The sequence below is a fragment of the Ammospiza caudacuta genome, chromosome 3, assembly GCF_027887145.1.
Source record: "Ammospiza caudacuta isolate bAmmCau1 chromosome 3, bAmmCau1.pri, whole genome shotgun sequence".
Lineage (NCBI taxonomy): Eukaryota > Metazoa > Chordata > Aves > Passeriformes > Passerellidae > Ammospiza > Ammospiza caudacuta.
Window position 1 is genome coordinate 39,347,274 of NC_080595.1, and position 72,089 is coordinate 39,419,362.

General features: G+C 39.4%; 1 protein-coding gene across 4 annotated transcripts; it reads left to right on the plus strand.

The window, feature by feature from the left end:
* The first annotated feature begins 496 nt into the window (after nucleotides 1-496).
* On the plus strand, nucleotides 497-27,107 carry CDC42EP3 (CDC42 effector protein 3). 4 transcript variants are annotated; one of them, XM_058801351.1, is made up of 3 exons: nucleotides 497-728; nucleotides 24,985-25,115; nucleotides 25,256-27,107. In XM_058801351.1, the coding sequence occupies exon 3, from the start codon at nucleotides 25,270-25,272 to the stop codon at nucleotides 26,029-26,031; it is 762 nt and encodes a 253-aa protein (XP_058657334.1). In that variant the 5' UTR covers nucleotides 497-728; nucleotides 24,985-25,115; nucleotides 25,256-25,269; the 3' UTR covers nucleotides 26,032-27,107. The 4 variants fall into 4 exon arrangements, with proteins under 4 accessions (XP_058657334.1, XP_058657332.1, XP_058657331.1 ...); XM_058801349.1 differs by having other exon boundaries at nucleotides 24,985-27,107; XM_058801348.1 differs by lacking the exon at nucleotides 497-728 and adding an exon at nucleotides 1,075-1,247 and having other exon boundaries at nucleotides 24,985-27,107.
* The last annotated feature ends 44,982 nt before the right edge of the window (nucleotides 27,108-72,089 follow it).

The window sequence follows — 72,089 nt, forward strand, 5'->3', positions numbered from 1 at the left end:
TTACATACAATGCATCCACTGTTTACACTGATTTTAAAACACCATACGTAATGAAAATTATGCAAATATTTAGAAAAATATCTTAGCCTGGGTAAGGTATATACCACACTTAATATTTCAATAAGGGCACATGCAGTGCTTGTATGGCAGTGCCAAAAGTAACATTTTGAAAAATGACCCTTCGGTAAAACTGTCAGGCACAGAGTGTTGAGTCCAGGTACCCGCCAACAGAAACCCTGGGGAGGATGTTACTGAGATAGGCGGACCAATGCCGGGGTCTCTATCTGGATTAACCAGAGAACTTGTAAAATATTTAACATCAGCGCAGTATTTATTTGGCTTCCCAGTCAGTAATCTGCTGGACTGCCAACAGCTATTTCGAGCCCTTTCCCGTCTGGGCAAGGCAGTTTCACTTGTATAAAACAGACGGGCAGGTGCCCTTAAATCTGTCATTAAAGGGCTCTTGGCCGACGCTGAGAGGTCCGCGCCCCGCGCACACCTCCGCCCGCTGCCCCGCTCCGGCCCCGCCGCTGGGCGGGAGGAGCCGCCCCTGCGCCTCGCCGCTCTCGCAGTATGCGCGGGTTACCTGTAAATCACAGACCGCCGGGTCCTGAAAGCCCGAGCGCTCCTTAACAACGCGTAAATAATGGAGGACGGGCAGGATGAATGAGTGCGGCGGGCGGAGAGCGGGCTGAGCTTCACCCCTGACGGATCGGGGCGCCAAGGAGGTGAGGGGCAAGAGGGTTTGGGTGAGAAATCACTAGCTTTAAAGCGCACCTCGGAGCTGACCGTGCTCGGGGGACAGGGGGAAGAGAAGTTGCCCACCCGAGGGCTTCACCGGGACACTACCAGGGTGTAGGGGGGGGGGCTTCCGGACTGCCCGCAATGCCCCCACCCCCGCAAAACAGCTCCAAAAAAAAAAAAGATGGGTGGTGGGGGGAACCTTTTATTGTTACTGCGGTTGTTCTCGGCGTCCCCGCCCGCCTCCCCGCCGGCGCTCCGCGGTGCCAGGATTTCCCTGCAGCCCGCCCTCCCCGCCCGCAGCGCCGCCGGCAGCGCCGCCTCCCGCGGCAGCCGCTCGCCGCCCCCGGCACACGGGGCGCCGCCGCCCGCGCATTGACGGACGCTCGCAGGTGCCGCGCTCGGCCCGAGTCGCGGAGGGGCGGCCCCGCTGCCCTCCCGGTTCCGCAGCGGCGGGACGGAGATAGCTCGGGAGGGAGGAGCGGCGCGGGAGCAGCGGCAGCGCCGTAAGTCGGGGAGCGGGGCGGGAGGGCCGCTGCCGCCGCCGGGCTGCGCGACCGGGACGCGGCGCTGCCCCTCCTGACCTGCGGGGCGGCCGCGGGGGGCTGGGAGGGAGGCTACGCATTTCGGGGTAGCCAGAGAAAGTACCCATTAATGATCGTGTTTGGCTGCTCGGGAGGTTCATGCCCGAGCTATCGCTTAGAAGGACTCGGGGTGTTTCTACATCACTGAAATTCCGAGCTGAAATTCGCCCCTGTATCGGTTTAAATTTCCATCCCTGTGTATTTTGGCATACTTGATTTTGTGCCCTTGCCTTGGAGGCAGAAGGCATACCCAGCCTACACCCCCTGAAACTACAGGCTGCGCCCCTTTTTGTGCGGTGTGTCCCCTTGCGCCGCCGCGCCTTGCTGCGCGGGGCTGAGATAACCGTGCGCTGGAGTGCGCTGCTCCCTGCCCGGCCGGGGCTGGGGCTGCACCGAGGGCCAGCTCTGCGCTGGGGCAAGTCAGTACCCCGTGTGATGCTGGTTGTCGAGCTAAGAGTTCAAGTCGGGAAGTCAAATTTGAGAATTTGGGTTGGGCTGCAGATTAATAGAAAGGACTTGATTTATTTTCAGTTAAAATTTAAAAGAGACCAAAATAGAGGAAGCAATTAATTTAGGACTTGCGTCACTGTAGATTGTTGCTATGTTTTAAAAATAGGAAGAAGGCTTATTATGAAATGTTTAATGTAACAAATATGATCTTGATCTCTTACTTTCCTTTGAAAAATATCTGGGAGGGAGGCAAGGACTCATGCATAGACCATTAATTGCAGTTATATATAGGTTGTAAGGATGTAACATTGTTCAGGAAAACGCAGATGAAAAAAATCAGAAGGCTTAAGGCATTAAAATCTAAAGCTGAACAATTCTTTAGATACACAGTACCAGAAATCTTATAATCCATGTTCTATGCCTCAGATGTTTAGAGGAATGACAGAGATACCAAAAAAGGCATCATGATACTCAGCGCAATTCTAGAAGCAGAATTTTCTCGTTCCCTACAGAAAAGGAAAGCACATTTCTGGAAGCAAGAAATGACAGATGTGGCATCTTGGCAGCTGGCTAAACATAAAAGCATGTATCAGCAGGTGATTACTGTTGCAAGGATTTATTTTTAAAGTGTCTTGTACTGAAAGGTTTCAGCCTGTTTTAGCATTAGCAGTAAGATTTAGTTGCACTCTGTGGTGTGTTACAAATAGCCTTTCAGCAGAAACATTCAGAAAAGCAAGAGAAAGCTCCTATGTTCCAGGCACTCCTAGCTTTGAACATTTGTTTTGCATTACAGCATGCGAAGGAGAGGAACTGAGCAGGTTCTTTGGTCAGTATGATAGTACGGAAGGGAATGATTTTTCCTGGCCTCAGCATAAGCCAGCGGTATCTGGGAAGGAAACAATAGGGCCTATCTTCTCCTTAGATTAAAAGTAATCACAGTTACTGTTGTCTGAGCAGCACCTTGTACATCCACAGAGGTAAAAACCAGGCTGCAGAAACTGCCTCTGCCCCTCTTCTCTGATTGGTAAAGCCAGTCTGAATCACCAGGAGGTGGCCTGGGTGAATTGCAGAAAAGAAAGAGATGGATATCACCTAAGAGGCAGCCCTGAGCCACTCTTTCCCTGAGGCAGTGGCAGCGTGGGTCTGCACCATCCCTGTTTGCCCGCTGTGGCTAGATGTCACATTGACTTGAAAGAGGCATCTAAAACTGTTCCAAACCACTTGTATCAGCTTTGCTCTAACCAACAAAAGCCACGGTTCATGGCAGAACATGCTTTGCTCTCAGCTTTTCGTAATTAGGGAGCCTGCTTTGGTTTATAGTCTTCTGACCTAGATGGCTTCTTCTAGAAGAGATTCTGGTCCTCTGCCTAAGTTTTGACAAACAGTTAAGGGAAGAAAAGGGAACTTGCATTTTAAAAAATTTCTTTCTGCCATGCAGAATTTGTTGTCGGTTTCTCCTTTACTTCTTGCCAGTGAGACCACTCAGGGGCTTAGCAATGCTCTCTGACCAGTTCTTCTCTTCTTCCTCACCCTAGTTAACAGAATTGCTTTGGATCAGGTCATCTGATGCCTATTTGGCCTTTCATAATGATGTAAACCACCACAGGCTTTTACCCTCCTCCATGCAAATTTTACTTTTTGGAAACAAACAAAACCATCTTTTTTTGAGTTTTTTTTTCTTTTCCCCCTCTTATGATCACATCAGAGTAAATATATTTTCTCAAGATCTGAACCATCTCATGGAGAACTCTCCTTCCCCCAGTGATAAAAGTGAACTAATTGGGTGGTCTGTACCTAAAAGCCACGGTACCTCCATGGGTGCAGTGCTTATAGGCAAGGCAGTTGGCTGAAGGTGTTGTTTGTTTGTGTGATAGCAAGGTGAATTTCCCTAATAACCTGAAGTCTGAACTTAAGCAAGAATGTGGGAAGAATTGTGTTCAGCTTTTGGGTAAAGGACTGTTTTTCAATGGTTTCCTCTCGCTCAGCAGATGGGTTAATAGGCAGTGAAAGCGGCTCAAGGGTGCTAAGAGATGTGTCTGGGTGGAGCAGTGAGAACAGAGTTCTGGCTCTTCTGCCGAGTTCAGTACATCCTGTGTGAAGCAGGATGACAGAAAAAGGTGCAACAACTCATGAGCTCAAGTAAAGCTTATGCTGAAGAAGAGGCACACTTCTAGTGTTATTAAAATTTCTGGTTGACATTCATGCAGATAAGCATTGCTTACAATATTTTACAATGTTCTGTATTTACACTCATAATTGACATTCCTAATGTTATTAAGCAAGGATGTTGATCCAGCATGGTGACTGCTGGGAAGGTGAGTCTGATGGGAGCAGCTGGAACTGGCTGACAAGACCAACTTCCTCATAGTTCAGGGGTTAAATCATGACCCAGTAAAGCCTCAGGAAGCACACTGCCAAGATAAAATGGGATGATTAAAAGAGGACAGAGTTGGCCAGGGTGACAAGATGTATTTATACCTTTACTTAATTTCATTGATATTTGTGGAATAAATAGTCAAATATAGAAACAAATATTTGTCTTATGGTTTTACCACTAGTCAAGTCTGCAAGAGCACAGCTAGTCAATAATCTTTGTAAGCAACTGAGATTTTTTCTTTTGAGAGGCTAGTGAACTGCTGAATGTATTTTACTCCTTTTTGTGTTGTGCTTTTGTTTTTTAAAGAGGAGAGGTAAGCCATTTGCAGGCCATTTACAGGCTGAGGCTACAGCCAGGTAGCACTTTTAGTGCCTAAAACTCTGAAAATGTGAGAGTCGTTTTTGAATGCTCATACTAAATTGTATCGTCATGATCTTAGTAGGTTTCAATGCAAGACCATTTTACTGAAATGTATATATAGCACAAGTAATTTGAATTACAGTTATTCTTATCTTTGAAATTGTCGAGTCTTGCAATACTCTTAAAACTGATGACCTAGTATCTCATGAATGCCAGGGAGCCACATTAAGGTTTCAACCCCCACTATGTGTGGTAAAGCAACAACATACAACTTATCTATGTAAATGTTGTGTTCATGCTGTTTTTACTTGCACAGAATAATAGAGAAAAGCCCACCAAATCTGATACACTGCTTTGATTTCTATCATAAAGGTCAATGGGGAGCATGTTAGATAAGAAATTAAATGGGCTGATACTGTCCGTTTTTGTGCTGGGTCTCATTCTGAACGAGCTAAGTGAACTTTTCTATGATGACATGTAAACAGCAGCTGACCTGTAGAGATACAAGAGCTGATGACAAGCTGAGACTAGGTATGACTTGCTTAATCAGGTCTGCAAGCTTGTTTAGGTACATTTACATGGCAATTAATTTTTTCTAAGTCATCTGTAAGAACTTTCTAAAAATAAATACTACTTCATATCTTTGCTTGGAAGATCTAAAATGTAGGGCTTGGTGTATTTTTTTTTTCATCCCTTTGAAATACCAGGTGTTTCAAGTTCCTTTCTTACTATTTTGCTGTAGAAACTTTGTATGTATCTGAGGATTTGTGTTGTGCCTAAAACAAAGGAAACAGGTGTTGAGTCTTCATTCCAAATGTGGGGTTTTTTGCTTTATGAATATTAGCCACTAGCATAAAAATAGTAAATAAAAGCAAACTGTTAGTCTGAAATTTCCTTTTTTCCCCCCCTGCTAAGAAATCTATGCATTATATCATTCAAGTCAAGCAAACCCAAAACTCTAAAGCCTATTTTTCTGGTAAAAGCAAATATCCATAAGTTGGCAAAAGCCTGTAGAAAATGGTGATACATATATAAGTGCATTAAGGTCATGTTATTCTTCATAGTTCTTTTGCCTTACATAGTATGTGGGGTGAATTATGTGACACATAGGAAAAAAGGAAGATCTGTTTGAAATTCTGGGCTAAAGCTGAAGCCCCTGCTCTGTCATAGTTGTTTTGAGTGGTGCAGATGATGAAGGAATCCAATGATTCCACAAATAATACATTCTTGGGATTTTCTAACTTTGTGTTCTTTGAGTTTGTAACCTTAGTGCTCTACATATGATATTTCTAATTATGGGGTTCATAATTCTCAGTGATACTCTGCAAGGAAGATCAAAGGTGCTTTGCTACTACCACAGTCAGCATCTCTGAAGCCTTTCTGCAGAGAGCTGGTGAAACCAGCTCCCTACCCAGCAGAGCTCTCAGTCACCCTCTTCACCAGGAGAAATCCTAATCCCTGTAAGAGTATGAATAATAAATCTTAATGAAGAGGAGGCTAATGTTGTCTTAATTTTTTTGTAGTTGTTTTTGGATTATTTGGTAAACTATACTTTGGGAACTAAAGCATTGTTTCAGTTTGGTTAAAATATGTTTCCAGAGGATGGTTAGATTAGTGTTCTCATGTTCAGATTTCAAATGATAGCCTAATCAGCTGGAGTTTTATGAGGTCCATGTGATTTGAAGCATTAATGTGACTCATTGATTCTTTGAGAGTACATGTTTCTGTAACCACAAAGAATAAAAACAAAAGCATCCCTGAAACTGGAAGTTGCACATGCCACAGTGAGGATGCAGAGAAAAGAAGGTGTAGATTCTGCCTTTTGTAATGCCCTGTAAAGGCCAGTCATGCCATTTCTGCCCAGCACTGTGGTTCTTGCAAAGGCACTTTTCTTTGGCTTTTCCATTATTTGTCTCTATTCATCTGGAGGATGGTTTGTGGCTGTGTAGTTTCCCTTTGAAGGATACATTGCTCCTAGAAATAATGTTAGGGGTTAGCCCAATTTAAGGAAGGTTTGAACAGTAGAAGAACTACATTGTGAGTGAAAGAGGGACAAGGAAGGAGTAGTGCCATGAATTGTCCAGCAGGTCAGATGCAGCTCAGTGTTTCTGCTCTGGATACCATAGATTACTGCTCTTGATCAAGTCTAGGCTGTTCTTTGCTTGCTCATGACTCCTGTAGCAGACGACCTTGAAATAGTAACCATGGTTCATAGGAGGGTAAGATGTAATGCATCTGGGGATCTCTTCTGTTTGATTGTTTGCAAACCAGATGGGAATATAGAAGTGAAGAATGGAGTAGCATGTCCATGCATAGGCTGTATATATGGCATACAGGATTGTACTTTGCTTCAGTCCAAACAGTTGGAGTGGAAAGGTGAAATAGGAGGAAGGTGATGTTCACAGCAGCTACAATTCTGTTGGTATTCCTTGCCCCAAAAGACACAACAGGTCTTCTGTGAGATGTTATTGCTGTCGTTTTGTGTGTGTGTAATTCTTAATATACTACATACCCGGCTTGTGGTTAGGGGTGTGATGCTGCAGTAGTACAAATTTGTAATAATTCACTTTGGTCATGCTGCCTAGAAGGCAGGAGTGGCATCTAGTCAGTTTGATGAAAGACTTAAATGCAAAGGTTTGCTCATTACTGTTAGCCTTTCTGCTTAACTTGTTTATTAGTAACAGCAAAATAATCAGTGGCACACAGAAATCCTCAAGACTGAAGGGAAAAATCTGTTGTTGGGAACAAAGATATTGGACTGAGCCGACCAGTAATTTGCATGGCTGCTGCTCTATTTTGCATGTCCCTCCCCACTTGCTTGCTATGATTTTAGTGGAAAGAGAGGCTGTGTTTCTTCTGGTTTTCTCTTTGTGTACCTTCAGGCAGTATGAATACCCATCTCAGCCTCTGGAGTCTTTCAGATGAGATCCCCTGAGGTCAACAGCAAGGACAACAAAGTAATCCATTTGATAGCAGTGGACTGTACAGCTCTTAAAAATGCATGCTTCTGGTCCCAAAGAAAAAAAGTTACAATAACAAGAGTCCAAGAGGGTTATTAATCTGTAGGAGTTCCTAAAGGAATTTGTGAGGACAAAAATAAAACCAGCCTCTCCAAATGGAGAACAATCATACAATTTATGCTATGGATGGTTTTCACATTTTTGTCTGAGAATTAATTTCCCTGTTAGTTTCAGTAGTTATTTTGCCTTGAGAGTACAACCATGCCTCTACCTTGGCAGAGAAATAAAAATTGTAAATAAGGTATTTTGTGGCATGGTATAACATTTTGATTACTGGGAGATGCTCTGACAGCTGTATAGGTGGAAGTGATAGAATTGTTATCTAATGAAGCAACAACAGAGAAATTGGAGGCTTTTTGACATTGCCTTTGGTATAAACAGTATATCCATTCAAGTGTACATCTTTAAGTGTATCCAAATAATCTCTGAAAATACAAATATGCAATCTGCATATAACTGAAAAATCTGCAAGGAAAGAAGCAGCCTTCAATCACAAAAGAACAGTCTAAACATGCAATTACTTCTGTTGCTAAATTCCAACCAATTTTCCTGCATCAAGCCTGTGTAAATGTCTTTGTTCCTTGCATCTGTGAATAAACCTTAATTCCTTCCCCACAACCACTGTCCTCCATCTCCTGGTTCCACATCCCTGGTTTTTATGCAGAGGTTCCATCACTGATCTGAATTTGGGTTGATGGCTATTCCTGCCAGCTGAATTGTTTGTGGGGATGGAGCAATGTAAGCAATGAGGGCTAATATTTTCAATAGACTGGATTTCAGAAGGTTCTAGGTGTCAGACACCAAAGCTACTGAATCTTGTGAAAAATTACACACTTTAACACCTTGACATTGCCTGTCCTGCTAATTCAGAATGACAGGAAAATACACATTTAAAGTACAGAAGTGCCAGATCCTGTTAGCAATGTTGTGGATTTTCATGGTTTGTATCTGTAGGAGTAAAGGACCTTATGATACAGCTGGGGCGTAGAATTAGATAATTTTGTTTTATCTCATTAGAGAAACAGTTTAAAAACTTTGGTGAAAATTCTCCCACCTCCTAGTCCTCCCAATAAACACAGATGGCTGCAGAAGAGGATAGAAAATGTTGAATGGCAGTGTCAGATATTGATAAACAACTCTGAAAATAAGCCTTGAAATGGAAGCTTTCAAGACAGCTGAAGTGTAGGTGGACGTGTTAAAAAGGCATCAGCTGAGAAATTGTGTGTATTCCTTCTGTAATAAAAGTGGTATCTGCAGAAGTAGGAGCAGCTGTCTGTGTGTGTGTATACATTTAAGATCCATTGCTGAAATGGTACCAGATGATTTTTCAGGTGTTCTGATTCAGTGTGTTCTTTAAATCCATCTGCTGAGATAGCTGGTGGTAGTTATTGGGCTTTCCAAATGTCAAAGTTTGTCATTTTGGGATAAGTATCCTGAAAGTACAAATATGATCCCAAAGTCAAGTTTTGCAGCGGTAACTGTACAGAGGAGATGTGATTTGAGAAGAAGTTAAGAGTTGTATTTTCAAGTTCAAGAACTGTGTGATTTTTTTTTTTGTGTAAAAGTGAATGAAGCCACATAGACTATTTTTAATTGTGTGTTTTTCTTCAAAACTGGGTATCTGTAGTTGGACATGGATTCCACTTGATCATGGATCTTAGATACCCCTCTTGGACAGTTGTACTTCAAAATGACCAGGAAAAACTTAACATTTTAAAGAGGCCTAAGTTGCTGTGAAATGGGTGCCCTTCTGCTTGCACAGTGTCAAAGGAGGAACAGCTTTTAAAGCTTGCAACATCTCAAACTGTTGATGGCAATTTGTCAGGACAGAATTTATTTGGTTCTCCATGCAGGATTTGAAGTAATGTCCAAAACAGATCTACTACTTTTTATTTCTATTTTGTGCTGAAAGATGAGAACTTTACAAACAACAGTTTTGATGAGAGGCTATTCTGATAACTACCAGGAGATTTGTCCTTTCAACCTTCATAATCATCTTGATGGCCAAGGAAACAAAATCTGTGGACAGAAATGCTCTAAAAATTTAGTGTGGCATTACTGAGATAAAAATGCTTTTCCAAATACTTAATTCTTAAGAGAAATGCCATGAATTTAGGGAAGAATACTGTTCATATCTTGAATGATAAAAGACCAGACCACTGGGAACTTGCTTATGACAAGCTGTAGGCCTTTCCTGAATCATTATCCAGTTCTGTGTCAGTATGACTCCTGGCTCTGCCTGAATTGTTTGAATTAAAGAACAGTAATTTCTTAAAAAAACAAATAAAAAACTAACAATTATTCAAATAACAGAGAATCTACCATAAGCCTGAGTAAATTGTTCTTGCTGTTCCAAAAATGTATATTTCCCTTATAATTGCTTTGACTAGCTTCAGTCTAGCAAACTGAAGCTAAATAGTTGGACTTTATGATCTTAAAGATCTTTTCCAACCTTAATGTTTCTGTGCATCTATGAAATGTAAGTGATAATGTCAGTCTTGTGGCTCTCCTGGAACTTTCTTTTGTTTCATGAACCCTCTTAGAATTGTGGCTACAGGAACTGGACATTGTGATAGCCAAATACAGAAATACTGGATCTTTTCTTGCAGTGCCCTCGCATGGAGCAGGGAATTGCACTAGCCCCTTATGACTACAGTTCAAGAGGATGAGGTTCAGCCTGGTTAACTCTTCTGGCCTCTTATTTCTGTTTCTGAGCACAGTCCTCCTTCCTGAAACTGTGGCCTTTGTGATTTAGTCTTCCATTTTAAACTTGAGTGCATGACTAGGGCTGCTGTTAAAACTCAAGTGGCTTGCTGGGGTTCAGATACCGGCTTGAGGTGTTTTAACCTGACAGGTAACTGCACAGCACACAACTGCTTGCCCACTCCTTCTCCACCCAGTGGGAACTGGAGAGAATTAGGGGGAAAAAGGTGAAATTCATAGGTTGAGATAAAGACAATTTAATAGGACAGAAAAGGAATGGATAATCATAAAACAATTCAAATGTATAAAACAAGGGACGCACAGTGCAATTGCTCACCACCTGCTGACCAATGCCCAGCCAGTTCCTGAGCAGTGGCCCGTGGCCACCTTTCCCCTGGTTTGTATCCTGACCATGATACCATATGCTGTGGGACATCCCTTTGGACAGTGGGGGTCAGCGTCCTCTCAGCTTCTCCCCAGCCACTCACTGCTGGGGTGGAGTGAGAAGCTGGAAAGGCAGTGACTTTGTGTAAACACTGCTTAGCAACATCTGAACCATCACTGTGTTATCAACATTATTCTCACCCTAAATCTAAACACAGCACAACATTGTACCAGCTACCAGGATAAAAATTAACTCTATCCCAGTTGAAATCAGGACACAGTTGATCAAGGCCACTTTATCCCTCAATTTCATTTTCTACCTGTTGATTTTTCCCTTTGATTCTAAGTGTTCCAGTACAGATCATCTTAGGGTAGTTTTCAAACCGAAATGGATCAATTCAAGGCACAGAGTTTAAAGAGCACTGGTAATGCAGGCTTCAAGTCCTGCTGAACAGAAAGCCCACACAACTCCAAATACCCTTAGAAAAAAGCTACAATTTTTATTTGTATCATTAGTCTGACTTGGGAGTGGCAGTACCTTTTAGGGCCTGCAATTGGAGAGAAACTCCTATGAAATCAGGCATCTTAAGCTGCTGTGTAAGAACTCATAATTGATCTAAGATCCTGTGACAGCATAAAAAAGAATATTTGTGGTTTTTCAGTGAATGTACTGGGCTAAAAGAAGAGCTGTATATATTGCAAGTTGTCCTTCCACTGAGATGTACCAGTTTTGTATCTTGTAATCTATTTAGTAAAGCAAGAGTTTTGATTCTGATCTAGTGTGCAGCATAGCCTCCAATAATTACACTGATTCAATTACTGTTGAAGGAGAAAAGATGTAAACTAGCGACTCAAAAAGTTATCTTAGTTAACTGTTTTCAAAGCTATCAGCAAAGTGTTTGACTCAGGAGCACATGGCTGTTTCCGGGTACATAGGAAATTACAGGATTTCAGTGGAAAGCTCAAGAAGAATATTTTGGTGTCTGATAAAACAAGTGAAAAAAATTTCTGTATCTTCTGCATAAGAAAGGTAACTAGCAAGAGGTATTAAGGGAGTTTTATTATTTATTAGCCTTAATCAAGTTCTAAAACAGCACTGAATTTGTGTGTTGGATAATAAGTCACTGGGAACGTAATAGTCCAAATTCAGGTCAGGTTAAGAGTCTCTGGATTTTTCAGGTATTCATGATTTTTTGCTTTTAAAGTTGAGATTTTGCTTTAAGATTTAATGCTTTTTCAGCCTCTTGGCGCCCTGACTGAACTTGCCTGCCTTGTTTCAGACAATTTGAAACACTCTGGGAGGTGTGAACTCAATCACAGCCATTAATCTGGGAACCTGATGACTATAAAAAGTTAACTGCTTTTCTGCAAGCTGCTAATGTCTTGTACTTGGAGAGTTTTAGCTTACTGAGTAGGTGCAGATTTTTTTCTTTTCATTGTTGTTTGTGCCTTTTTCCTTTCCCATGCTAAATTGTCTCTTCCCATTTTTGTCCTGTCAAGTGAATGGGTTATGGTCTTTCCAGGAATAGAAGTTAAACAGCAGTATATCCGTGGCTGGATTTTTATTTAAGAAGATATATATTTAATTTTAATTATTGTAGGATGAACCCTATTTAGTGCTGTGTTCTGAGGGAACAAACAAAAGAACAACAAAATTCCATTTTATTCAAGGATGTGGTTTAACTTTGGAAGCCTATGACTACAGCAGTAGGGGTGTTGCTGAGCTACTTTTTACATTGGTCTAAGTAGCTGTTGGTGAACTATTTAATACTTTCCTCCAGTAACGATTTCCTTGGGCTCCAAGAAAGAAGCCCAGGTATGCTGCCCACTGCTTCTGCAGCCAGAAGGAGCATACCTCTGGTGAATCCAGGTTAGCAGGCATGTGCACAAGGAAAGAAAGAATGCCCCTTGGGTGATATCTTCCTTTTAGAAGTTACTGGACATGCCTTTTGATGGAACTATGTTTGAGTCTTTTGTTTATGGTTTTTCTCCTCCTTTCCAAGGGAGCTATATCCAGAGGCCCTACATTATCCAATAATTTCTTCTGGTCCAGTACTGAAGCAGCAACACTTGAAATGTTGATGCCCTACTTGAATGCAAGTTCCCTCTTAAACTTCTTGAGTATAGTGTCTCTGCTGTTGTGTAATTCAGGGAGTTATAGTTTGTTCCTTGCCTTTGTTTCCACAGATGCTATCTCTGTTAAAAGAACCATATGGACAAGAGAAGAGAGGCCTACACTGTTCCTTAAATTAATGCAATCCTAATGCATTGTTACACTATTACATGTTGTGGGGGTTTTTTGCTGGATATGGTTTGGATTTGAGCCCAGGACAAGGAAATTGACTTCAGTTTTTCTTCCTTTGCCTGCAGTAAGAAAATCAGGAATACCTGTCCACTTATTTAGGTGGCTTGGTTTCTGACCATCTTTACATTGCTTTTGTTTTTTGAGTTGGTATTGCAGTGTTTCTTTTATTGTTGTTGTGTTTTATTTTGCTTGATTTCCCTTCTCCCCCAGCAGAAGTTTTTGTCAGCACTGTAGCTATGTTGCCCTGGACTCTAAAGCATGTCATCTTTTCTTAAATTTTTAAGGATGGTAAACCACACTAAGCAATGTAGTGCTTCTCCCATGTCTTGAATTTTGACTCCCTGGAGCTTGAAAGAACCATTAGAAATTTGCTTTAAATAGCCTGCAGTAAAGGTGGCATTTCATCTTACCTACTTATTAGAGGATTAAGTAAATAAATATGCCCTTTACATGGGAAAGTAGGTCCCAGAATTATGTTCTTTTATTTTTCTGCCTACACACCACTGCTTTCCATACCAGTTGTATGTATTGGTACATTAGGGACTTGCAGCATGTGGTAACAGCTCGTTCTTGGTCAATACCGAGGTGCATCCATGCCCAAGGGGATTGCTACACCTCATTTCTGTGCTGCTAGAGTTGTGTGAACAAGATGAACAGAGCTTTAACAGTCCAGCAGCAAGTGTCACAATGCAATATAAAGCCCTGGTATATGTGTGAGTGCTCCATTTCAGAACCAGCTTCTCTCAACTCTGAAGTAATTACTGCAACCTGGATAAAGTATAGACTCAGTACACTTAGCTGGTATTGGTTTAGTCAGACCTAAACATAACTTTTGCCTTGTGCAACACTTTGCTTCTCCCACCTGTCATCTCTGTTTAATGTGAGGGGCAAAAGGGTAAGATTGCTAAATGGTGAGCTGAGGCATTGCTAAAAAGACAGTTGTTAAATTTGGGTTGAATTTGGCTGTCAGATACCTGGTAGAGATCTCTTCAGTATCCTGAGAGTGGAATGCCACTGCTGATCAGTCTTAAACCTATGGACAGTGATTTTGGCAATGGATTATGTATGTAATGGTCACCTTCAGAATCTCTCTCCCCTTTGATCTCCCTTGTTGGAAGTACCATAAGGAACACAGTAACTGGTGCTGAGGAGCATGTTTAGCACTTACTTGGCATTTGTAAAGGAGTGAGAGGGACCTGCAAATATAGGCTCCTAGATCTGCTTCTGAGGTAGGAGGAAGGAGTTGTCTGTTGACTTGATCCTAAAGGTCTTTTCCAGTCTGAATGATTCTATGATTCTATCTGGCCTGTGAGGGCTGCAGAGAGGTACAGCTGGGTGTTGGCATCTGTTACCTAATGTCTAGCCTAGTTTCTGTTGAAATATCTGATTAATTTTGGGGTTTTCATTAATGTGGGGTTTGGAACAAATTAAATGTGACCAGGGTCCCAACAAGGATCTGAAATCTGTTTTCTGCTGAAGAAGTCTATATACAAATGAAGAGCAATTTGCATCATTAAGTACATGCTTCACTCAGGATGCTCAACAGGGGAACACAGGGACAGAAATTGCCTCGTGCAGTGCTCTTCTTATAAGGTTGGAGACACTTAAGCCCAGTTCATGCTCTGTCCCATCTGTATGTTCTTTTGCAGCCTTTTTGGAGAGGTGGTAGTTGTTTTACGGCAGTCTGAGTTCGGTGTGATCCTCTCTCGAAAAGGTCCTTGCATCTTGTTTTTCTCTAGATACTACCTAGCATCTAGACATTCTCCTCCTTCTCCCCAGGCGTCCTCCCAAGGATTTACAGTATTTTAAAGGTGTGTGAGAGGGTTGGTTCGAGTAGGAGAACTCATAAAAGTTGTAACTTGTTTCTCGCAACAAAGACAAGTTGTTTTGATTGGTGTTACGCCACTGTGTTTGTCAGTGTCGATTTATGTCAGGCTTTAAATAGGATGCTCTGCAATGAGTTTGTTTTCTGGTAGTTTGTAATCCTTTCAGGCCAGCTAACATTAACGAGCGGCAGCATTACTGTGGCTGGCTTTCTTTTGATCATGCACAGCCCTAGTCAGGAAATGGGTGAGGAGCATGAGTCATGATTACATTACCCTAATGTGACTGCCCACTAGAAGTTTTCTTTTTGCCGCCAATATGCCTTCCCTTGACACTACTTCTGAAAACAAAATGTCCACTTTGGAGCACTTTGAAATATTGACCTTTGAACAGAGAGATTTATGTTCTCCTGCAGTCTCACGGCAGAGCTCTAAGCAGGAGCCCCTGCAGAGAGCTGAGAGAAAACGAATGTCTGCAAAACACTTTTCCAGAAATTTGCAAAGACAGGACTTAACTTGCAGTACACTGGGTCTGCTTGGATCCAGCCTGCTTCCCTGACCCATGTACTTATCCTCTCATGTTGCCTGCACAGGCAAGCTCCAAGTCCAGTCTGTACAAGGGCTGTCATCTCATTCACCGTTTGGCTTAAGCTTTGTCTTAGATCTGTACTTCTCTTTTGAAATATGGCTACAATAATGGGAAGATAGGTACTGAGTGCTGGCTGATGTAAACCCTGAGTGTTGAGAAGGTGACTTTAGTGGGATTTGATACAACAATATTTTGGACAGTTTAATTAAATGCGTGGGATTTAGAGTGTGAAAGAAATATCGGCTGCTAATCAGTAAACTAGCTTTAGCACCGAATTGCCACTGTGCACTCTGGATATTCAGACAGTACACCTCTGTACAAGTGCTGGGTATGTTCATTTCTTTCAAATTAGACTCATTTGCTCTGACTGGTTTTAAAAGCAGTATGTGAAATATGACTATTGGCACAAAGTGTGAATTCACCCTGATACTACTTGATATATTCCAGAAAACAGGAAGTCTGATCAGTTGAGTACAAAGCAACTCAAGGCAGAGAACCAAATGTCTTGAGAGAAAGTTGGGACGCCTTCACTGCTGTCCAGTGTGGTGCATCCCTGTGAGTTGGGGCATGTTGCAGGTGTCACTGACATGTTGCAGAGCAGCACCAGAATATGACATGTCTTCCAGTTGTCACTTATTCTTCCAGATTCTTACCTCTGCTCAAATGGTGCCTCCAAATAGTGGAGTTGTTTTGTCAGAAGCAGAGTATAAACTCACTGTGAAGATGTAATTTCTGGGTTTTCCTTTTTGTTTCATATAAGGGTGATAAACCTTAGCTGTACTAACAGTATACTTGAAACTTCACGTAGATAATAAAATTTTAGAAGCCCTATTTGCTGTGTGATTTCAGCCCCATTTTTAAAGAGGGCATGAGTTGGACCAAAAAAGTAATTCAGTGAGGATTTTTTTAAATCTATTGAAGCATTTCCTTTGTCCCATCTACCCCAAGGCCATCAACTTTGCTCTCATCCTGATGACCATTCAACTCTCTGAAGGAGGTAGAACTGCAACAGAGCACAAGATTCATCCTTCTTTTGTGTAATTAAAAAAAAAAGTCCTGTGCAACTTTAGATTTTTCCGTATCTATATATCTCTACCTCATTGTTAGTCTTTGCTTATAGAAGGGTCTGGCTTTCAAGTTTGTTTTAAAACTAGTTTATCAGCCACTTAAAGATGGTCAATACTTATTTAAACACTCTGAAAAATGAATAATAGAACTGGTGATTGTGATATGCCTATGTCACTTCTGTGTTTTAAGGAGATGATAAGGAGTATTTGACTTAGAGATGAAGCATATTTGAGAATTGGAGGTCAGGAGTTCAGGGTAGGGTTTTGTGGGTTTGGTGGTTGGGTTTTTTTTTTCTTGAAACCTTGGAGGATACTTACATCTTAGATTGCCTTTTGTCAGTAGCTAGCAATTATGGAAATTTTAAACTAAGGGTCTTTTCCAAAAATAGCATGAATATATTAAATAAAGTTAGAAAAACTTAATTTCAGTATGACTGCAGTCTTGGGAACCCTAAGGCCGAAACAAGTGGAGCTACAAAGCCATTTTTGCATCAGGAGTGCATAAAGTCTGGATGTAATTCCTTGGACGTTTTTCCTTGCAGGAGAGCTGGTTAAGGCTTGGTCAGCCCTTCTGCCACAACTCCTTGCTTTCCAAGAGTGGTGTCTCAAGAGATAGCTTACCTAATGAAAGGCCTTTTACAGCAGAGAGAAGCAGTCTCACACCAAGCCTAGTGATTTTAGACTTCCTTCCTAGTTAGTTGTGTGCTGAACTGGCCTGTAAGGGGTCAAGTGTGTGTTCACGGTAGGGGGGAAGGAGAGAATGCCTTTCTGACAGCAAGTTATATTGGGCTTGATCTCTCTTGAAGCACTGCCATCGGGCAGCTGCTGCTGTTGCTGAGCCTGTCCTGTAAAGTGAGTCAGTGGAGAGGACTGCGGCTGTGACCAGTTTGAAGTGTGACTGTGATCTGTCTGCCTGTGAAGGGTACAAGGAACTGCGGTGCAGAACCAGGAACCAGCAATGTGCAGTGAGGAATCCAAGGTGGGAACTTCTCAAACCGGCTTTGGGAGCAGAGTTGGGCTGAGGAACTACACCCTCTGTGTCAAAAGAGAAAGCCATCTATGCTAACCTGCTCAGAATCACCAAGGGTGTGGAGTGTGGATTCCTAATCCACTTAAACTGATCTGAGTGCTGGCTAACATCGCCGGGGACAGTTGAGATTTCAACCAGAGCAGTTTGCCAGCTTTTAGGTGGCACATCGGCTCGGCTTGTAGGGGGCATTTTTTTGTCCCATTTCATGTTTTTCCCTATGGCTGAAGAGAAGCGATGGACAAGTTTTTAAGCCTGTCCATCTGGTGCCTTATGGGTTTATGGTAGCCAGCTATTTGCTCATGTGGTGTGTGACTCTGTAGGAGGAGATGTGTGACTGTGCCTCAGCGTGCAGTCTGATGTAGCATAACCTCACCGTGGCTGGCTGTGTTATTAATGTGCTCTGCTGCACCTTGTGCTGACATGCACCTCTGCCTAAATCTGCATGGGCTTGTGCTCATCCAGGTTTTGGAAGCCAATGAACTATATGGTATTAAATCTGTATGTATGAATGTACCAGCCAACAAAGCTGAGGAGAAGGTAGTGAAAAGGGACCTGTTTCCATCCATGAAGCTGAACAACAGAACACAGTGAGCTCATTAAATCCTTGTCTCTGGAGAAGAGGAGAAAAGAAAGGAAGATTTTTATTGTTCTAGTAAAGATGCTAACTTTTCAAAGCTGAAAGTAAGCTGTGATTCAAACCTGTTGAAAAGTTAAAAAAAATACTTGATAAAAAAGAGTTATTAATTACTATTCTAACAAGTGGTTGTAAGCACAGTTGCAAAAATAGACTCTGTAAGGCATTTATTTTCTTATTTCATCACAACCAGATTTTACAAATATTAGTCCTCTACAGTGTTAACAAAGCATGTATTAAAAATATTTAGAATCTCAGAGTAAATGTCAAAATAAGTCAACATCAAAGAGGGGTGTATTTCTACTGATACAACGCAGAGATTTATTTATGTGGTATGCGTTGCATAGTATTTTTATGAGCATCTTGCAAATAAGTACAAAATTGTTGTAGTACAAATCTGCAGGTGATGGATATTGGTGAAGTATATTGGTGAGGGAGACAGAGAAAGCTCAACTGATTTGTTGATTTGCAGCTTGAGCACATTGAAATAAAATGTTTCTCTTTCTGAAGTATGGCATTGCTTTTTATCCCATAGAATGTAAATCCAGTTTATTTGCTGGAGAATGATAATTTGGAAAGCTTTTTAGCTTTTCTCCCCCCCAAGGAAAGGAGTAGAGTCTTACTGGACAAACAGTGTAACATGAGCACTGCCACTGGCTGTGCTGCCAAAATTTGTTGATTAAATTAATATATTTGTATATTGATGCTAAAAAAAAAAATGGAGATGCCCACTCTGAACCAATAAAAAGCAAGGATAACAAAATCTACTTTTTCCAGTATAATTTATTCTGCCTGGAGAACTTGTTTTTATTATACCAGCACAAGAATTCTTAAATGGTTTGTAATATAATTCTACCCTGTAAATACAGGAAAATTCCTGTTGTAAGAGGGTGAGAATAAGAGGAGAAATATGATCTTGTTTATAAACAAGGCAGTGATGATGGGAAGAAAGAAGTGATTTTTATCTTCATATATGCTGTTAGGGAGAATTATATTGAAATATTGTCATTAATTCTGATCTGCTTGGAAAACAATGTTGAAAAATTGGAGTTGGTTCAAAAGAGAGAGGGAGGGACACCAGAAGGCTTAAAGTTATCCCCCCACTATCACCACATGAGGAATTCCCCCTGTTCACTTTGTTCAAAAAGGATGACTGAGAAACAACCTGGTTAGTGTTCAAGTACCTTAACAAGGATGAAGGTTTCTGGTTGTTAAAGGACATTTGTAATCTCAGACTGATAAAGAACAAAATAATAACTAGAGACTGAGGCCAGTTGCTCAAATTAGACCTTTTTTTTTTCCTTCCCTCCAAACGAGCTTTGCTCTCCTTTGTTTCTTTTTACTACAAGCTAAATACTTAAATAGATGTAATACTTCATTCATTTCCATATAATATATGAGTACTTTAAATGTTTAAAATTAGTTGAAAGTGTTCCCTGGTTTAGTTAACATGATTTTCACAAGGTTGATCTGTTTGAAAGAGTGCTGAGCAGGGTGGCAAGAGTTAAATAAGTCAATAATTAAAAATCAAGTACTTGTTTTTCCTTTGTTTGTAAATCTAGGTTTTAGGGAGGGGGGGGAAAGAGGAAGCTGCTGGAGAAATGGAAGATATCTGGAGAGAAAGGCACTGTATGCAGCCTGTCCCTGTCTGTGCTTACACTTAGTGGCAGTTAACCCTTCTTCGAGTGGACAACGCACAGCTAGTGTACTATTTGTCTTTGATTTATGTGGAAAAGATTGTTTTATGACAAGGGAAGTCAAATTATATGCTTATGTGATTTTTTTTGCTTTAAAAAAATTTTTTTTTTATTTATCCACAGCTAGAATAGATAAAATAACTTATTCTATTAATCAGGACCCAGATTGGAACAGGGAACAATTTAGGGGCATATTCTCTGTTAACTGATCTCTGTGAAGTAAATTAATGGATGTAGTCTGCATGTATGGGGAATTTTAAGAGAAGGGTGGACAAATACCTTCACAGCTAGCGCATGGCATCTCTGTCTTTTTAGGGCAATGTAGAAATTAATTAACTGCAACATAGAGTCAGGTCTTCTCTTGACCTGTGCTTCTGTAGCTGTGGAAATTATTTGGGATTTTTTTTCCTTCATTTTCTAAGTAGTGTATTTGATGGCACAATGAAATAGGTAAGACTTGATCCAGGAGAGTCAGTTGAGTGCAGTTGAGAAAATTATTTGAACTGAAGTGTGTTTAGCCTGATTGTTTTTATAAGTAATTAAATCTGTAGCTTTAATCAGGAAGGTGCCAATTCTTTGATGAAAGGAGAAGAAAAGGAGCCAAGGACTTTCTAACCTGATCAAGGGAAGTTGACTTTAATACAGATGAATTCAAAGGCTCTGCCTCTTATAAACAATGTAAATTTAGATAAACAATCTGGAGGGAGAAGTGTTAGCACCTGATGTGGTTTAAGCTACTTAGAAGGTAGTGCTTTATAAGTGGAGAGCTGGTGGTCTGGTCTGGAAGTGGACAGACTTGTGGCCTCTTGTCTTCAGAGCCTGATGGGTGATAAGGATACCTGAGTCCCCAGAAGCATAAGAGGTAAGCTCTGTGGTGCATCATCTGATGCTTTTCTTGTACCTGAGGACTTGGTTATCTGGGAGTGTATTTCACTAGCATTCAGGAACTGTGACTGCATGGCCCTCTTATAAAACCAGTAAAAATGTGTTTTACACTTGATGCTGTTTTAGACGTAGTGAAAGTAATTGACCAGGATGTTCTTAAGTTTGTTTGTACTGCTGAAAGCTGTGATAGCTAAAACCTAAAACGAAGCCCTAAAGTCTAATTCTTCTATGCTTGCAGATACTTCATCATGTAGAAAAGTTGCAGCTGCTTGTTGCATAGTTTTGTCTGTCTTTTGCTATTTTGTTGTGCTTTCATTTGCCTATTTAGATGATATATAGACTCAGTTTTCTCTTATTGACTTGCTCCACAAGGTAATTAATTTATATTTTAAATTATGCTTTGGAAAGGCCTTTCTCTGAGTTTCACATGCTTCTAGTCAGTGATGTGTAAGGCAGAGCCTTTGCAAGGGGTTGCCCTGGAGAAAGCCCAGAGACTTCCCAGCACACACAGTCACTTCTGGCTCTGCTCTGTGGAAATGTGATTTTCTTTCTCTAATTTCTTTGCTAAAGGATCTGGGTTTCCTGGGATGTGTGTACAAATAAAAGTTTGCACTTTGACCCTTATTTGTCTCTGGCTTTGCAGGCTTAGCTGTTGAGATATTTGCTGATAGTCTGTCTTTTTAAAATGGACCGTGGAATAAGCTAAGACATCCATGGAAAACTTTGAGCTGTGTGGAAGGTGATGATTGCTGAGTGGACAGAAGGCAGATTGAGAAGCACCTCTAAAAATATTGGTCTTTGTTACCAAGCAAAATACTTATATGAGAGTGTGAAGTGATAGGAATGAAAATGAGCAAGTGCTACAGCCATACTAAAACTTTAATTTTCACTGGGCTGAAATTCCTCTGGTTTGGCTCATGCTTGGATCTTGTTAGGGGAGGGGATATCTTTTCAACTGGAATGAAAACCCTTTCATGTTGTTTTTCTCTTAAATTAAGGTCTTCCACTGTAGGCTGGCAGTCCAGGATTGCAGACTTCTGGTTTTCTGGTAATTTCTCACTCAGCTTTCCAATTTAGCTATACAATCACTTGGTTACTGAGCTGAAATTAGTCAAAACAAGAGACTTTTTTAGCAGTAAGATCTGCAAAAGGTCTCATTTTAAGACAAGGAGAAATTTATTGTGTAGCCTGATATCAAGACTGGGTTGTGTTGTGTCCCTTCTCTTAGCCCATGTGCCCTTGAGATTCCATTAAATCTTGTTGAGTGCAGGTGTTAAGATTCTTGTGAAAATCTTGTGGACTAATTTTTGTCTTCTAGGATTTGAGCTGGAAGCTTAATCTTGTTTGGTTTTTCTTCATTTGCCAAAGTTTGATTTATAGATTTTTTTTCTTACTAAAAGAACTGCTATATATATATATGTGTGTGTGTGTAGATATCCTATATGTTAATTATTTATATGGATTCTTCCTTATTTAATTGCAAATTAAATATGAATAAAAATAGTATTGTAGATTTAGTGAATATATCCAGATTTATTTGTTTGAAGTATCTAAAAATCTGCACTCCTTTAGGCAGTAGTTGACAAAGAGGATAGGTATGCAGAAACAAAATACAGTTGTTCTGAAGCTGTGTTATGTTGTACATGGAAGGCCTGTCCATTGAGAAGGGAGCCCTTTTATTTAAAACGTGTAGTTTGCAGATTTCCAGTACTGTGGGTACTGAAATCTGCAGTAAGAATGGCCTTTGGTTTCAGCAGAGAAAATGGTGCTTGCACTAGGCATGTAATTGTGAAATTTCTTCTCTTCAAATGTAAAGTCTCTTGCACTGGCCAAATGGAAGGCAAGGTCTTCACAATTAAAGGGAGTGCTGTATAGAAGGTTTAGAATTCTTGATAGTGGAGTCTCTTGCAGTATCATGTCAGGTAGTGTGGTTTTACACTGCCCCTTACTGGGGCTGTCTCGTAGTGCAAGAACTAAAGGAGATTTGGATCTCCAAAGTTTGTGCTGCTTTCAGAGTTTTTGTATTTTTTCCCCCTGAGCTATGAGCTAAATAAAATGTAGTGCTTTTCTTGTATGTTAAAATGGCCTATTTATACATAGGAGTTATTTTACATTTTCTTTTAAATATTTCCTGATGTTCAGATGTTTCATTGTGTCCTTCAAGTTTTTTTTAAACCTCCCTGTGGAATTTGGTTGGATAATGGTTTTTGATACAGATCCTAAGTGGTGGGAGCCTTGAAAGCTTTGAATGAACTACCATTTATCTTTCATTTTTAAACTAGTGACCAACAGGCATGACTTTGAACCACATTGTCATTACATTCTCATTAATTCAAATTAAAAGACCTTAAAGAATGAGAAATTAAAATCAGAGGGAATTTGGCATGTTATTTCTAGGAAGTGAGATAGAGCTGAGTCTCCTAGATAACTGTAAAACAACCTCAGCATTCTCTTTGTTTGATAATAGTCCTCTCTGTAGAGTTGAGGACATTTTGTTTCATTAAATGGGTTGCTTGGGCAGAGTGATAAATGGGGGGAAACAATGCAGTGAGTTTTAGAACTTAAAACTGCAGGGTTGATTTGACTGATCAGTTCTGTTCCCATTGCAGGTGGCACATGCAGAGATCTTATTCAGGAATTACTTTTGTATCTTGCAGTACTGCCATGGAGTAATGTGAATCTCCTAGTATATTGTAGATCCTGATGAATTACCATTTTGTTGTGTAGGACGAAGCTTTGAAGTGCTTTTAATTGATTGATGCAATCAATTGTATTTTCAAAATTGATCTTAAAAGTATAAAATGCTCTCATAAATTGAAGGCCAGGCAATCATATTTATAAGAGTTTCCTGTTTCATCTTCCCCAACATCAAATTATTGAACTTCTTTTGTATTTCAGCTTTAACATGTTTACATCTGATATATTTTGTGGGGGAGGGCTCTTCAGCATTATCAAAGTGCAGTAGATACCTGGTGGGAATCAAAAAATCCAAAGCACTGACCTGGCTAGACTCCCAGCTTCCCTTGTGATGCACAGTTAAGTGCCCAACTGTAGGAACTAATTACTGTGGTTAAAGGATTTGTTAAAATGCATAAATGCTTCTTGACAAGCTGGGTGTGTAGCCATACAGTGCTAAATTTTAAACCTGGTGATTTGTACTGGGCTTAATTTGGTGAAGGAAAAACCCTGCCAGGGCATAAGTAAAAGGCAGCAAAAGCAGCCCTTGTTACAGCCAGCTCCCTCCTCCTATGATATGGAACAGTCTTGCTGTGTGAAAGCTGTAATCTCCTTTGCACAGTGGGGGTGGTGATGGACATAGGGTGACGGATTTGCAGCTGAGTATTCTAATGAGAGAGGGGGATCTGTGGTGCATACATTTAATAGAAAAATGTATAAAAATGTCCAGGAGAAAAAATGTGTTAATTCTGAGAGTGTCCAAGAGTTAGAAACTGACACTATAAGGAAGAAATATGCTATTAAAGTACTAAAAAAGAGTGGTTTTCAATAGCTTTTTGACTTAATAGCCTGTTAGCCCTTGTTAGCTCTATCAGACCTTTCAAAGACCACATTCTAGTAGGACAACATGGTTTGCAGAGACTGTTAAAACTGGTTGCACAGAGCAACTCTAAATCACTGTGGCCTCGTGATCTGCATAATTCATGAGCTAGTCTATAACTAGTTGCTATGAAGAATTCATGTAGCCTAAAGAATATAGTCACAAGAATCAGTCTCCTCTAAAGCACGTGAGTTTGGAGGTTCCTAACAAATTGTAAAGACCTGGATGTGCTCTTCTTTCTAGTTCCTAAAGCTATCTGTTTAAATGGGCACAATTACTGGAGACGTTACAGTTTGTGAGTGTTCCAGCACTAATTGGAAGTATCTGAATGCTATCTGATTACCCAGTTATCTCAATCAAGGGAGTCTACTCCATATCTAAAACAGTTTTCTGAATGGCTGTCAGCTTTCCTTGATCTACCAAAAACTTCATGTCGTTGAATGTTATAAATGTGTTTCTTCATGTGTTCTTAAAGGTCCGCATTTTGAATGCCACAATAAGGAGAGGAAAGATTGAGATAGTGATATTTATCAAATGAATTGTGCTCAGCAACTGTGTCTAAAAAGTCTGACTTCAAAAAAAGCGATGGAGTCAGAGAAAGGTTAGGTGGCCCTTGTTATTCTGAAATCTTTTATCCTGCCTAATGAAGGGAAGCAACATCATAAAGCAAATCTGTAAGCTGGAACTGTCAGTACCATTACTAATTTTGGAGTTTGGTAAAAACAAGACTGAATGAACCATGAAAAATTAATGATAACCTTATTTTGTATCCCATGCAGGTTTTCTCAAGTTGAGGAAGTAGCAGGGCATTTGGTTGGTACCTGACCTGAAAACCTGTGCTCTACCTTGCGAAGAGCTGACGTGGGAGACATTTACCTTCACATACTCCACAGTTCTCTGCATCAGAAGAGTAAGAGTTTGTGTGCAAGGGTGGTTCAAGATGATGATGTAACATTGCTAACACTGAAGGTCTCCTGAGAAGAGCTGGCTTTGTAAGAGGCTTCTCCTTCCCTTTTCTTTTTTTTTTTTTTTTTTAACTACTTCTCTCAGAAACTACAAGCAAGATGCCAGCCAAGACACCCATCTACTTGAAAGCTGCTAACAATAAGAAAGGGAAGAAATTCAAACTAAGGGATATCTTATCTCCTGATATGATCAGTCCTCCACTTGGAGATTTTCGTCATACCATACACATTGGAAAAGAGGGACAGCATGATGTTTTCGGAGACATCTCATTTTTGCAGGGCAACTATGAGCTGTTGCCTGGAAATGAAGGTGAAACCAGACTTAGCCAGTCTGGTATCCACAATGAATTCTTAAGGGCAAACAGCACTTCTGAATCCATGTTTACAGAAACTCCATCACCAGTGCTCAAAAATGCTATTTCCCTTCCTGCCATTGGGGGTTCTCAAGCCCTTACATTGCCGTTATTGTCACCAGTGACATTTAATTCAAAGCAAGAATCCATCAGGTCATCCAGAAATCCTAGGCTTAGCTGTGAGCCAGTAATAGAAGAAAAGCTGCAGGAGAAAGGTAAAGAGATGGAGGATGAAGAAACGTACAAAGATGACATATGGGGGCAAAATGGTTCTTCTTCACATTTTACCAACGGTAGCGACAGTCACTCATCCAGCTTTTCTGAACGATGCACGGATTGGCAAACAGCGGATTTACTGCATGACAGTCGGCTTTCATGTGAACTAACCAAGACAAAGTCTGAAGAATCCCTTTCAGATCTTGCAGGCTCCCTTCTCTCATTACAACTTGACTTGGGGCCCTCACTTTTGGATGAGGTCCTCAATGTAATGGACAAAAATAAATCTTAGAACTGGTACTCCCTTGCTTCTTTATAAGTGATTCACTTAAAAAAAAAAAAAAAAAAAAAAGACCACCGTTCAAAAGCAGATGCTTAAAAATCAGCTGTATTTGCAGTTGTATGATGAGTTTTCTAAAAATATTCTTAAAATACTATTTTTTTACCTATTGTTTTTCATGATTTTTATTACACTAAATTCTCATATCAGGAAGGTAAATTTTAATAATCAGTTTCAGCAAATACAAAATGTTTTTAAGTACCAGTATTAATGATCAGAAACTTAAAAAACAGTGTTTGAGGATGATACTGATTGTGACATTTGCTTAGTTCACTTCTACAGGCTTCTGAATATGTGAGAATCTCTTAATGTCAGAAAGGAGACTGATACTAATTATTCACTTTTATAAGTTATTACAATATCACTTTACGTGTAGGCCTCTTTCTAGAACCTTGTGTTTGAGGGTTTTATAGTGTTTCTCTTCATTTTCCATAGTACCATTTCTGTTATAAATTCACCATAACTACTTTCTTGGTCTTATACTGCAGCTCTGAATTCAGTTGTGAACAGTTTGAAGGCTTTTTTGGCTTGAATAACCTGGTCCAGAGTCTCAGTTGCTTTAAATGAGTATGCACAAATTTACACAAGTTGAGGATTGGGCCTGACATTGTATATGAAATGTTATGTTGTAAACAGGTGACACATGCAAGATATTATGGTTAAATTATTTTAAAAGTTGAAATATATTTTCTGTGTGCATATTGGCTTTTTACTGCAGAGCCTACACATACAGTATCTCATCAAAATACTTGCTTGGCATTATTGGTGCTCTTCTGAAAATTGTATATTTGTGTGTTTGAAGAGAAATATGTATTAATAGTCCTTGCTTTTTTCTTCATTTATTTCCACAACATGCTTAAACTTGCAACTGGTTATTTTACTTTTTGAAGAAGGCACTGGTTATTCACAATGCTAGTAATGTGTGCAGCAGCAGCCAATGTTTGCAAAATGTGGATCCTTCAATACAGTACCTACATGGATTGCATAAATACCTTGTGCAATACAATAAAAACCCCTTTAAATTGCTATGTCTTTGTGATTCACTACACAGCCTCACCAAAACATAAAGTTTTGTTTTCTGCTGTAAAGAAACAGACTAGTTGCAGAAATATGAGACCAATGTGCAAATCAAATCTAACTTAATTCAGTTGATTTCTCCAGTTTAGTTCCTGAGGTTTTAAGGGCAAACTCCAAGCAGATAGGACCCTCTGGAATATACATACTGATTTAAAGTAATGGTAGATAAGAGAGTAGTACTTTGGAACCAGTGAATATAGTGGCAGAGTTCCAGTAGCTTTCACTGAAGTCTTTAGGTAAAATCCCAACACAGTTTGTAGACTGTTCTTCATTAGATAACTTTATTTATCTGTATCTTCCTATAAGATCATGTGCCTCATGGATTATTTAGTACTTATATATTTTATAAGGATATACTTTATATTATTTATCCTTAAAATTTCTAGGGGATCAATGCCGAATAATGTTCCTTCAGCATGTGTTAGGAACAGAATCTTAACCCCTGTTAAATACATCTGTTATTGTAGCTGCATGTCTCATTAATGCACAGTCTCCCCCATATTATTCCTGAGGAAATGAGATGTAGAATGCCCAAGAACTGTTTATTTTTAAGATAATGTTTAATTGCCTTTAACTTCATATTCTCTGTGTGTAAGCCTGTATTGAATTTTCAATGTATTTATAATCCAAGAAGAATGGTGATGACTGTGGTGCTTTTTCTGTTTTAGAAAGCAGGTTCAAAGCTCTGCTTGGCCACATTTCTTATGGGACATGGGGATTTAGAACCTAAGGAGACTTTAGGCTAAAACTTTCATTGGAAAAATCTGTCACTCATTAGCATAGGGGAAGTTTAGGTGAAATAGGGAATGAGACATTTTCTGTGTAAACCAGCTTCAAATACCATGATTAGAACATTAAAGTATTTGCTGAATGGAAAGTCATTATCTTTTAGGGCTTTCCAAGAAAGTATTCTCTAGAAAGCAAAACCAGATTATATTAGCAGCTGTTGCAGTTTGTAATTTTTGCTCAGTCCTGTTTTATACTTTTTTCTTGGCTTAGGCTGCTGAAAAGCGTCCCATTTTGCATATTGCAGGATTTTTTGGTCTGTATTATCCTTTCTGTCATTGCTCTTCTAAATTTGTAAATCCTTAAGTCTTGTGATGAGGGTGGGTGGTCTGAACTAAAATAATAGCCATTGCTCCCGGCAAAAAAACTGCTGTGTTGTGGAGGAGAACCTTTCCTCATGTCAAGAACAGGACCTTTGCCCTGGCAAAGAAGAGTGCATATTTCTTTAAAACTTTCTTGTTACATCCCTAAGAAGCTGGATCCCTCAATTGTTCAGATCTCCTCAGTCTGACATGTAAAGACCTAGAAGATGCAAAGTCAAAACGTGCCCAGCTTCTGTTCTCATATGGTCTTCTGTAAAATACTGCTTTGTGTAATCTGATCTGGCATCTCATCTGTCAAAATCTAAATTCAAAAAAAAAATTAAGGGTTCTGCCCTCCTGAAGCCTTGATATAGTTCTTAACTGAAATTAGACTTTCAAGGAGGAGCTATATGTTAGTTTTCTGAATATCCTGCTGCAAACTGGCCTTGTGGTTATTGCATCAATTGGATATAAATATATATATGTATCTATATCTATATATATATATATATACAGGGAGAGAGAGAGATATCTCCAAGTTGCCTTGCTATTGCATCAATTTTCTGTGTCCATGGGAAAAGTGTGGTAACTGTACCACTGCACAGAAAGTTCCACAGGTGCTTCACAAAGCCTTCTGTTATGTCAGAAAGCTCTTTCCCATCACTTCTAACTACAGATCCACAGTGGAGGTCTAGAGATGTAACCTAAAGGTGCCAAAGAAGAAAGCAGAGGCATATGCCTGCTTCCTACATAGCTATATGCCAAGTTTCACATCTGTGTAGTCCTGCAAGCTGAGCTATACACAATACAATAGAAAAATGTACCTGAAAGCCCAATAATCATTCCATTCAAAAACCTTGGAACTCCTGTCCCTGTTCCCTAGCCAGTCTGAGGTGATCAGTATTGGGCTGAAGGTGTCAGTGGGAGGTAGAGAGCTGGTAAAATGCTGGCAAGTACACAGCCCCACATGGATATCTATCAGTTTCTAAGAAGGACCAAATCCAGACACTGAGAAGCAAAACAAGTCTCAACTGAAGGATGGAAAAGGGTTTGAAACTTGAATTCATTCTCTTGAAATTTCAATGTACTGAAAGTATCTCTCTCATTTCACCTGTTTACCCACAACAGTATGAAGTGTGTATAGGACAGCACCATCTGGATTTGCTGTCAAATAGTTGTAAATAACTGTATGTTATGTTAACATGACACAAAAGAGAAGAAAAAAAAAAATCCAAAGGCTGTCATAAACAAGTCAAAACCTTGTTTAAGGATGATTTTACTTTTTCGTCCTTTTTCCTTTTTGCATTTCTTGGTGTTAAGGAAGCCAGTTAAGAAGGTTAGAGCCTGAAGGATGTTACCTGATTTGTGTAGGCAATTCTCAACAACAGGAACAGATTATGGCCAAGTTTCAGGAAAGCATGGGACATACTGGCTCAATTTTTTTTTCCTTCTTGCTAAAATTAGTGAGAGAAGGGACAGTTAGGGTGTCTGCCTTTTTGAGGATGTCATTCATGACCAGAATCAGAAGCAGCTGAGATGTCTAATGTAAATAAGGTGTTGTGAGACCAAATAAAGTTTGAATGATGCAAGAGGAAGCTAAGAGACATGGTGGACTTCATTCCAAGGAGAGAAAGAAACCGTTGCTCTATATTTAATAAATTAGTGACCCAGCTGGTCTGCTTGCATCTATTTGCTTTTCCCTATGAATACGAAGTATGGCAATACATCTGTTTCTTGTAACACTTTCATTTTCTGTGTTTTTAACGATGTTTCCTGACTCCAAATATGAGACTGGATCCATCACTAACTGCTTCTCTCTAATTAGCGTTTTACAAGGGCTAGAAAATCAAGGAACTACCTAATGCTTTCTGTTTGCTTTTGAATATTGTAAGTTATTTTCTCCCCTATAACAATTATAAATGGACTGATTGCCTCCTAGTATAAATTAACATTGCTCCAATAAAATCAGAGATTCAGATTTATACCAGGGTATTCCCAGAGACAAATCAATTTCCCAGAATATTCACAGCAAAGATAATGTTCTTTTTCATTGTAGTACCTTGTAGTATGACCCTACATATTGTCCAAGCTATTTATCTTCTTCATTGTCTAAGATACTTCTAACTTGTGCTCAGAGAAACTAGGACTTTGGATTTCTAGGTGGGTGACTTCTAGCCCGTGCTGTTTCCTTTGCTTCTTGAGATAATCATATATTTAGGAACCTTTCTTCTGTTAGAACCTCCTACAGGGTGAAGCACGAGCCATGGCAGGGGTGGAGACCAGACACCAGTGGGGCAGGGACTGAAGGCCCTGGGCTGAGATGAAATGGGCCTCCTGAGCCAGTGGATGGGTGGGATCTGACTTAAGAACCCTGACAACTTCCGGCAGAATTTCGTGGGTAATCCTTTTGATCTGGAGATGAAGTTTAATTTTATCTTCAGTGAGTCATAGTCACAAAAGCCATCTGACACACAATTAGATTTTGGTCCAGTACAAATGGAAGAGCCTTGAGCCACTTGCTGTTTGCTATGTAGGATGGCCATCAGTCAAAAAGTCTTTTGAGCCTTTTGCTCACTGCCATTGCTATTCCAGAGCACTTAACTGCCCTACTAAAAATGCTGCAGTTTTAACAGACAAACTGCTAGATGATAATGCTACTCAAGAAGAAAGTTGCATCCCCATATTGGAAAGGTAAAATTCACACCAACTTAGATATACCATATGTCAGCACTTAGCCAAGTAGATTTTTTACCAGTCCCTTGTGGCATCATTTCAGCTCTAAGTGCTTTGAGGTCACAGTCCCCAGATATTCCCTAGATACTGTCACATTACACTGTAAGATGGTCTCATGCACTTGTGAAAGGCCAGTGGGCCTGGGCCTTTCTTTGCTTTTTTGCCAGACTTCTCCATATATACTGTCAGCTTGGTTGCACCTAGTGAAAGTAAGGCCCAGACCCAACCCAGAGCCACAACCAGCCGTAGTGGGAACTGCTCACCATCATTTGGTCCTCAGGAGCTATCTGTTGGAACATCAGCTGGAGTCAGCTAGATCAGTGGGGACTTGTGGGAAGAGGCACCAGGAATGGGCCCATCATTAGGAATGGGAAGAGCAATGCCATCTAGTGTGCCAAGCACATATCCTGAGGATCTAGAGCCAGTAAGAGCCTTGACAAGTCCCTCATGATTCACTCTCAGAAAAGTCACCTTTCTTGAGCTTGGAGGAGATGATCCTTGAAAATAAAACCTCTCCCCTGGATCCCTCTTCTCTCCTAAATTGTATCCCTGGGGCTTCTTCTGAGCACATCCCTGACAGGTTAGAGTCTGCTCTTCTGAAGTTTAGGGTTGTGATCTTGCTTTTGCCTCTCCTCTCGAGATCCAGAATTTAACCATCTCTCTTTATGCACTACAACCAAGGCTGTCCCCTAATCTTCAAATCCCCAGCAGGCTGTGATCCACATGGACTAAAAATGCATTCTATATTATAGCATAGGATGAGCTCTAGGTTACTCATTAGCTCCCTACAGATACAGTGCACAGCTAAAAAGAAAAATGTATGTTAAGAATGACGTTATGAAACATGCTCACTGTCACTATGTTTAGACAACTGGAAGGAAAAAACATTTCCATGACTTAAAACATTTATGCCAGGCTTCTTAGAAACCTGTCTAAAAGCGGTATCAGAATAAAAGAAATAATTTTAAATGCTTGGAGTCCCAACCAGATATCTCTAATATCTACTTTATCTTGTAATAACTGGATGGTTTGTTTCCTAATATTTATTCTCTTTGTAGGAAACAGAGTGCCCACCCAGTACTTTCAACTTCTGAGGGATACTGTAGCATGTCATCATCGTCTCTCAGGGCTTCCAGATATTTGTTTTTGCTGAAGCGCTGTGCTGCAGTACAGAAGAATTTCTGGGGATATATTCACTGTTTCTCCACTGTTTCTCCCTAATTTCTGCTACATACCAAGTGGTGGGAAAATTGTGGGAATATATTTAATCATAATATTTCTATTTCCTCTCCTGGCAGATGCACATATCTGCAGTTCATAGTTCATGTACTTATGGTTAATCATCAAATATTTTCTATATTTGGAAAAGATTTACGTCACCTGCTACATTGTCCAAACTGCTCTCACTAGAAAAATGCAGATGGAGAGAGCAAATTAACAAACTGACTGTAAACGTTGATCTTCTGCATCCACAGGGTTGTAAGAGCTGGTGTTGCATTTGACATATGAAATTATTTGAATGTAAGCCTCGAATATGCTACATTTCAGCTGGGGTTCTATAGTAAGTGCTATACCCTGTGTCAGAGCTGTGGAGGTCCCAGCCACACTGAAGAAGTGCATACTGAGGAATACTATTTCTCATACTGACAGTAATGTGCTTTCCAGCACTTTTCCAGCACACTGATAGTTGTGAGTGCACTGGCACATGAAGGGAATTTCCCCTGGCACTGCAGGGCAGTGGAAAGAACAAAGGAAAAGAGGAAGATTTCTCCGACTACAGCATTAACCTGAACTTCTAGACTCTTTAGACTCTCTTGGCTCTAGCACAGACTTGGTCTGTGCCATGAATTTGGGCAAATGATGTCTCTCTTAGCTGAGACTGACATCACTAGAATAAGAAAGATAACACTGTTCTTCTAACTGGGTGAAATTCTGTCACATTAGGTGAAAATATTTGCAGGTAAAATGTTTGGAGGGCAATGCTTAGCCTAAGAGCATTAGCTGGGGTAACTAAGGAGTACTGCTATATGGAACTGCAGTGCTTTACTAGACTATATACAACATGGTATTATAAATACTTATGTTTAAAAGACTGTATAAGATTTCAATGATAAACACCTTAAATTCATATTTTCTCTAAACTCCCATGAAAAACTATAGCATTTAAAGAAAAAAAAAATCTAGGCTTTGCTCTAAGTTGTAACAACAATCAACCACAAGGCAATATGATCACATAACTTGGGAAAGAGGGCAAAATAAGATAGTGATGGCATCAGTAAATCTAATAGTCAAGAATTACAAGCAAGGCATTTAACTTAATTGTTTGACTATTATTGTTTGTTTTTTGGAACTGTGGTGGGGAACTAGGACTATCCCATCCTATGTCTGGATAGCAGTTAGAATAACCTGGCTGTCATCACAGTTCAAGAAATAGTCCAAAACGTGGCCAGCAACAGAGAGGATATTCACTGCACCATGACACCTTAGCAGAGGTCAAATTTGTGCAGAATCAGTTAAGTGTGAACAGGTGTAATCAGACCACCATGAAATGGCTCTCTGGTTAAATTGTTCTAAGCGAGGCACGGGACACTCTACTCTAATGGTATTTGTAATCCTAAAGTATCCTGGAGCTACAGAGTATCTGACACTATTCCTAAAACAAGCCAGCAAGAGAGAGACATCCTTCTTTACTGCTGCATCATGAAAAATATTTATCTTGTCAGTATTGTTGATTGCTCCCTGATGTGGGAGTAATCAGAAGGTATTTTGCTTTCCTACAGTTATTGAATGAAAAGAGGAAAACTGTAAGTAGTTTGCATATGGGGTGGCATCCTCTCACCAAATCATTTCATCAGGATGAGAGGCAGTCATACAGAAAGGGGATTACTTTGCACTTCATGCAACAAAGAATTTGATCTGACATAGCTGTCCTATAACCTGTAGGAGGCTTTGGCATTGCTCATGAAGTCTTAATCTATTTAACCAGCTTAAAACCCTGTAGGTTTTTCCACTAACTTTAGAAGTTTGTTCAGACTCTCTAGGCATTGAGCAACAGAGACAGTGCACATGGAAGTTAAGAGCCCTCAGTGGAACAGCATCACAACAAAGCTAAAGCATGCCAAGCTCTCCTCTGCCACATATGTTTGGTTTCTTCTACTGAAAAATGAGTATAGGAATGGAAGATGAATGTCACCTCCAGTTTCAAGCAGGATGCTGCCCGGGCATACCCCATAGACAGAAGCCCAAGAGCACAGCAGTTTGCACACAGTCCTAAAGCTTTCCCCTGCTGGAATTGTGGGCTTTGCCTCTTTTGCTACGGACTTTGTGAAGTATTTCAGATGAAAGTGTGCCCACTGTGCCTTGCTTTCTGTGAAACTGCACACTTTCCCATTCGTAGGGCTCCTCTTGAGTTCTACAAATGGAATATTAAATGGATTTTAAAGTGTCCCCTCTTCACTGTGAACTTGTATTTACAAGGTGCCTTCAGAAAGCTTTCTGACTACAATACTTTGCAGCCATTTAGCCCTTGGTGTGTTGGAAGATGCATCATGCCAGTGGGCAGATCTGAGAAAATATCATGAATTAGTGTCTGACCTCCTGCAGCTTTTTCTGGTATAGAATAAAATCCAACCTGTAACATTATATTCATTTTAAGACATAAGTATGCACTCTCATACAAATAAACTGACATTGCTAATGCTTTAGGGTTTCTAAGGCTTTTCTATTTTTGTTCCCAAAGAACAGAATCCTGTGTAGATTCTCTCATGTCTAAAAAGGGCTCCTTTTATAATACACCCTTTTCTGCATTGGGAGAGTATAGGCACACTGGAAGGGTCTCTCTCTGTTGGCTAGCTGCTTATTTTCACTCTGACTGAAACAAGCCAATGTTTCCAAAAGTACTCCAGGACCCCATACATATATGAATCCATACTGAGATTTCAAAATTGCATTTCTTTAGAAAGTCAGGCTAATTGTATGCTGTGTTGCAACCCACACAAAAGTCTAGGAATTCAGGCAAAGTGAAAATTGATGCTGAACTTCACTTAGTGTTTTGATATTCAGATGTGTGCTAAGTGCCAATAAATTAAAATACTAGAGTCCAATTTTGGACTGTTTGTTCATTGTTTCTTAACACATCTTTTAATCTGCTGTGGACAATTCTATCTCTTCCTTTTTAGGAAATGTCTCAAAGAGGTAATTTAAGCTATCTCATAAAAAGCTCATCACTGTCAGGCAGAGATATGTGCAACTGGGCTTGTGCATGGCTATTTTTTGGATTCTGTGAACTATTTCCTTTTAGGGGTAAATCTATTGGCATGGCAAACTTCCATTAGTCTTCATTCATGGGAGGTGAACATATACACTTATTGGCATTCTATACCTGCTTGTTCCATTTTACTTTATACCAGCATTACACTTAAATTACAATTTTATTGGTCCCAGCTTTTCAGGTCAGCCAGCTTTGTTTGCTCATTTTTGTATGCAGAACATCTGCACATGAAGGAGTCAAAGTAGGGAAGACATCCAATCTGAAATATTGAACTTAGGCATTTTCTTTCTGAAACTCACCCAATAATCAATTCAATCACATCTCCTGATTAAATCTACATTTATTTTGAGTGTGCTTTCCTGTTCACTTAGGGTCTCCTAGTTACAAATGGGCGTATGGTGTAGGAGAGTTAAAAAAGGTAAGAAGGTTTTTTCACATTTAGAAAGCTGTGTTACTGGGAAACATCCTTAGACATTCTAACTGAATAAAGCAAGAGTTCATAACTTAAGCTGCCAAAGAACACTTTGAAAAGCAAAATATGACATAGTTTTCCTGGATTTCCTTCTCTCCACAATGTAAGATGTTGTTTTAAATAGCATTTCACATGCATTCTGTAATACTCAGTGATGTCCAGACTTGATAAAGATAAGGAAAAAAAGAAAAAATTAAATATATCAAATCTATCCATAAAGCTGCAAAAATTTACACTTGTGATGTATTCTCAGAGTACCGGTTAGGCTTGAGGAAATTAGGATTTCTCTACTGTATGTGAAAATGTTTGACAAACTGAAAACTGTAGACATAGCCTCAGGATAAGCTGCATCCATGGTGCTCTGTGACTTTTCTTTTGACTATCTGTGAACTCATTTTTACAGTGAAATTGCATTTACCTCCTGTGAAATGAAGGAAGAATTAACATTTCAATCTATATTATCTATATGTCTGAGGAGCTGTCAGAATGCAATCAGAAATAGAGCCCTCTGTGGGAAGCCATATGAGCTTATAATGCTCCAGTGATTCTGGGTTTGCCCCCTTTCTTTCTCCTCCAGTTCCCTGTATCAAGGCCACAGTAAAGGACTAAGCATGTATTTCTTCTGGCCAGCACCCTTTGAGCAGTCTAGAGCACAAGGAATGGTTGTAGAAATGAACACTGAGTTGAGAAATCTTCACAGAATTCAGAGTTGTATTTCCAGTAATACATAGGTGGCCTTTGAAGTTTCCCATTTGGCCCAGTTTAGACTATGGATCTGAAATTTAACCTTGACATGATCCTATTCTGGAGTAACATCATTCAGCATACCTCAGAAAGAATCAGGTATCTCTTGAATACATAGATAATCACCACTTGTTTTCTCTGGTAACTTGTTCCTCATGTTTGTCTTGGGGAAATTTCAAGATGATCTCATAAATCTTCTTAATCTCATCCATTTATAGGATTGTTTTCCCCTTCTCTTCTATGCACTGCTGGATCCAACTGGCCCAAATCCTTCCTACAATAAGTGGTTTACACCAGAGATCATTTTTTAATTGTGTTGTATAAATAAATAGTTTAGATCTTTGAGTAAGATTACCCATTAGCTGAATACTCTGAAAGAGAATAACTGATATTTTTACTGTCTGCCTACAATCACTTACTGTACCAGATGAACAGTTTCTTCTTTCTGATCAGACAAAATATAACAAGGAATTTAAAACCAGCAAATCTCAACCTGAACATAAAGAGATGTGGCTCTAATGCTTTGCTTCTCTGTGTTTAAGATCTGTGAAGAGCCAGTCATTTTAAGAAAAGCAACATATCCAAGCAAGGCCTCACTCTGTTGCATGGAAATGTGGCAGACACCTCTGGATCAGCAACAGGACAGGACAAAGACACTATCCTTAAAGACCATTTTTATCTGTTCTAACTCGAGGGTTGGAAGGAATTTCATCAATAGCATGAGAATACTAGGCCATGAGAGAAGCCTAAGATAGAGTCTCTGGGTGTAGAATAACAGAATGAGTATTCTAGGAACAGCCATGAGCCTGCTCACATATAAAGGCAAAGCCTTTTTGCCAATTTATTTATTAATACAGCACTGCAAAACAATGTAGCTTTGCAATTATTTTTCTATGTTTCAATGATGTCTAAGAACACATATCCTAGGAGAAACTGCTTTCAGGAAATGATGACAAACCCTTCATAACAGGTAGGTACCTGCTTATGTTTCTCAAAAAATTTTTTTAAATTAACATTTTACAGCAGTTATGAAAACCCCAACTACACTTTCCCCCCCACTCTCTCTCTCCTCAGTTGTAGAAATAACAAAATCGTCATTAAAATCACAATCTGTCTTGTGTCTATAACTGTTAATGTAGGAAATCAAGCAATTGAGTTTTGTATTTAGTTATTAATGCAGTGAGATCCGAAGCTTTTCCTTAGTCCTACAAGTAACGAATTCCAAATGCAGTAAAGCCAAGTTCATTTTTCTCTTGCTCACAAGGGAGCCTTGACTCACTTCATTGTTCTTGTGGAATTCATCTGCTGTGTGAAGGTTCTGCTCACTGCTGGAGAGGCAGTGGTTGGAGTTACTTCAGTACCTTTGTGTGTAGACTGGTCTTAAAAAGATAAAACAGCAATAAAGTAAAGTCCCATGTTATAGTCCCTTTCATAGCCAGGTCAAACCCCATCTTAAACCCTTTGTTTCCACTGCTGCTGTCATAGCTCCAGCATTTCATTCTTGTAGAAGCTTTCTGGTTTTTCTATTCTAAAATCATTAAGGGTCAGTTTGTACCCTTGTGCCAGTGCTGTCTTTTACCCTAAATAGCTTTTTCTCCTAGTGTTTACCCCTCTTCATGAGTGTATTTGTCGTCAGTTTTCATCTTCTCCCTTGATCTTAGTCTTGCTAGACTAAACAAGCTGCTCTATTTCAATCTCTTAAAAGGCCTTTCATTCCCCAACGATCCTTCCAGCTCTTTTCTGCAAACATTCCGGTTTAAGTTCATCCTTCCTGTACACAGATGACTATGCAATTTCCTAAAAGAGATTTCACCAGTGTTTGAGCTTCCCAATTTGCACTGGTAGAGCCTGCTGGAGCCTTGGGCCTTGCTATCCTGTATTTGCAGGAAGTGAGAAGGCTCTACAGACTGCAAAGCAGTGAAGTGTGATGCTACTGCTGACTTTTGTTGCAAAATAGGAAGTCTGTCATGTAGCGAACCAGTTAGGGGCTACAATAACTGGTGTGGGTTTTTTTTCCATCTAACTGCTCCTGAACTCCTGAACTTGCAGATTTCTGTGATCAGACCTACTTCTGAAAGGGAAGTCAAGCCTCAGGCCTACAGAGACATTATGTGGAAACCTACTAGCACAGAAATGCTTGAAAGAACCGAAAAGTTGCTGATCATTTGTGTGAACTAGATTTGTTTCCACAGCACTTGCCTATCCTTGCTACAAAGCCATGTTTGTGTACTCCTCATTTCTAGCTGGCTGTTCCCAAAGCAGTGGTTGATTGTACTTTGATAGAAAGCTGGAGGGCTGTGCGTTTGAAAGGAAGATGCTGCAGACCTGGCTGCTATCCACCAGCTATTAGTACAGATGCTGCCCTGCTGTGCACCCTCCTGTACCATGACCCAGACTGCAGCAGCAAAACAGAAGCAGCAGTTGCTTCTCTGCTTCTCCTGTTATGGAAGCTGTTGTCTCCTAAAAATCCTTGTGAACTAAAGGGATGAACCTGAGCTACATCCCGCCTGCACATCCATGGAAGCATGAAATCTCAGAGAGTTTTTATGCAGTTTCCTTCTCATCCTTCATTGATAAGGTGTTGTGAGGTCCCACAGATCTGGGAAGGCTGGAACCTGACACAGCTGAGCCACCAGTCCTCCTCAGGACTGGAGGAAATCGAAATACATCAGAGATGAAGCCTCTCTCCAGTGGCTATGAACATACTGTGTGGGTATGATTCTCATTTTCTGAGAGATCTTAATTTCATGACAAAATTTCTCATTTTTCATGCCATTGTGAAAGGGGGGGAAAAGCCTGTCTTAAGGGTATCTAGGTCGATGAAGTTGCAAAATCTGGTGAAAACTCACTGATATTTATAGTAATGGCCAAGCTCCTTTTGATTTTCCTGGGGCTCAGATGATCTCAATGCTAACCATAAAATATAATATCACAGCCTCTATTTGTAATCGCCTTTGGTAAAGCCAAAAATTCTGCATGTAGCTTATTATAATGGATTTTAATAGCTATAATGCAAATATTATCACAGAGAAGGTGAATTATAGCAATTTGCGACAACTGAGCAGGAGGTCTTCAGCTGCTGAGAACTGCTATGGCTTAGCTGCAATACTGTTTTGTTAGCAAAGAATGTTCCCCACACATTTAGGATATATGAATAGTGAAGGTGTTAGGAACCTTAATGTGTGTGAAGCAACTTCACGATTCACTTTGGTTGAGAACTGAGAAGCCCCAGCTTCATATATTGCAGAAGTTCTCCAGAGAAACTGTCAGAGAAGCTCAACAATGTACTCAGGGTGTAAAACACATCAGCTTTGAAAGAATTGAAGCCCCTGTTGTATATTACTGACTACAAGCTCAGTCCCACAAGCAAAGAAGCAATGCAAAAACATTACTGGAAACTCCTATTTAAAACATGACACCTTCCAAAATAATTTCTACAGGCAGTAAGAATTAATGCACTGTGAACAAAGCAGTGTTTTCTCTATAAAACTTTAAAAAGGAAAAAAAAAGGTTCAGCACAAAAAGTCTGCAGTTAAATCTCTGATGATTTAGGCATTTTCTTTTTTAAGTGTTAATAATTTATCAAGAGCTAAAAGTGTTTTCAGAAGAATAACTCCATGCCCACTCATTTTGAAGCAACTTTGGGTTTTTCCTTTTGTTTTCAATTTGTTCTAGTTGCATTCCTTCTGAGTGGGAAAAATAAACCAAGTATTTCTAAGATATAAATAGTTGAGGATGAGATGAGTAATTACGTGAGAAGAAACCAGAGCTGGTTAGAGATAGATCTAAGTGACATTACAATGAAATCCATTTTTTCCTACGAGCTCAGCATTGAGGAGGTGATGATTTTATGAAACAATGCTCCATAAAAATACAATGCATTGCAGAACATTATTATATCTCCCCCCCCAAAAAAAAAGTAACAACAACAACAACAAAATTACCTTTTATTTTACAAAAGACATGTAAATTTTGGCACATTAGGCCATTTGAAGAGTTTTTCCAGGTGTTCTTTCTTCAGTTTTTAACCACAGGAAAACAGCCCGCACCACACTAAATAAGCCTTAATTTTCTCTATCTGTCACAAGCCCTCACTCACCTGCCTTCTTTGGAACCTACTCCTTCTCAGCTGTAGGAATAGGAGCTGGTACTGGCACATTTTTCACAGTTTGACACCTTTTTAAGCACATCTTTAATATTTAGGTTTTCCTCCCTCCAAGCATAAAAGTGCAAAGCAAAAGACCATCAAGGAACCAAACAGTTTACGTCTCCTGTGTAATTCAAAGGTAATAATGCTTATATTCTTCTAATATAATCAGTAAATACACATAAAATGTAAATATATATACATGTAAAATGTATCAATACATGTAAAATATATATATATATATATTTGTATAATTGAATTAATTGGTTATTTAGATAAGTTTTGTTAATCTCTATTAAAAGAATTACAAATAGACAATTATTGAAATGAAACACATTGGGTCTACGTGGTCTTGCCATATTCAATTTCTATTTTTACTTCCCTGTAGTCTGAGAATCAATGTATGTATTACAGTGGAATACAAGAGCTTAAATGAACTGAAAAGAAATTATTAAGGCTCCTTAATCCTCTTTTGCCATCTGCCTGCTTCACATGCTTACGTTTTCCTTCAATGGGAAAGATCTGTTCTATTCAAGTGTATATTGTAAGTCACTGATGGAGATAATATTTTAAAGGTTAAAACCAAAAAGTGTGTCCAAATTTAAAGGGCCAAAGCCAAATGAAGGAAATAACACACCATTATTACTGGGGAAGAGAGTCTCACATCACCTGGTAGGAGAATGAAACTCATTGATAAGACCTGCATGCCCTTCCTCAATATTTTACAACTCTTTTGCAAAGTTAGGCTCAGGGAACAGGGGAAGGGCTGATGGTTTATTATTCCTAGATGAGCCATAGATTGCTAGGGGAGCCTCATCTGCTCTAGTTTTGCTGCTACAAGCTTTGACAGAATTTCCTTAGTGCAGATGAACATGTTCATTCAACTAGAACTTATTTGAGAAGCTGTGTTAGGTATCTCAGCATTTACATACAGACTGGGTGTCCACCCAACAGCCTTTCCTGCATCTGACTATTCTGGTGAAACAGTCCTCTTCTAATCAGAACAGTAAGAATAGTAAAACTTTAAAAAGTATATCAGATTTGAATGACCTTTTAATTCTCAATAGTGCTGCAGTGGAAACTCCTCTGTTTTCCTTTTTAGGAAATGTTCATCTAGATTAATTTATCTCATAGAAAGATCATCACAGGGAAAAAATAGATTGGACAATAGAGGTCCTGCAACCTCAGTCATACAACTGATGTGAATGTCAAATCTATTGATACAAATGTCAACATGAAACAATAAAATCAAGACTGAGAATGCTAGAAGGTTAAACGTAAAAATAGAAATTTTAAGCTCTAAACCAATCCAAACACTTCTGTTACTTTAAAGCACTGTTGAAACCAGTCAGTAAGACAGGAGCACTATCTGGGTGAAACAAGCTCATGTTCATGTTTTCCCTCCTGTCATTGTAAAAGCATACTATTGATAGTGAGTATACAGATGGAGCTAAGTTTGGAATGATTGCCTGCTGAACTTGTAAAGGAAGGACTGTGCCTATCTAGAGAGCTGGACCCTGGGAAGGTTTGTGCTTACCTTGGATTTCTGCTGGTAGTAAGGTCTCATCTTGCCATTAGCAGCAACACTTTCCTTCTCATCTGAAATGAAGTTGACTGCAAAGAAAAGGAGACAAATAGTAAAGTTACCAACTTTTGTCAGTGGGAACAAGTACAACAATTAAAAAGACCCTTGTAAGTGGCTTTCTGTCCTCTATCCCAATAAAGACTTCACGGCTTGTGCTTCTTTTTCTCTTTGTAGCAGAAATATTGCATATATGTCAACCAGTCCATCCCACAGCCTCGTTGAAGCAAAACTGGTCTCCTTAGCAACAACCTTTGAGACACAAAAGGGAAATTTCTCCATCTGTCTGACCTGGAGGCTGGAACCCTCCCTCTGGGGACCAGCTGCCCTCTTTTGTCTCTAGCTTCATTTGTAAAACATTTTAGCCTTGATCTGTGTTTATATTGACAAAAAGAATATGTATAAAATGAATGAGGAAAGCTCAGCTGTATAAACCCGCCAGCTGCTTCTGCAAGAGCCAGATGAAGACAGAAATCTTCATCATTTTCCTTTGATGTATAGAGACAAGTAAACTGGCGTTATTGCTTGTCTTCAGGAGCTGTCATAAACGAGATGAAGTAGGTACTTCCACATGGACAGACAGAAAAGGCCACTTACATTCTCTCTTCTCTGAAGACTTATAGCTTTATTGGACCTGGCTTCAAGAACAGTCCTGAAAATATTAACTATTGATACTAGGTGACATTTATAAAACATTGCAAGATCAGGGTACCTGGCATATCTGCCTGTTACATCCACATCAGCACATCAGCCTACTGCAACATGAGGAACTAGGTCAATATGCCAGTTCTGGTACTGGCTTTTATGTGGAAAAATTTACTAGGTCATTGAATTTCCACCTTTTTTTTTTTTTTTTTTTTTTTTTTTTTTTTTTTTTTTTTTTTGCAGCTGCAGTGTAAAAAGAGCCTGAGAAAGCAAGTGTAAATCAAAATAGCCACACCATCGTGCTCTGGGAAAGCCTTTTAAGGAGCAGGGCTGAATCTCACCTGTATCTATTTGGTTAGCTTCCAGATGGTAAAAATAAGAAGTAGCACTAAAAGCAGTTGATGATGCTGCTCGTAGAAAAGCTCTAGTCCAAGGAATGCTGACAGGGTTACAATCCTGGCTGAGTGACCAAACAGGCTGAAGGTAGCTCCTAACAAGGTATCAGTAGAAGTTTAGAGGAGGGGTCCTTGCTGATGCCTTTTGCTAGGATTTCCCTCAATGTTGGAGTGCCTGCTGCTAATAAATGGTACTTCAGAAAAGGAATGGCACAATATGCTATCTCCAGTTTTGATGATGCATTGCACTGGCTGGTTTACAGGGCAATGAGGAAGTCTGATCCAATGCCAGGCTTGATGGAAAGCTCTTGTGCATTATAGATATTTATACTCTGGTTTGCTTTCTGCCCCACCAAGTGACTGAGGGAGCCATGCCTAGGATCAAGTTTGTTTCCCTTGGTGGGAGCACAGCAGTAACATTCAATGTGCTTCTTGTCTCAATATGCTGTTGCTTCACAGCCTGAGAAGACCAACAGAGCAGTCTGGTTTATGGACCTGCTTTCACCTCCATTTCTGCCTACACTGTTGTTATTCATGAGGTGGGAACACAAGGCAGCTTACGCAAATCTTCCACTGTGTAAATCATTCTGGCCCTAAAGCTGCATGCTAAAATGTACCTTGTAAGTTAGAACATCTAAAACTGGTATTGAGGCAGAATCACGGCTCTGCACTAAAATGGTTTTGTTAAGAATGCAAACAAGCCAATATAGACCTGAGTAATTTTCATCTGTTACTTTATTTGAATAAAAAGAAATCATGCTAATAGTGCTAAGAAACATCAGAGCTAAGCAACTTCATAGGGTGATTATACTGCAGAGTTCTGGAAACCTTCTGTCTACTGCAGCTCCTAGATATTAACACAAGCAGCAGACTAAACATTTGTACCTTGTTTGTACTGCCAGCTGACAAATGAAGGTAATTAATGGGAAGCTATAAGGTGGAAGAGTCTGGAAAATAGCAAAACTTATAGTCCTGAAATACATAGTGCTGATGCCAGAATATTGATTTAATTCCATTACTGTTGCTAAGTGATCTTGTATAGTTTTACATTATATATTGATGTTTAGAGCTTATGATATTTTCTTATTTCTGTTTTATCAAATTTTCCCTTTGAACATTTATTTCTAGCTGCACATTAGACAAAAAGAAATATCCCATATCAGGTGCAGCTATTCAAGTCAACTGGTAATAGGACTTGACACTTGTCAGGCCTTTTTAATTTAGGTTTCAATTCTCTTTTTTTGGGTAACATTGACTCTGACAGTGGATAATTACAATGAATACACTTAATGAAATTAAAATCAATGTCATCTCTGTCTTTGCTCTTTGGGAAAATTGCCAAGAGAGGCAAAAAATGATTTTCCTAATACTCTTTTGGAAGTGGCCAATACTAATTGAAACTGGAAAGCAAAATATTTATAATTGTATAGCACTTGCATTATTATTGACTGATTACTTTCTGCAAAATCCATAGTCATGTAAGGTGAACTAAATATATTTGGCCTCAGCTGCAGAATTTCTTCCAAATTCACAGCTTTCTGCAGGCTGCTTTGGGCCTTCTGCTCTCCAGTGGAATCAGGGAATGCACACTCCAGCTTCGGTTTTCAAGTCAGCTTGTTAGGAAACATGGGTTTTCACAGTCATTCAAGGCAATCAGCCTATGGCTTGTTAGGTACAGAGGATAGTTTGTGGTATAAAGGGATGGTTATAATGGTTTGGCCTGACTTGACCTCCTGCCTAACCTATCTGGCCATTTCCATGGTTACTCCAAAACCTTCATAAGAAAATATTTTTTATGAAGACAACCAGCTGAAATTTAAGGAGTGCAAAACATGCTGAGTTTTACATGCCTGTGGTTAACTGCTCCAGTAGTTACATACCTGAGTGTTAAAAATGTATTTTATTTCCTGTTGTAAATTTGCTGCTTTAAACTTCAACCAATGCACTTTGCTATCCCTATGCCTTTATACTAGAAACTCTTCAATCTGCCTTTAGCATTCATAAAACCTGTTCTGTCTGTGGGGTGGGAAGAAGTATAAGAGCAACACTAAAAGGCAATGTATTTGCTCTCTCCAATTTTCCAGGAAAGGCATAAAAAAATAGGCTGAATTAGTTGCTAAATTTTATCACACCCAAAAGGCCTTTCTGATACTATGCCAATATGAACACTCTATTAGATTAATCCATATGCAGGTTATAATGCTTTCTCCTGCACAGCATTTCCCTCATAGTTTTTGAGTGATTTGAAAGAAAAATATTCACGTTCTACATTAGAAAAGTTACTGACATATAAGTCAGTGTGTTGCCTTGTACAGGGGAAGCTAACATTCCTCTCCAGAAGGATGTTTCTTAGAACAAAGCCTTGGGGATGTGCACATCTAGACACAGTGGCAGGTTCTAGTTTTCATTCACGAAAGAGGCTCAGGCTTCACTTAAGCCATTATAGCATAATGGTAAAATCAGTTCCTAAATTTTATTAAAGCAATTCCTGTCCTAGGAACTTTTTTTTGTCTTACAGAGGAGAAAGCTCATTGTTGGTATTCCTTGTGAGAAGGGAGAAGCACAGGGATGGATGCTTGAGCCAGGTTCCAAAATCCAGCAGTACTTGGTTGGCACTTAGTGGTGACTGAGGGGAAAGGCCTGACAATGCCAGGCTGATATGGCAGGGTTTCAGAGTTCAAGTAGAACAAAGGCTGAAATTCAATAAATAAACTGAGAGGAGACAATCTCTTCACCCTCTTCCCACTTGTCCTGTTGTTGGCTGCACACCTACTTTCTTACACCTGCTCTGGCACACTTCGGGCCCTGCTGTGATCTAATTTAATTCTAGAATGGCAGAGAACAATTTAATTTTTCATTGTGTGTTTTTCAGGTGGGTTTTTTGCCATTTTAGCTAATGGAGTTGGCACATAAGAAGAGCTCTGGCAATTGCCAGCACCAGCATGTTGGTGAGGAGAGGGGAGGAGGCAGGTGAACACACACCCCGCCTTGGCAGCACTGAGCTATAGATCAACCAACTGTGCTTTTAAAACCATACTCTTCAGTTTTAATCAGAATGTAAAAAAGACATGTAATACCTTGAAATGGAAGGACCTGTCATGATCCAGAAGGCAGCAGCATGGTAGGAGCCTGGAGAAGCCAGGGCTGTGAGAAGCGAGGAGATGGGGAGAGCTGAGGGCGTCCCTCAGGGTTCCCGCTCTTTCTGTGAGGGCCCGGCTGCAGCACACACCTCTTCCCAAGCAAAGCAGAGGCAGCTCCAGAGCAGCCCCACACACAGTGGTAAGAATATTGTAATGGTTTGAGGATTTGGAGCTTTTTTTACTTATTAATTTGAATTTCCTTTCTTTCCTTCATTTGCTTTTGAGTGCTGTCTGCCCACAACTCACTGCATGGCTGCCGAGGCACAGCTGCTAATGGCTCGTGGGGCTGAAGCACCAGGTCCCACTGTGGCACCTGGGTGTCCTGGAGGGCTTGGGGGCTCTGGCATGGCCTGCATGGCACCAGGAGCTGTGGCATGTCCTGTGTGCCACCAGGACCTCTGGCATGGCCTGCCTGGCAGCGACACCCCCTCAGCCCAACTGCATGTGAGTGCATGTGGGTGCATGTGGGTGCATGTGAGCGCAGCCCCAGGGCCCGGCTGAGCTGTGCCAGCAGTGGGAAGCTGTGATTTACTGTGTGGTAAAAAGCCAAAATTCCTGTGCACAGGCACATCAGGTCTGTGAAAGGACATGTGAGAAGTGAAGGGTGCTCAGGCCCCATGGGTGGTAAATCTGGCAGCCCTAACATCACACAGGATCCGAGGGACTTGGGAAGTGGGTCTGGATTTAATGATAAATTCCAGCCACATGTAAAGAAACTTTGGGAATTGATTCAGACTTTAGGTGGTTATTTTTATCTTATGTTCATCATGTTGACCTGCTGGGTAAAAAAATAGGAGTTAGTACAAGAAACACATAGTTGCATAATATAAGTGACTCCAAAACCACCCCATGCTATACATGTAGCTGTTACAGAAAGACTGTTGGATTGGATATTGAAAATAGAAATTATTTACACAAATTACAGTGTGGAATTCTGTGGATTTTTTTGCTTTTGTTCTGTTGCTGTTTCATGCTTAAATTGAAGATGTACATTCCTGGACATTTTTCATTTCTTCCCCACTCTCTTTTGTGTGCTACTGCAAAAACCCTATCTTATCATTCACTGTCACTTGATATTTTCATAAATCACTGGGCATATTTAAAACTGTCTATAACCACAGTTTTGTTGCAGCTGAGGAAAAATCCTAATTATAATATCCTACATGGATACTTTGATACAGTGCAGTAGCTCTAAGTCATGTGTAAAATGGCCGCTATTCAGCTCTGTGGGTCTGGTGGTGAAACAAACCATGAAAATAAAGCTGACTAAAACCAGAAATGAGAGACAATAGAGTTCTCATGCCAGCTAAGATGAGAAAAAGATAGGGTGTTATTTATGGACTGAAGTTTTTACCCTTCCTTGGATCCTAATGTACTCAGTGTCCTTTGCTGCATAGCACTGCTGCTCTCACAGTGCATGCTCCACTAGTATTTACAAACCACCTCCATATGTTTTGTAATGATTTTTAAAAGTAGAAATACCAGACCATCATACTTGAAATCCAAATCTATCTCCGTTAAATGAAAAATGAACATTATAAATCCAGGAGCAGCTGGTGAGCAAACAGAGATTAGCTAACATTTATTTTAAATGCTATTTCAAAGCAATTTTTTTATTTTTTCTAAATTGAAGAGTGAGAACATGACTAGTTTAGGGCATTTTCGGTTTTCCAAGTAGTGACAGCACCCTTGTCTGGACAGACTGTGAAGAAAAAGACCGGGTTAATGGAGAGTCAGAGCCCTCTGTTTGCAGGACTGCCTGAACAAGGCTCATGCAAATTGGATTGGGTTGGTAATCATGGGAGCTAAAAATTGATAATTATTTTAATTTGTGAAGTTTTCAGGCTTTAATGTATGTGTTTTCAAGGTTTTTTCTGTGGTCATAACAGACATAAACATAAGGGAAAGGAAGGTAAAAGTGCAGTTAATACAATATAGGAAATTACTCTGGGACTTAGGGCTGGAAGCACCCTTCATATTTGGAAGGTCTTACAATAAAAGTTACGAGAATTGGCAGTGCTGGTGGATGGTTTGTTGAATTCCAAATCCTTTGTAGGAAATGCTGTGCAGGTAGTGCTCTTTACCTGGCTACAGTTCTCAGCTGCTATTGCTATCACCAAGTAGGTAATGTCTATGGTGGGGAAAAGGTTTCTAAAGAAATGCAGGTTGTAAATGGCTGCTATTTCTATCTAATGTTGCTGCAAGAGCAGGACCTGTGCACAAAGTCCTGTACATACTTCACTTTATGGGCAGGGGCACAAACCACTTGCTGTGTGTATCCCTAGCCATGTTTTTGTAGCCTTTTCCATGTGCTGAGTATGTCTCTAGGAAACTTTATCTTTTGCAGCCTGACATGAGTCTTAATTCACTTGATCTAATTATTTGGAAACTAGATGGTGTCTTCAATATAGGTGTTTTAATGCTATGTACTTTATATTCATTTTGTGGCTTTAAATGGCTCAGTAAATTATTTGGACCTTTTGAATAGCCTCTATTTCCCATCTTAGATTTGTGTCTGCTTTTTCTTACATGAGGGCAGGTTGTAACCAAACACAGAGACTGTGATTAGTCTCTTGTCGTTAATAGAGTAAGTAAAGGATACAATTATTTTCAGTCTAACTTACACCTGCATTTCAAAGCACAGACACCTCTTTTAGTCAAGGTAGTTTCTCAGTTGCAGCTTGAAGGAAGCTGAGGAGGGAAGGAGGAAAAGAGTAAAGTAGGGCATTTATCATGTCATTCCTTTACTGTTTGTGTGTTCTTCTGTAGGAGTCTACTACCCTGTGCTGGCAGAGATGGCTTTCTGTCCTTAGGGGACAGTGGATCTGACCCAAAATGTCCATTCCTGGGCTTAAAGATTGAGGGCACTCTGGCCCTTGATAAGACATTTTTAAATACCAGGATAAATACTGACTACACAGTTAAAGTGAAAGAGTTAAGTTTAACTTAGCTTTTTTTACAAACTGCTTCTTAAAGGCTTTTCTGTTTGCTCATCTCCACTGGATCTTAAACAGAGACATTTTGTTGCTATGGAAAATAGTAAGCAAGCAATAACAAATGCTTCCTCACATGGAAGCAAAGCACCCTGTTAACCATCAGCCATACAGATATGACTGAGAGTGGAAAGAAAACATGGGGGAAAATATGAAACCAGTTCCAGCTTTCATTCTGTCCTTAAGTGAAATATAACCTCACTTCCTTCTTCCAGCATGGCACGGTGGCATTCATGTGATCTTGGAGAAGAGGGTCATTTGCTGATAGCAGTTTCACTGTTTAGGGATACCTGCCACAGTCATGAGTATCTGTCTGAAACAAGACATTTTGAAAAGCCTCACCAGAGTTACGCTTCACATATGCACATTTTACACTAAGCCAGAAAGTATAAGGGATTTTTCTTCTATGATCTTAGTTCCAAGAAAATTTCTTCATGAGACATATGTGGGAAAATAATACCTTAAATCCAGTCAGACTTCATCTTGTCTCCAGACTCTGAAAGGATTGGAGAGATATAAATTAGAAAAATTTGACATTTGCCTTGATCTCTGCTTTGCCACCTAAGATGCTTTCCAGGGTCAGCCTTGAAATTCAACACAACACCATTCTGTCAGAATAAAGCAAAAGTTGCACAGTAGAGTTATTTTAGTCATTAAAGTATTACTGTTACAGCTTTTTAAAAATAGTCACGTGGGACCCAACCTATTTTTAAACAACTCAATCTTTTCATTCCTAAGTCTCTTCTTTTTTTCCATCTGTGTGGAATTTTCTTTTTATAATGTTCTTGACTAAGCAGAGTTACAGTCAATACTAATTCATACAGCATACTGAAGCTGACAGTGCAGATCTTTGTTTCAAGGTCCATTTGTGTTGTGACAGGCAAAGAACAGATCAGTTGCACTGTTGTTTTTACTGAAGACAGGCAAAATTAGACCAAATCCTGTAGCACGCACTCAAGCAAAACTCCAAGAGAAACTTTGCCTCAATTCACGTAAGAATAATCAGAAATGGATTTAGCAGTTCCATATTTTTCACAGTGTACTCTGAAAAGCCCAAATCATCCTTTTTGCAGCTATTACTCATTCATGATTCAAAAATGTCTGATTCATTATAAATGTAAAAACTCAGCAAAAAGTGTACATCGGAAATTCCTTCAATATGAAGCTCCTTCAATATGAAGCTCCAACTATATGTGAGATGAAACCTAGTAAACTTCAGCTTCCCCACTAGCTGAAATTAAGCTAAATTTTGTTAACAATTAATAGTAAATAAGATGGTCTGAAAAGTGCTCAGTGTTTTGTGAACTTAATCTACAGCAGCAGTTGCACCACATCAGTCTCTCTAAATCAGAAACTTACCTATTTATCAAAAGATTTAAATAATGAAATCCAGAATTTTTTGTTGTGTGTGTTTCCTCAGTGTTTTTCTAGTTCTACATGGTCATGTACATGAGTAGCTAATTTCATTAATATCTTTCTTCTGTCAGGAGACATCATTGTGTTGTAAGGAATGCAATAATCCACCCACGGGCATAAACTACCTTTTGTAATACATCCCCATCTACATTTTTCAAGGATTTTTACTTATTGTAAGTACTCTTGGCTGGTACATGGGACTCAGTACACACAATGCATTTTTCCTTCCCTAATTTCTAAGCTGCATTGCCTGAAGCTGAGGAGGTCTTGGGATATTCCCATGATTCTTGTTTGAGTCAGTATATGAAACACCAGATTAATAGGAGACTTTTACCAAGTTAGTCACTACTCTGTATGCAAACAGAAACATTTTCCAGTGAGTGATTTAGACTAAGTTCAAGTTTATAAGCTTGACTCCTTTAATTCAGTTTTGTGAAGCAGAAATATCAATTACTCATCATTACTTACCAGGAAGGAAGTGTACCTGTTACATAGCAAGATGATCCTGTATAGAAAGTAATGTAGACTTCTTTGGACATTGAAAATATGCAATAATATTTTACTTTTCCTTTGGTAGGGAATCAAAGACAGCCTTGGGTACTCCAGTTCAAACCACATCACAGTTGAAGTGTCCAAAGAGAATCTAAAGTTTCAGATTCAGCCACTGCTATGTAAAACAATGCCACAGGAACATTCCCATGTCAAAACCACAATCTTTATAGCCAGCTGAATAGCTCTTTCAGGCAATGAGCAATCAGTTCAAATATATACCTTATTCCAACTAAAACAGAGATCCACTGTATTATCTGTTCATGGAGAATGCTTAGCCTAGACTCTAATCTCTAGAAATTGGCATAATTTGAAGGCACTTGAGAGAACAAACACTCAAATTACAGAGTGTCAAAATAGGAAATATGAATGGATTTCAACTGGCACACTTTGTTGGACACTCCTGCAGTTATGCTGCAGCCCAAATATAAATGCTTTCTGTATTAGCTTGACAGGCATTAAGGGTTGTGTTTTCTATAGATGAACTGAGGGCTGAAGATCTAACTTGTAAAAGCAAAGAGGAGGGGAAGCCTTGAGAGTGGGCTTCCTAATCATGCGTACAGAAGGCTCCTCTGTGGGTGTACCACGATGGCTGTAGAGACAGAGCTGGCTCTACGTGGGGCAGGGATAGAGGCTGTCTGCTGTTGATGTCTTGAGCAGGACTCTTACCTGGGGGAAGCCTGGTTTCTCTCTAGTAAATGTGGTCACATTCTTCAGTGCTGTGTGGGGTTTGAAAGACTTTTTCCAGCTGTCTCTTACAGTTTCCAAGGGCTGATTTCACTGTGGGGGAGCACAAAAACACCAGGACTATCTTAGGAAATGACACCCTATATTTAGATATCCAAATGCTTTAAAATGAAGCTGTTCTGAATAGAGATAGCAAAAGATGTAAATTTATGCACTTAAGCAAAAAGCTGAAGAATCATCTCCCATCTAAAAATCCTTTATTTTCTCAAACCTTACTCACTTTTGCCACCAGGACATATAAGAGCTCCATTTTTAACTTGTCATGATATCCTTTGCAAGACTGAAAACAAAAGATATTTGTCCGAGGTTTTCTTTGCAGAGAGTGAAATTTAGAACACCTTTTCAGGTAGCTGTTCTCAAAATAAATAATACCTTAGAAACTGGAAAAAATTTATGTGTTCAGAAGGCATAAGTTTTCTTTACATCACTTTAAATTCACTTCTTAAGCTTCTTTTGTAGATAGAATCTCCGAATGTAAATATCATGCAATGTTTTAAAAATATTTTATTTTTAAAACCTCACAGTTTGGGGAAATCTTGCTTAAAATTGTGGAAGGCCTTGAACTTCTCTGAACTTCACTAGCACTGTCAGTAGTTTCTGGTGGAATTCCCATGGAAGGAAATAAAAGTGTCCATGTCCTTTGGTTACCAGGGAGGAATTCAGGGGCTGAATTTCCTTCACTTAAAATTGTGCTCCCAGTCCTCATGCCAAAACATCTACTGATAGAAAAAAGCTGTTTGAATAGTGTTTCAGTAACTTTGAATAATTCAGGCCTCCACATTCTGGACTCCAGAGTGATTTGAGGTTTGAAACTGGGACATTAAAGCTAAAGCAATATAAATGGAATGACACATGTTCTTTCCAAGATCTGGAAGCCTGCTGCTCTCCAGGTCTCTAGCTTATTCAGAAAATGACCATTTTTTATAATGTTGACATTCCCATATACAAATGAAAATCCATAGTGTTTCCCAGACCTGACACTGAAACACACACAAAAGGGAGAAGCGGGCTCAGAATGAAATAAAGTGCTAAAGGAAACAAGAATAATAATCTTGAACTTCATTTATTGTGCTTCCTTAAATCTTTGTTTGGCAATCTTTCTGTGGAAAGATTGAAGTTAAATTTTTCACATGTTTAACACCTGGTTAAACACCATGTAAACCCATGGCAGTGGCCAAATACACCTCATTAAGGAAAACTTAACACTACTGTCCTAAAGAAGTTTCATATTTTTCTCTGCACTATCATGGATTGATTCTTTAGAAGCTTTTCAGTAAGACATCTGTCCTCATTTCGTGTATCCAGATAAAATGAATTACATTTTATTGAATAACCACCTCTGGCTGTGATTCTTTGTATCATTTGAAAGTGTGTTTTTAATATTGCTGTTTGTAGGACAGCAGAGGGCAAATGTTTTTGCAAAGTAAACCAAGAATATTGACACTGTAATGGAGAATTCTTCTTGACACCTGTCAGTATTGGGTCCTGTGGCTGACATATCCCTTCCTTTTTTTGACTTGCTTTGTGCACTATCACCAGCATCTTGGAGATATCCTGGCTTCATACCTGCTGCAAAGAGCCAAGTATCTTTTACCTCCCTGCTATCACCCCAGAGGTCAAAAGTTCATTTGGAGCATTGAGCAGCCTGCTTCTTTAACAACTGGTGAAACAGGATTATGTTAAAGAAAGCAGTGTTGATTTTATTAGAAACAAGAGAGAAGAATGAAATGAAACTAAAGTTGAACAGAAGAAACTTTCCTGTGTCTGGCAGCTGCACAAAGTCTAGCTCGCCAGGTTACAATCTCATGGTTATTACTGATACGTTCAAGCACACTAGAAAAATGCATCAGTGCTTATCTGACCTTTCTTCTCATAATATGCTTCACAGATCTGTTATAACAGGAACTTCAGCCAGCAGCAGCTTCAGGGAAGAACAGTTCTGGCAGTCACGAGCATCATGAGCAGCAGGAAAATGCTTCACCTTTTGAAGCTCCCTTCAGCTGAGAAAATTTTCCCTTGTTAAGATAGCTGAAATCCAAGTTTTTTTCCAGTGGCAGGTTGTGTTAAATTTATTTAAAGGACACAAAACCCAAGCAACTGTTTATCTAACTGCAGTTTGCGGCTGATTCCACTCAGTGACGACAGCATTTCCAAGCTTTGTGTGAACATTCCAGCTTTTTGCTAGATGTGTTGGAATATGTTGTCCTTATGAACTGATAAAAGGAAATTTTCAGCTTAGCCCACACACACACACACACACTTGCATTTCTCTTTATGGAAGCTCGACTGATCTGTCACTGGGGAAATACCTTACTCAAAGAAGAGAAACAGAATTATTCCCTCCACACTGTTATTCAGAATTAGGTATATTGTATTTAAGTATGTTGAAGACTGCTGCTGCCATAAGGCAGGAAAACACACAAGCTGAGGCTGGCTGATCAGAGCAGAATTTGATGTACATGTTGCTACATTGTAGTCTTTAATATAAAATGCAGATAATATAAATCTCTGCCATCAGATTGTCATTGCTTTTAAAATTGGGTTGTGATGCTTCACCAAGGGTTCAACATTCCTTGAATTTCTTTAGTTAGTGGCTGCAAGAAAAAAAACTGGTTGTCAGAATTAAGAGTGTAAAAGTTGGTCTCATTCTAGAAATCTGTCAACTTCAGGTTCAAAAGCTTGAAGAAAAATCAGACACGCAGAAGCACAAATCATGGATGGGAAGTGTGAGGGCAGCCATTGCAGTGTTTCAGCACAAGGCTCAAACCTGCCTGAAATTTTGCAGGATTGGAGTAAAGTTGGTAGATTAGGAAGTTCTTTAATACTGACACATGAACTAAACTGTTCAGGACAAAGAAAACCACCTCTAAGACAGGGATGTGTTCATGGGATGTGCCCATATTCATGTAATTAAATCAAATTGTCACATCTAGCACCACTCTTACCTACTGTGCTATCTTTCCAGTGCCTGGGCTCAGACCTGAATTGCAGCAATCTCTTCAAAATATCTCATTTGCCACATTGTGCCAATTGTGAAAACACACGATACCTAAGCAGAACTGACAGGAGATGGCAGCCATGCAGAGAAAAGTGTGACGTGCAGAGTTTTGAAAAAGGAATGGTGGGCCAGAAGAGACAGTGGGGAAGAGCAGGGAAGAGAAGATATGACAGCCTTAAGACACATCAAAAGAAGGGAGGAAAGCCATGGAAACAATTATGTCAGCCAAGGAGTATGAAACTGAAAGCAGGGAATTGAAACTCTGTTTAGGATGTGAAGGAAGGATTCAAAGAAAGTAGAACCTGGAAAAAAAAAGACATAGGGGAGTGAAAGGACTATGAAAGCAATGTTAGAAGTAGTATAATAGAAAATCACTATAGAGGAAGTACAGGCAGCTATGAGAGATTAGAGACTGAGGCAAACCACTAAATATGAGGAATGGACAAGGAAGGAAGACTACTGGAGACTCAAATTCACCATTGATGGAAAGTAAATAGAAACACAGAATGAGGAAAACATTTGGGGAATGATAAAAAAACCAGGGATGTGAAGACATTGTGACATAGGGAAGAAGAGTAGATAGGAAAGAATATTCTAAAGCAGATGAGTAGCACAGGCAAAAACAAAGAAAAAAACCTTCAGAGACAAAATAAGCCAAGAAAGAAACCCAAACAACTTCCTTGTCTTAAGCCATCAAGGTAGGAGAAAGAGACGAAGTTATCCATTGTTAACATAATCTTTTCTTTTGAAAAAGACTCTACACTGTTTGCAAATTACAGAAACTGCAGTAACTATAGTTACCACAGTGCATGCTGCTGCAAAAATATAATCCTCTTCTAGGTGTCCATGTTTATTCCTGCAGAGATGACTTTGTGATGCACAGCTGTATCAAAAGATCAATAGAAGTGCACACAAATGTATTAGAAAATTCCCATTTATCCTCCTAGACAGCCTTACAATAGTGCTGTAAATATTGTCACTGACACTTGCTTTGTCAGAACCTTTTAACTATAAACTACTCCAGGAAACCATTGCCCAAACTTACCTGATCACACACCTGCATTAGCTGGCATGTTCATATGAGGTGACAGAGATATAAACATGGCATAATCCTTGCTATGTAATGTATTCCTCAGTGTTACAGATTAAGGAATTGATTTAGAAAGGCATTTGGGGACAATGGTATTTAATTGTAGCCTACAGATTTAGGCAGATGTCTCTATTGCTTCAGATTATGATTTTACCATTCATTGGATTCATTGCCCCAGGAAAGTTACTTTCCATTTCAGATTAGCCAATATATTTTGATTTCAACATATTTGTTAGGAATGCTGCAAAATTTTCCTAAATAGTAGATTCATCCTGGAACAAGATAAGAAAATTCAATTTTAAGTTAAGTAAGAACAGTGTTAAAGGGAGAGTTTCTAAGAAGAACTCTAACATTTCTGTACATTCACTGTCTATTCAAATCTTTCAAGCTCTCTACATTGACTTTAACAGGCAATGAATTACACTGAAACTTAAAGCTTAACTGAAGTGTTCACTTAGAAAAATATGATGCTATCTGTGAACCACTGCATTCTGAACATTGTGATCAGGCCACAAAAAATGCAGCTTGAAACAGGTGCCAGACATTTTTGTAGTAAATCAGAGCAATTTCAGGTAAGTTTAATGAAGCAGCCATTTCATGAAGCAGCTAACAAGCTGCTCACACTCCTGTTTCACTCATCTTAACAAAATTATTCAAATCATCAGAGTTTTCTACTGATCATATACAGAACCACACTTACAAATGGCCATGCTTTGTATTTAATCCACTTTTCCTTCAACTGTGCAAACACGTGATATGCACTGCAGGATACTTACTATGTAGGAAGGCACCAAGTGGGCAGCAAAGTTGTGTGGTACCTAGTCTGTCCAAAAATGGTAATATTACCTACTGAAAGTAAGCTGCAAAATGAGAAATGGAAGAAAATGACTATAAACTGAGTGTAAGTATATTAATTATAAATAGGATTAGAGAGAAAACAGGCTCAAATTTTTCCTTCCTTTCCTTTCGAATCTACACTGAACTCACTGGGGTAACTCAAGGTAGAGTTCCTAACTGAAGAATCATTGTCTTATTGTTACACATTCTTTCTCAGCATGGAACCCATTTATTTTTTCCCACTAGGCTGTTTAGTAAACCACAATTATTCAGTTAGCCATCAAACCTTAATTAAATTACTTAAATGCCAGAACAACCCCAGTCACTCATGTAACCTACATTAACTTCTAATAATTTAGGAGGAAATCACAGGCACTGAAACCTGCTCCCTCCCTCATGGATGGGAGAGAAGCTGCCTGCAGGATCGCGGTCGTGGCAAGGATACTTTATGCTCTGCAGATGGTTCCCTTCTGCCTCAAGTTTGCAGATAGAGATGTGTTGAACAAGCCTTTAGTAACATTCCTGCTGAAAAGTCAGTAGCCAACAAGCAAATCTGAACAAAAAGCCAGGAGTGAAATATTCCTCTAAAATAAGAAATCTATCTATGACATTTTAGCAATAGCAACTAATTTGGTATTTCCTAAACAAGGACTTGATTAATGATACTTGGAAGGGATTATGTTTTTAAATGCTAGAACTGGAATGGAATTAAATCATTGTTGATTGTAGTGCATGCCTGCTCACACCAGTTATCATCCTCTGCCTGTCTGAAGATTATTACTCTGTATATATGCTGTGAGGGGAGAAAGATGGAGCAAATTCCTTTCCAGCATTCTTTCAGTTTTTCTAAGATAATTTTTTTTCCCTGGTAAAAAAATTCTATCCCCAGCATTTTAAATGAAGCAACTGCAGGAATGTAAGTTGAAAATAACATGGTTCACAATGAGTAGCACCTTTAGTCACAAAGATGGGAGCAGTGAAAGCTTGATCACGTGCAGCAGAAATTTTCTGTAGTGCCTGATGAGCAGGACTGTGCTCTGTTGTGGAGGTGTCAGACTGCACCACTGCAGCAAGCTTGGTGTGCACTTCATGTGACTGGAATCTTTAGGGATGGTCTATAAGAGTGATGAAGAGGCCTGACAACAGGATGACCTTTCCCTGAGGAACTGAAAATAATCACCTCCTGAAGGCAGAAGTTGAATTGTAGCAGCTGTTCATACAGGTTAATTTTTGTCTTCTTTTCTGCTGGCCATTTACAAATAAGTGACACTGGGTAGCACCAGTGCTACCTATGGCTTCAGAAGTAAGCAGGTTTAATTTTTTTTTTTAGCACTGAGGAATACACCACAATCACAAAATGCTGTTGCAGATCTTGCCAGCAGAAACGAGGAGAGAAGTGTTCTTTAGTATTCTGATTAAACAACTGCCTCTGTAACCTTAATTTTTGCTTTAAATCACCATTGCCTTTAAACAAATAGGTGGCATGAATGAAGGGCACTGGACACCTGGTCGGGAGTGAGGCAGAATGGAGTGTGAGGGGACTCCCTGTTTGTAAAAGTTACTCCACAAGATGTGTGCAAACTCCAGACCCTGAAGTCCTGATGTTAGTACTGTATTTTACACACTAAAGTAGCACCCTGAGGGGTGCTCTTAGTGAGTTAAAATGGGATAGTATTTATAACATGAAAATAAAGTAGCCTCTGCTCCTCTGCAACATGTAGACCTAACTACTTTGGCACTGGATAGATTCAGTCCATATATAAACAGATACAGATGGCAGGATTTAAATTCTGTCTTTGCTTTGCTGGTTTTTTCCAGAATTTTGTAGATATCCATTTCTTCACAATTACCCATCCAGTGTTACTTCTCATGAGGGCATTGACTATGTACTGCAAGCTTTCATCAAATTGCCAGAATTACTTCACTCTTCATTCGAGCCATTTCCCACTCAATTTAAGCAAGATAAAGGCATTTGCATTCTCATCTGCATACATGAATACTCATCTTTTTCATTATTCAAATAAAGAATATTTTTTGGCCTAGCTTCCAAAAAAACTCTTTTCTATCAGTCCTTAAGGCAACTACAATTGTAGATATCAACTGACAGACACTAACAGTTTGCTTTTTTCCAAATTAAAACATAGTAATGCTAAATTTTTAATATATCTTAGGCAGCCACTTAACATTTATGTCTCATAATTTTACTAAGTATGTAAAACCAAGTACCTACTAAGCCTTATGTCATTGATTTTACTCAGTAACTGTGACATACATTCCATTGTGATAAACATCAAGTTCATCTCAGGTAAGAAAGAGCCTCTGCTTTTGAAACGTAACAATATACAAAGCAATGTTTTGTCATAGTATCTAAAAAAATGTATGGAAATGTCTCCCATTCTCCATGCCATAATATAGGATCTCCTCTCATGTTCCCAAGGTCCTAAGAAGAGCTTTTGCTAATAGCCCACTGTAGGGGGATACAGTATGAGTAAATGAAGGTGGTATCAGATGTAATCTTATCCGCTAAAGAGTTGCAGCTGAACCAACTACTAGAGATTAGGAGCAGGCCTAATCATAACAGGCCACACCTGTAGCAAATAAGAACAGTGTTATAAAGAATGGATTGGTGAAAACTGGAATCAGATGGCTATTGCAAGGACCTGGAAGAGTCAGTGTTTATAGGAGCTGCCTACAAGAAACATTGAGGAGGTAGGAGACTCTGGTGATATGGAATAATTGTGCTGTAATGATAATGGAACTCTTGATATATAAGACAACAGCCCACAGAAGCAGAAGGGATATGAGAAGCATCATCCTAAATCTGTGAATAAGAACCTCACATATTTTGCACATATTTTACTGAGTATGCCTCTAAGATAGGCATAAATTTTACTTTTTCTTATTATTTGTGATCTGAGGCTGTTGATCCCACTAGCAGTCTAACTCTCAACAAATGAGTAGTACCTGCTTCTTTAATAGCACCATTTCTTGACCCAAGGTGAAATTTTGGTTTTGCTTGTTTTAAAAGCATTCTGGCTTTATACCTGTGGTTCTTTCAAGCAAGCTGTGAGATGTGGTCACTGTATTTAGTGCAATAATGAACTGCCTGCCCTGAGCTTTGTAGGCAGTTGTTCAGTCATGCAGTTCTCTCAGTTTTCCATTTCCAAAGCCATAAAATCCTACAATACCTGGAGAAGGAAGAAATGGGGGCTGCTCCAGGTTTACACCATTTAGAGAAGCTTAGATTGCTTATGGCTTTATTCTAGACTAAGTTTCCCCATGGGTAGTACAGCACAGATGGGGAGGTTCCTTATAAATTGCACGCTTAGATGACAAAGTAAAAACATATTTTTTCTTGTTTGCAATTTATATTTGTCTCATTGCTAAAATCACATCTTTAAATGTTATGCAATGGCATATTTCTAGTGTTTGTGCTGCTGAATGCTGGGTAGAACACTCACTAAATCAGTCATCTATAAAGATACTTGGCAATCACTAAAAATCAGAATAGAAGCCCCAGAGGGTGAACATGCTTTGATTTAAATTATTATTTCATCCTAAGAAACACATTCTTGTTCTATTTTGGTTTCCAGGATGCCAAAGAACATGTTCTGGGCATGATTTGCGCTGAAAACCAGAGAAAATTGCACTTTTTTCCTATGCCATAAACCGTTTATAGATAAGATCATTACAGCAAGCTCAAGTTAGAGTGCAGGATGTAAATCTTTGTGTCATTTGTCAGCCATTTATGAAAATGTTTGTTAAAACTCTATATAAATAGATAAATAACAAAGTTTAGCAGCGTGTCCTCTTTTTCTATAATTTTCCCTGTTAAAAATGTGAAAAGAAAGATTAGGTAAAAGTCTGTCATTTATAAGACATTGAACTATTTTGCAAGCAATGCTTATCAAACAAGAATTAAAGGGACTTTATGATAACTATGTAAAAGTCAATTGTTCAGAGCTCCCAGCAATTACCACTCCCAATCTGTGGAACAACAAAAATGATTGAGTAGCTAGGGAAGCTTTGATATAAAAAACATAGCAACTTTTGCCCAAGTAATATAAATGCGCATGCACACACATGCACAAATGCAGGCAAGAAGGAGGGATGTCCAGCATTTTTGGGTTTAGCCTGTATTGGAGATAGAAATCTTCTATTTAATTAATTTTGAGTACCATCATCAATTTTTGAAAGTAATAAATAAGCTGAATTCAAGGCACTAAGATGATTCTGGTTTTCAGCTGCAAATTCACTTTGCAAATTAAGTTATCAGAGACTTCTCTTCAAAGTGCATACATCTAAAATACATCTGAATCAGGTGTTACAAAATGAGGCCTGTGACTGAAAGTTCTGATGCAGAAAGACCAGATTTTTAACATAGAGTAGAAGACAAGTTGTATATTGCCTACACTTTATACCGTTGAGAATTACCAGCATACTATTTAATTTTATGAATGGAAGTCCAATTGTCCTCCAAAATCCAACTAAAAGGAAAATCTAACTGTAAAAAGTCTTCTACTAGAAGTTCTTACTTCATTCAAAGCTGTTCTTAAAAAAAAAAAGGATTCTCTGGAAGATCTCTAGATTAAGAAAAAAATAGTTTCAAATAATTAGTAAATATGCAATAATCTTTTCTCTCTTGTCTTATACACTTTCTTTCCATTAAACAAAATTTATTCCGCACTCTTATTTCCATTCGGCAGCCCAAATCAAAACATAATGAGAACATACAAATCAAATAATATACAGCAAGTTTCCATTCTTCAGTGAGAAGAAGCCAGACTATTCTCTAGGCTACAATATTCCTAACAGCATGTGGTGGGAAGGCCCAGCCCTATCTGCTGCTGCAAAATAAAATGCTGTTAAGAAAAGTTTCCAACAAAGAGAAACATTCAGTGTCCAAATACAGTAGAATTAGTGTAGCAATCAAAGTTAATTTTCACATGGTCCCTGAGCAAAACTCGTGTGCGTTCTGGAGGATTAAAGCCAAATTCTGATCTCACTGATGTCAGATGAGATACCCCAGTGATGAATGTGGTTCTTGGCTTCCCAAGCAGCTGTCAGACTCAATGTGTTTCTAATAAGATGGAGACTCAGCAGGGGCCAGGTGCTCTATTAGTTTAAATTGTTAGAGAGGCAGGAGCTGTGTAGAGGATGAGTAGATGGAAAATGGTTTTTGCCTCCCCTAAATGCCTACTCCAGGTCCAGAAGTCGAGTTGCTGAAGCCCAGCATTGGTACTGGCTGAGCTTCTGACTGAGGCTTAAGCTATAAGCCTTCTGTGTAATAGCAATAAAGCAAACACTTGATGTTGTATATTTGCAAGAGAGCTCAGTTTCAGATGTTTAACATCTCACTTATTTTGGTTTGGAACAGAATTCTACCTGTTTCCCTCTCAGTAATTATTTTCTTTGTATTTTCAAAAGTCCTCTTGTACCTGCTGTTTAAATAAATCTTTAGTACAAAGGTAGCTCATATTCATTAAATGTAGTACTGAGTGACATACTTAGTGCAAACCTGACACAAAAACTATGACTGGGTAATAATGCTGTAATAGAAAATTTGAAATAGAAAATGTTGTGTTACAAGGGGCAGATTAAATGAAGCTTCACAAAGCCAGGTCTGAGTAATTTCAGACCATGGGGTAGTAGAGAGGCTGCCAAGCAGTTGGGTGATCTCCTGTTGTATTGAGAAACCCTGCTCCCAGCTTGTAATCCTTCCACACACACTTGTGGCAGCAGTGCAGCGCCTTAAGGACCAGTGTTGCACTGTCTGCAGCACTGTTGAGTATCTGCTCTTTTTCCAGAGTAGATGAGGCACTCACCAATACGTGAACTTCAGGATTCATGGTGCAGGCACAGCAGAGTGGGGTTTTCTGCTTGGACAGCATCTGCAGCAGTGCTCAGCACCCCAGCTCCCTCAGCAGTGCTGTGCACATAAGTGACACTATGGGCCTATGCTGTTCCTCTTGGTTCAGGAATCCTGCACATTTTCAGGGACCCAGAAGAATGAGGCTGAGGAGAAAGTTGCAAATATACCCTTAGGCAACACAAATCAAGAATATCTCAGTTACCAGTAAAGTCTCTTTTTCTTTGAAAGCTTATACATGTATTCACACAGTATGTGACTGCAAGGCAGCACCTCCAGCTTACTGCTGTGTGTCTGGAGAACTGCCCTGGAGCCCCTTAAATGAATCAAGACCGAAGGACTCTCTTTTTCATCACAGAGCATTTTTGAGCCTAAAAGTATCTGTATTTGTGTAGTGCTGTCACAGAGAGGGTGAATGGAGTCCAGATGGCAGCTTTGCAAATTGTGGAGATGAAAACACCCTACAGAGAGGTCACTGGCACTCTCTGAGCTGTAATGGTGCTTCAGATCCAGCTGTGCTGCCTTGCCTTACTCTGATGCTTAACATGTTTTAGCATAGTCTGTAACTCACTAAGACATTCTCTGTGTGGAGGTAACTGACCCTTCACAAGCCTTGAAACACAAATTTCGAAAGACAGGAAGAATTCTGTGGTTTTCATCCTTTCCAGATCATTTAAAAAATACATGGATTATATAGAACATTTAAGAGTACTTTAGGCAGAAAAAAAATCATTGATTAATTTTTTCAGCTAGGATGGAAACTGTGCTACTTCTCAGCAAGACACCGAGGATCAGTCTTGAGCCTGACTTTTTCAGGAAAAAGGGGCTATTTTCACTGGAGTGAAAGCTCCATGCTGACATGTCAGGGACAGATTCAGGTCCTCCAAGGACCAGGACTGTTACCTAGCAGAGACCCTCACTAACACATCCGTGAATTCTGCTGCAGTGGAGCAAGACTGGCCTTACAGTGAGAACTGCTTTACTTACTACAAAGATCCACTGACTACTCCTTGGCTGGCTGGCTGCTCTGCTGGTCAGCCCCAGTTAAACACAGGCTGGATATTTTCATGGCAAAATCATACCCAACAGAACATGAGATCAAATTTCCTTTGTAGGAATATATAAATATAAGCCTTTCAAATACTGTCAACTAAAGCACTTGCTGTATGAGGTGCTCATGTGCTCTGCATGTGAGAACTAACTAACCACATCACAAGAGGTGATGCTGTTCAGGAGTGCAGGGCCTGCACCTGAAATGAGAAGGTCTGCTAGCAAGAACAGGACCAGGATAAGAAACACTGTAATAAGTGAGGACAAGGCATGTGAATGTTCTGAGTACAACTTTTGGAATCAGTGCAGCAGCCCTGCTCCTGTGGCAGGCAGGAAGATACCATGTGTCTGGGCATCACATTGTGCATGTAAAACCAGACAACTGCCTGAAAAAGAGAAGGCAAATAACAGTCTCACTCACATGACAAACGATAAGAGTCCAGCACATTAACACATGCATTCCCTTTCTTTTTGTAGTCTATGTATATTTTTGCATGTTTTTACTTAAAAGTAACTACTTTTACATGTCAAAGCAGTCATAGAACAAACAGTTCCCTTCCAACACACTTGGCTCTTATACCAGAAAGTAAAAAGATGGAGAAAAGCAGGTGTCTATAACTATCTACATCTATATCTACATCTATATATATCTATAGCTATCTATCTATATCATCTATCTGTCTACATATCTATATCTACTACATATCTATATCTATCTACATCATCTATATCTGTATCTCTTTTCAGGAAGGCTTAGTAACCTTTTCCAGTCCAAGAGTGCTAACTCTGAAAGCACCTAGACATTTATTTTGCACATGCTCTATCCATGTCCCAAATCCCAGTTCAATATGCACATTGTAAGATTGTTTTCTTCCCTTTGCTGCTGAACATAGACAAAGGAGGAAATAATATATTTTTTTTTTCACAAGACGCACATCTTGAAAAGCCTAGGAACCAACAGCCTGTACATTGAACTAACCTCATATCCTCTTTTTAAATTGAAAAATATAAAAGTAATTCCCTGCTCATTATGATCTTTTTTTCTGAGTGAACCAATTTTTAGACAGAGCTCACAGTGGGTATTCATGAAATTACCCAAAGAAATTCAAATTGCTTTATTTCTGTTCATTGAGGGGCTAGTTAGGAGCAGAGAAAATAAAGAAACAGAAGAAGAAGAAGAATAAAAATGAGAGATCATTAATTAATCTTAGTAAAATTCTGTTTGCTTTGGGAACAGAATTTCTATTATAGTATCTTAGAAACACTTGTGTTTAACTATCTTTTATGTGTATATGAACATTATTAGACACTGCTGTACACTTTGCAGTTTGTTTAATCTCTTACTTGAATATATATGCCAATTAATTTTAATTATTTGAAAACAAGTTAAAATATTATTATTTCATTATTTCGTACAACAATTAAAATGGATTTGTATTCAACACAGCTTGGTACTCTGTAAATGGAAGGCGTAACTATTTGGTCTTTGGAACCAAACATCTGAAAATTACCAAAAAAAAAGGTAAAACCTTGTGAGCTACATTGGTATTAATTTAATTGAAAGGCACTATATAGAATAGTATATTTTTCCTCTGGAAAAGGGTAGTGCCATTACAACTTGGGAGGAAGTAAAACCTAAATCAGAAGGAAAATATCTACACAAATAAGTCTTTTTACTCGCTATTTGATTTTCACATATGTTAGAATATGGTACAAATTTCCTTACCCTTCCTGGAGGAAGAGGTATGAAGTGAGGAAAGATAATCACTCTAATATAATATAGTATAATATGCAAGCAATTATTCTTCTAGAGTCAGCCATGGGCTGAATGGTATTATAGAGGTTAAGGTGGCAAGGATTCAGAAGAAGTTGAGGTTGAAAAACAAGTGTATCTGGGAATGTTTAAGGGAGAGATCAGCTATAAGTTTCCAGATGGTTGAAAAAAAAAATAGAATGAGAACTGGTGTCCTTAAAGGCATTAAATAAACTAATCAATCAAAAACCTTGTGAAGTTCAAGTTTAGGTTGGAGAAAGTGTTTAGTTCAGGGCTGATTTTCACTTTGTTGAAATTATTAAGCTGCAAATTTCAGGATTTACTCTTGGGCTTTCTCAAAATCACAGAAACTACTATATGTCAGGATCACACACATGGACTTTTTTGGTGAAAAGCAGTTGTCCATTTGTCCAGCTGATGTGAATAAGGTCAAGGGAGTTCAACACCTGCTTTAGAAAAACATGCTCAATAGTTACCACATTTTTCTACAACAGGTGCTGGAGTCATCTAACCTGGGTCATGTCAGAAAGACAACTGTTTTCAGCACTTAACTGATGGAGAAGTAAGCTCTGGTATGTTTATTGGCAGTATTTGTACTCTGGTTACATCTTTGCATTCTTCTGGAAATGAAAAGTTAATGGATTTGGTGAGGCAATTGAAATGCCTTCAAAGGGGTTTTTTGGCCTAAACCTTCTGTGTTACTTCAGGCTGTGTGCATGAGGCTGATAGGTGTCCGTGCACACACTTGTGTCAAAGGATTCCTAGAACTATTGCAGAAGGCAGACTGCCATATGGAACAACAAAAGGTGCATCTCAGTTTTGTAGCATGATTCTCTAACCCACAGTGGCACAGCACTGTAAATTGCCTAGTCCCATAAAAACGTTATAAAAAAGACAAAAAATGTTGCAAATAAGACCACTAAATTACAGTTAAGCATTGTTACAACCAAATACCTCATGTATGACTTCATAAACACTTCAACTGGTGCTCTTAAATTTCCAGATATATTTACTTTACTCCTCTAAAGCACATTAAAGAAAAAGTGTTCTTTGTTATCTGGGACTATTTGGAATCTTTAGCAGTTCACTTAACACATCATAATATCTGTCACAGACTTTCCTAAAACACCAGGGAAAATGCATACCTCAGGAGAGGAATAAATCTCTTAAAAGGTATTAGTGTAATTAAGTAGGTCACCGTGTAGAGGTGAAGTGCCTGTTACTATTGGTGGATATTAGTCCTGATTCAGTAGAGTGCTTAAGAAGGCCTACTAAAATTTGTAGGCAAATATATGTGCAGTAAATGCAAGTTATTTCTTGAGATATGGTCCCACATAGCTGAGACATGGCTGTTATGCTGGTTCTGGGGCATTTTGCCCATTTTTGTCCTCTGGTGGAAAGCCAGCCTTAGAACACGTGACAGAGATGTCCAAACATAAATTGTACCTGTGTACAATTCAAGTGTATTGCTCTTCTCCTGAGTTGTCTCAGTATAAATACTGTCCCAAACTCACATGCTTGAGAGTAGGGTTCAAACCCTTGTATATCCTGTGACAAATCTGCAAGAAAGCCAAGCAGTGAGCTTAATATTTGCAAGCCTGTGAGTGTTCACAGACAAATCACAGAGAAGAGTTGAGTTTGGAGAGGGCCTTCACCAGCTGTTACACCCAAACCTCCCTGCTCAGATCAGGGTCAACTAAAGCAGCTGCTCAGGACCAGGGCCATGTCCCATGGGGTTTCCAGCTACCTCCAAGGATACAGACTTGACAACCTGCCTTGTCAACCTGTTCCCATGTTACCCCAGCCTTACAGGGAAAAAGCCCTTTTCCTTATGTTGGAATAGAATTTCCTGTATTTAAATATGTGTCCTCTTGTTCTTTTCCTGGACACCACTGAGAAGCCTGGCTCTGTCTTCTTTGCTCTCTACCATCATATAGTTATACACACTGAGAGGATCTTCCCCAGGATGAGCAATCCCAACTCCCTCAGCCTCTCCCTGTAGGTGACAGTCAGGAGATAAGATTAGGCTCTTGCTGTCCTGTATGAGGCTGGCACTGTTTGCCTGAGGGGCCTTGCCCTGGAAGCAGGCATCTGTACTGCTGAGAAAGGTTTAACTGAAAGTTTCTGGCATGCAGAGACAGGAACTAAGGGGAAACGGGTAAGTTTTTCCAGGGAATGCTAATTTAGAGTATGGATTAGGTCATCCTGGAAGAGGGATTCTAGGAGTGGCCACCTGAGGCAGAATGTCTCAATCTGTCTTTCATGGTATAATCTTATTGTGGTGTTTTTTTAAAATGGAAGGCAAACTCTGTGAAGATGATGAATGAGTAATTTCCATATTGTAGGAGAGCACTGAAGATTGAGTTTTCTTTCACACACTTTACTGAAGACTGTAACATTGATTGCAAAATCTGTTTCTGAAGCATTTAATTTCAGTACAAGCTTTGGAAAGAATGGATAAAAGGAAGTAAGGTTCGTGCAGCACATAAAGCACTGACCATCAAAGCAACTGGTTTGTGTACTGCTATTTTAGCTCCTAGATTCAGGAGTCAAAAGGGTGTTTGCTACCCTGACTCTGGCAGCCATTTGTATGATTCTTACAGGCTCTAATATGTCTCCTCTCTGTGACATTCCTTGGTCCTATCTTCCCTGACCAGTTACAAATCTTATTTTGCTACTTTGTATTGCTAAATCTGCCTTATATTGGGAAATTTTGAAAACAGTGATGTAATCTGGCTCTGTGATTATCAGCCTGCCTGATAATACACTAGAGTGCCTAAATTCATGATGGCATGTAAAGTATATTTCCTTTGCCTTTCTGTTTTCTGGATGGACATGGCAGGATAATTGATGTTTCGGATGTCCCTGTAGATAAGAGTGGCCTGACATAAAAGATGGATCCCAAAGGACTGAACAAACAAACTAAATAGTCAGAGGAGCTGACAGGCCAGCTGTCACTGCGCACAGAAGCCAGTGAAGGAGAAGGTATATGGTGAACTCTTCACTGGGCTGCAAAATTCTCATAGCTGTTCAGGCAAGGAAATTCCTTTTTCTGATCCTAAAGATTAAATCATAAGCACTCAAATACAAGCAATTTACAATTTAGTAGTTCTAGAAATGGCTGAAGAACGCTTTTACACTCATGCAAGATGTACATACAGTCATGCAGACAATCCCTGCTAAGCCTGCAGGTGTTTCAACTTCCTGCTTTCCCAGCAACCCAGAGCCTGTTCAGGTAGGAGAATAGATATTCTTGTGCACTGAGCTGCCTCTTTGCAGGATATTTGCAAGAGCTTTGTGTGCTGGAGGTGCTTCAGTCACACAAAGGATTTCACACACTTGCATGTTGCAGTTGCACTTGAGGGAAGTGTTCTTTGTAAGCCTGTTTTCCAGAATGAGCTCACAAACCTGAGTGGGTGGCCAAAAAATTATCAAATTAATGTCAGTGTGAAAAATGTGAAGTAATTAATCTTGGGGAAAAAATAGTCTAAACTGTGCTTATGGGATTCTGAACTTGTAATTGGCAATTATACCTCAGGGAAGAGAGCTAGAAATCATCACTAACAGTTCTCTGAAGTCATTAACTTAAGATACAGTAGAAGCTGAGAGGAAATAAAAAGTCAAAATTCGTCAGAAAGGGCATCAAGAACACAATAGAAAACATAATTTTGCTGCAGTGCAAAACCTCACACACCCTGGGCACTGTCTGATGTTTGAGGTTCACATCACAAGGAGTCATAGTGGAGTTACAAAAGGTTCAGAGAAAGGCAGGAAAAGTGATTAAGGATGTCAAGTAATTGTATTAAAAGAAGAGACTTAAAGGACATAATTCTAGACTTTGAGTGGAGAATACTCAGTGGGAAATGTGAAGGCAATCAATGAAGTGAATGCAGAGCTGCTAACTCACGTAACCCTTCATCATCCTGAATTTGTTGCCACAAATTTTGAAGACAGTTTCAGCAGAGGATACAAGGAACTAGGAACTCCTGAAAAACCAGTGTAATCCTATATTAAAGAAAATTAACAGGATTTCCAAACTCAGTTACTCTGGACATTGGCAGAGCAATAGGGAGATAGCGGCCAAGAGTACATGTGCTCCCTGAATAGCATCTCCTAGGCAGTGGTGGAGGCAGAATCTTGGTCCTTCTTTCATTCTTATTTTCTGAGCCCTACTGAGATGTAATTTGCATCTGCTTCAGAGCATCCTGGTCTCCTCCCATTTCCCCAGCCTCATGTACAAGAGCCAGCTGGGCTGCAGATTACAGAACAGTAAATAAGTCAAGCTAAAACTTCTGGTGTGGGAAGTGACAGAGTGGTAGAGACTGCAGCAACATGCAGGAAGTACACGAGAATCTCAGGCAGCTTCTGGAGAGTGAGAGATGTAGTCAAATGATTAAGTCATCTGCTCCATATCATGCCTGGCTGTTTAAGGACTTCTGTCAGAGGAAAGCATAGATAACATCAGGCTGATAGGCAATAATAACAAAAAGATATTAATTATTCCTTCTGATTCCTTATGTTCTCTTTTTGGCTCCTACAACAGGAATTGCTGAGAGTAGGATAATGGGAGGCCATGAACAAGCTTAAAATCTGTGCCCTACTTAACCATCTCTGATTTTGTATGTGGGAAGGAAGTGGCCTAAATCTGACCCATCTAATATATATAATATATTCCATGGCATGTAATGTTTTGACAGCTTAAGTAGATATACAAGCACTGAATTGGTAACCCATTCAAATAAAAATTGGTATGCCTCCTTATCTAAGTATTGCAAGTTCTGGTTTTATTCAGATAATTGTGTTTATTTTTTCTTTTCCAGCAAGATAGTTGTGCACATTACTTCAGTCTCTGGTATGTGTTAGGCTTGTCCAGGTTTTTTCTAATGCACTCTCATGAAATTTTAGATACAGATACCATCTGTGTTGGTAATAGGTGCTGGACAGGACCAGGAGATTAAGAATCTACTTTTCCTGCCTCACAAACACATTGTTTATGTCAGAATTTTTCCCCCCAAGTATAACACCATGTGAATTGTGTGAACACATCTTAAATGGGCTGTTCTTTATTATGCATTTGCTAAAAACATTTCATTTTACTGAGAAATTTGTGTTTTGTCAGGAGAAGTCAGTGGCAGAGAGATAAGAAATGGCTGTGGAGTGCCTGAACCACAAAGCTGCCGTAGATCAGTGGAAATGATGGGCCATGGAGCTACTCACTGGTGAGTTCGATACAATTGCAGAGCACTTCTAGGGACACACTGTCAAGGAGAAAAATTAATTTTATCTGCAGTATCTAATCTCCTCTAATAATGATAAAATTTGGCTCACATCAGATAATTTCTTTCCAAGTATTTAAAGCCCTTCAGCATGCCTCATACCTGGGTAAGTGGTATAGCAGGAGTTACACCACTGGGAACCTGCACATGCAGAGAGGTAGGTCTGTTTTTAGGAAAATTCTCAATGGATCCCTGAAACCTGCACCTTCAGTCATTTGTTTTACTCACATGAAAATTCATGAATACATTTTTTCTTTAGTACTCCCCTCCTCTTCCCTTCTTCACTTCTCGCATTTCTCTCCTCAACACTGTTTTTCTTTGCCCAGCAAATGTCTGTTTGCTCCTGATAGCTCAGCCTCTGAGTTGTAAACAAATTTGTGCCCCCACTAAAGTATCTTCTTACTTCTGGACCCTCACTTGTGTTCTGGCTGGCTGAGAAACCTATATTAACACTCAAGAACATTGTTCTCATACTGCACACAAAGAGAACCAAGGGGATAGGGAGTGTATCCTGATCATGCTTTATTCATGTAGAAGTCTGACAGGCAAATAATTGCTGCCATTGATCACAGACAGTGAATTAACAGCTTGGAAATAGCGCTTCCCACATTCCCACATCGTGTCCTCAGGCCTAGGATCAACATGAATTGTGAGCAGATGTGCTTGCAAGTACTCTATTCTCATGCCAATTTATGTTCTGCAGCAATGCTGCAGTGTCTAATTATTTCTGAAAAGAAATTTCTACCTGAAAATTGAAAAACACATCACTCCATAAATAATACCTTTCCCTCTAAAAGTAACATCAGGAATAGAGGCCAACAATTTACTGTGGAGATACCAAAGACTGGGAAAAGGACTGTTAACTTTGTCAGTGGGTATCTTGTTGGCCAGGTAAGAAGATAAAAGATGTGGACATGATTTTGCAATACTCAATCCCAAAACTTGAGTTCAGACGCTGAAAGGAATCTCTGTCTAGATACAGTCTTTATCTGCCCTTTCCTTCATTGGTCTCATTTTGTTGCCAGTTTTATCCTGCCTTTTACCTTCATTCTCTTCCTTTTTTGCCATCTGAATTACCTCTCTTCCAAGAATTTGATAGGCATTGCTAGGGAGGTCTT

What these genes read in the sequence shown, in the direction of transcription:
- CDC42EP3 (XM_058801349.1), top strand. Translation starts at nt 25,270, where the DNA reads ATGCCAGCCAAGACACCCATCTACTTGAAAGCTGCTAACAATAAGAAA.